General features: G+C 33.5%; 1 protein-coding gene across 1 annotated transcript; it reads left to right on the top strand.

The window, feature by feature from the left end:
* Positions 1-43,664: 43,664 nt before the first annotated feature.
* LOC139858540 (AP2-like ethylene-responsive transcription factor AIL6) lies at positions 43,665-48,262 on the top strand. Its single transcript, XM_071847375.1, has 8 exons — positions 43,665-43,782; positions 43,921-44,500; positions 44,583-44,665; positions 46,869-46,877; positions 46,990-47,078; positions 47,177-47,250; positions 47,576-47,703; positions 47,802-48,262. Exons 1-8 carry the CDS (start codon positions 43,665-43,667, stop codon positions 48,260-48,262), a joined length of 1,542 nt encoding a protein of 513 aa, XP_071703476.1.
* The last annotated feature ends 23,827 nt before the right edge of the window (positions 48,263-72,089 follow it).

The following is a 72,089-nucleotide window of genomic DNA, read 5'->3' as shown; positions in this document are numbered from 1 at the left end:
GCAACGATGTATTATGTGTCCAAAGTTATGTAGTGGTGAATGAGACATCGTGCTTCAAAGTAAGGTACTTTATGCTGAAAATTAAGAGAAAATGGGGCTGTTTTGGGTCAGTTTTGTACCCGACCCATGAGGCTGGTTTTTGACCCATAACCCATCATTTTATGTGGGTTAAGTTGACTCACCAGCTGGTATGCTCCCAGAATTTTCTCTCAATCTTTTCTAAGTTTATGGGTCTTATTTATGGTAAGCAAATCATGGTGTTGATTGCATTTTGTGTATAAATACATGACCATACTCACCCATTGAAGACACACCAAGAACACAGTAGATACACACAATCTCTATTGCATTTTTCAGGCAAGTTCTTCATCTTCGGCTGTACGCAGCTTTAGGACGCCGTACCCTGGGAAACAAGCTCGTACTTGTTTTAAGGGAATTGCGTTCAATGCAAGCTCCGGCCAACCTTTGTTATTGCTTTCATTCTTTAGTTTCTTTTAATCTGTTTGTGTAATTCTTTTGTTTAAATCAAGTTTTCTTGTTTTTATTTTATCTCAGTTTTGTAGTTTTCAAACCCTGTTCATATATATATATATATATATATATATATATATATATATATATATATATAAGGGTAGGATCAAGAGGGAAGTAACCATTCGGGGGGAAGCGGGGGGAAGTAAAACCTTTTTTCATTTTTTGAAAAAACTTTGTTCACGAACATTATAGATGAGATGAAAATATGAACATTTAGTAGAGACACTTTGTGATAAATGTTTTTATTTTGGCGGGAAAACGCTCGAAGAAATAATATATAACAATTATCGTGTTTTTCGAGCATACGTTGAGGTTTTAGCTATTGGGTTTAGATATTAGGATTTATAGGGTTTAGATATTAGGGTTTAGAAATTTAGGGTTTAGGGTTTAGATTTAGGGTTTAGATTTAGGATTTAGATTGAGTTTTTAACACGAACGGTTTAGAGTTTAAGGTTTAGGGTTTAGGGTTTGGTGTTTTGGGTTTATGGAATAAACCCAAAACACCAAACCCTAAACCCTAAGCCCTAAACCCTAAACTCTAAATCGGGCTAAATTTTACTTCACAAAACATGAAAAAAAGACGTTCATATTCTTCACGAACAATATTATCTTGAATGTTATTTTTGTCGATCGTTTTCCCGCCTAAATAATGACATTCATCACGAAGTGTCTCTTCTAAATGTTCATATTTTCGTGTGATCTTGATGCCGGGGAAAAAAAATTCCAAAAAAACGAAAAAAAAAAAAAAATTTTGCTTCCCCCCGCTTCCCCCCGATTGGTTACTTCCCCATTGATCCTGCCCCTATATATATATATATAGTTAAATTGGAATTGGACTAGGTCTGCATCTTTTCACTTATTTTAAGTCATGTTTGAATGTTTGATCTTTTTTTAGATAACAATTACTATCAAAAAAAGAAATTTCATCCAAAGATGAAATGATCTTAACCAATACAAACATAGGTAACTCGTGAAAAGGTTCGAGAGGAAAAAGTACCACAAATGACCAACATCATAGGATTCACAGAATCACAGATTGTTGGGGTGTATGATTATTAAGTTACATGCATACGTCCATGACTTCTATATTTGTACATTGTATATAGATAGATTAGTTTATATACGAGTAGCTTTTAGAAACCTAGTCAAACGTAGTTCTTAGTCCAGTTCTAATTCCACTTCGTGTATATATATATATATATATATATATATATATATATATATATATATATATATATATATATATATATATATATATATATATGTGTGTGTGTGTGTGTGTGTGTGTGTGTGTGTGTGTGTGTGTGTGAAGTTAACAAAGTTATTTTTTTAAATGTACACTTGTCATTTATTTTTAATAGAAAGAATCATATACTCATAATTTTATCTATGAACTATAAATGTACTCACCAAACTTTAAAATGACAATGTTCTAATCACGCAATGAATGCAAAGTATTACTAACACGATAATTTGGAGTGATTGGTTTCAAAAGATTGTTTTAACAGATGAGAAATTATGGGAGGAACGATTATACAAATATTCGCGTTGTATATTTACAGAATTATTTTTCGAATGTACTCTTGTCAATTATTTTTAATAGTGAAGTCCCATATAAATTTATCAATTGTCCAGAAATGTTTCAGCAAATTTTAAAATAAAAATATTCTCATTTAAATGCTCCCATATATATATATATATATATATATATATATATATATATATATATATATATATATATATATATATATATATATATATATATATATATATATATATAATGGATATGGAGAAGATGAATTTAATTGTATTTCATTTGAGTAAAGCACATGCTAATAAGCCCGGATACAAGTGATAAGATACAACTATTACTATAAATGTGAATCGTGAAGCTGGTAACTTGACCATGTAAATAGGAGAAGTAGTTTATTGATTTGACCATGCTTGGTAGTTGTACTGAAATGCCTCTACAAGATGGATGCACTATTCGTGACTTCAATCTTGGATCGAAACTTGAAGAAAGGGTGTCGAGACAATTGCTTGGTGAGTTTATCCGCGAGTTGGTCATGTGAGCTATGTGTTGCACTTTGAGAGTGTAATCTTGAATCTTTTCACGTACAAAGTGGTAATATAGGGCGATATGCTTCATCTTGTCATATCCTTTAAAAACAAGTCGTTTCTCTACTAAGAGTGAAACACCCAAGAGTAAAAAAAGTCATCCCTCTCAATATTCTATGGATAGGGAGATTGCTTCAGAACGGACCACCGGCCAATAAGTAGGTTAAAAAGAAATGTGAGACTGGTGTTAGAATGAAATATAAAATAGGTACAAAATATTAGTCACTAAAAGTTAAGAAGTTACTCCTTCCACTCTCATATTAATAGTCAATTATATTCTATTTTCATATATCACAAATTAATAGTTCACTTCTACAAAATTCATGAATTATTTGAGTGCTGATTATTAAATCCCTTTATGTTTGAGCGTCACTTGATTCATGTATATATGTCGGTATAAATAGATAAGAATAATAAGGTAAATTTTATCATTAACTTTTGCATTTAAGATAAAAATAAATATATAAAAAGTAAGAAATAAAACTGTAAACTTAATAAAAAAAATTATAATAATGAGATTTCTTAAACCGTGTATTTTTTTCTATGAATTATTAAAATGAGACCACATGAAGTATATTCACTGTGAGTTATAGCATCCCTTTTTACTTTAACTATTTTTGGGACTGAGAATACATGCGCTTTTTACGTTTTTACATACTAGACACGAGCACTTAAACTTTATATATGTGTGGGTTACAAAACGGCACAAAGATTCCCCTTAGCTCGGTAACGTTTAATCATTGATTTCTGAACCGTGAACGCGAATCTTAGATATGGATCCATAGATTTGACATCCCCACTCGGGCTAGTCGCGCTAGCATTCAACGGGTGTTTAATACTTCGAGAACAAACCACTCGCCAAGTGCACTTTTATGGGGTGATATACATACGTTAAGTCTAGTTACCGAGTGCTCACGGTTAAGCATATACTTTATCATACTGTTTTGAAACGCTGTTTGAAGCACTGAAATCTCGTGGTCTTCATTACTTACTGATTACAAACAAACTATAGCTCACCAACATTCGTGTTGACTTTTTAAGCGTATATTTCTCAGGTGCTTAGACGTTGTTGCTTCCGCTATTAGACTTGCTGTCTTGGTGTTATAGACTTGTTGTTACGGACCTGCTGTGTTAGATTTCCGCTGCATTACTTAGAGATGTCTCAATCATGGAACTTTTATTTTGCATTCGTAACTTATGTTATTTTCAAACAATGGCTTTGTAATGACCTTTGGGTCACATACTTATGTTAACGCTTCTATTCATAGGAAGCACGTTATCTTTTGTAAAACGCTATCTTTTCAGGAATGCAAAACTGGTTTTTAAACAGCATATAGTGTTTGACCATGTAATGATCCTGTTGTTGATGATTCGTACACGATGGTTTTGTACGGGGCATCACATTTGGTATCAGAGCATTGGTTGTAGGGAATTAGGTTGCATTAGTGCGTCTTGACCGAGTCGAGTAGGATTCACTAATAAGACTAATCTACAACTTGCTCGTTTACTTGTTTCTGTGGAACCTGCTGCATGCTACTGTGTTATATTACTGCATGTTACTGCTTATTACTACTGCATGCCACTGCTTACTTCCACTGTTGTATGAACTTGCTGCAAGCTACCGTTTCCTTTTACTGCTATGTAAACTCGTTGTATGCTTTTTCTTATTCTCACTACTGCATGCTACCATCTGCTTTTGATTGCACGTTACTTCTGTTGATACTGTTATTATTGCCATGCTATGTACTGTTGTAGATGATCTAGGTTGCTGTAGTTACTATGCTTGATTGCGTGCTCGCTACATGTCTGCTATTCGCTGTACCAACTTGGAGAATTTATCCTACCTAGTTCAGATATTTTACTAAACCCTTTTACCACTCGTCTAACCCTAAGGACTAGTATTGTAATCCACCTGTTACTACCGTTCCACCGTTCCAGAGATCGAAACACTACTTCACGCAATCTAGGAAGAGTACCCCTCGGATTACACGCCCGCTGAAGTTGATCCTCGGAGGAGGAGATATGTAAGGACTTGTCGGAGTAACCGCACCCCGAGCTCGCTCTAATTAGCCACGTACAACGTATGAATATTAGAAGGTTTTTTAGTTTCTGCAAGTTGACTCGTATCCCGTAATCTTTCATGACCGTCACTTATCTCTTTCATTCTTCACCACTACTCGACGATCTAACGACACTTCTGGACTTAGGTCCCTAACACTCTTAGGCATTGGAGAAGTCAGGAAGGCATCTCCTTTCACAAGGTTATACTGTATTTCACTGATGCTTAGCCATACCCAAAGACTTGGGAGTCGCCTCAAGACATATCGTATTACTATTTGCTACACGTACAACTCGACACGAGACCCAGATTGAATTTCTAGAAAGGAACCTAACGACGTTACCTGAACCCGAACATTTTGAAGAAATTTTGGGACATTTAGGCATTGATGCATGACCTACAGAACCTACGCACCCACACCGAGAAACCGTGAGATTAATTATGTAGATTTTATTCTGAGATACGAAAAAGCACCGTTAGACGAATTAAGTAGAACTGGAAGTGATCACGTTACATTGACCATATGGAATGATATTAGAATGAACGTACGATTTAGTAAAATATAATGACACCAGGCCAGCGTGATTATATTGAAGTAAATCATGCAGAAGTTCCAATGTTACTACATGAGGAATATGAGGTGATTCAGGGAAAATTTTGGTAGGGATCACTTGAGTATACGCATTATGGTCTGTTAGAGGTAGAGAAAGAATAACCACATAGCCCAAATACTTACAAGGAGGGCCTTGATTGCAGAATTGATAACCCAAAAATTTGTTATAGATATAGACACCCTGGACACTTAAAGAAAAAGTTCTCAAATAGGAAAAACTTGGGACTTACTTGCGATAGAGCAATCGTTATCTCAGCTATAGAGACTCGCATGGATCCTGATTTTAGTTAGGGTACGTTTCGTCACAACGTTTTATTGTCTCGGAGATGTTTAATACTAGAGCGATAGAAACCTTATATCTAAGAACATTAGTATTATGACTGATAAGCCATTAACAACCATGAGAGTTAAGCATTCTATAGGACAAGCTAATGGTAAGCTGGCAGAGATAGAGGAATAATTTAAGGTAGTACCTTAAAATTAACAGGTGGGTCATTTGGAGATGACCTCATGTCAACAAAACTTGGAAGTTTTAAAGTAGTAGTTGGAAAGAATTAGTTACCTACGCATAAGCAGATGTTATTTGAGAAGATTGATAGAACTTTTCACGGCAGTATAATAAGATTTGGTTGGAATAAACCTTAAGATTAACCCAACACCCATCAAGTTAGGAAGCTTGATGTAATGGCTGGAATGGACTTCAGGATTAACCTAATACTCATCAAGTTAGGAAGCATGATGTAATGGCTGGAATGGACTTTAGGATTAACCTAATACTCATCAAGTTAGGAAGCTTGATGAAATAGTTGGAACAAACTGGCTTTCAAGGATGAAAGCGAAAGTTATTTATAGTAAGAAGATTATTCATATATCTCGCGAGGATGGTGAACTATTACGGGGAGAGAAGTAGCCCGAAACTGAACCTTATTAGTTGCATGACAATAACCCGAAATCCCACAATGGAAATGGGAAGGAATAACAATGGATTTCCTCACAAAGTTACTGAAAACGGTAGGCGGTTAGGACAATATTTGGGTTATTGTTGACTATCTCACCAAAATCTGCTCACCTTCTAGCCATGAAAGAAACCGATACAATGGACAAACTTGCACAATGATACATAAAGGAAATTGTATCCCGTCACTTCAGCGATTCAAATTCTATATTAAGGACTACCCAAGAATTTGATTTGATACTCATTCTTACGCGACTCTGAACCCTAACTTATCCCGAGAGATTTCTTATTCGATGATAATTACACAATCATCCTTCCTACTTCGATATAAGTCATACCAGTTCGAAATTTTCTAAAATCGATGGGTGGTTAATTTTCATCCTCATACTCTCCCATTCGTATTTCACTTATAAGCAACAACTTCACACTTAATCATTTTTGGTCAAAGGACTTATGCCCTACTAATAGTCATCAACTACATTTAAATTCAACAGTTTTCATTACCTCGTAACATTTTTGGTCAAATATCACCCGAAAGTTTCAAAAGTCTTTTACTCGATTCTCATCAATCTTTTTCCAACTTGTAACCTCCGAAATATGAAAATTTTGTTTGCCAAAATTTTTCTTACACTATTTTACTGTGCCATCCTCTCAAAGCTTAATAAAAATAAATTTATTTTATTTGCCATTCGTGCAAATTTTTAAAATCGTATACGTTATATAAAATAAAGTAAATAATTACTTCTTTTTTACTAATACATATGAACTTTTACTTTCACTTTTACAAATCAAATCTTTTATTCAAAAGATGTTTTATCTTGAATGGTACATGTTGTACATAACCCTATTTTGCTAAGAACTTCATTTTTTTTCTTACATTGTCACCTTAAACGATTTCTATAAAATTTTCGTTGCTTGTCATGCAAAATTTTTCGTTGCTTATTCGTATCCAAGTCATCATGAAGACTGACAACCGTCAAAATTATGAGATTCATGTGTGTGTGTGTGTGTGTGTGTGTGTGTATGTGATGAAGGCACTTACTACCACGTCATGCAGAGCCTTCGGGCATCCACTAACACTTAAACCATTCAAAATTATTGCGTTACCCCAGGGATCTTATTTGCCATACCTGTTGGAACGATGCCCTTTCTTACATAACTCTAAGTCCTGACTTATTCTAAGGGATTCTCATTTAGTGATATTAACACCATCAGTATTCCGACTTTAGTATTAGTCATAACCTGTTTGGAATTTTGCAAAGTCAAGAAGCGATTAACTTCTCATCCTCATACTCTATCCTTCATACACTTTTAAGTAAAGGCTTCGCACGTGAACATTTTTGGGCCCAAAGACTTATGTTATCAAAACTACATTTAATTCATTAGTTTTCATTACCTAGTAACATGTCACCCGATGATTCAAAGATTTTTCACTCGAACTTTTTCAACTCGTAACCTCTGAAATACGAAAAACTATGTTTATCAAAATTTTTACACGTTGCTTATTTGTGCGGTCCTCACGAGATTTGTGGACAAATGAAAGTACTAAAAACTTTTCTGTCACTTATGCGATTTATAAAATCATATATGTATAAATTTACCCTTACTTATTTGGATTAGTTCATACTAAGTTATACCTTCAAGATATCTAAAAGTCGCTCCTTTATTGAGTTGGTTAACTTAAGTCAAATAATTTTGTACAAAATGGTACACGTTGTACATACTTCTAAATTTACTAGGAACTTCGTTCCGTTTATGTTGTCACATCAAATGTTTAAAGGTTTTTTAAAAACTTCCTTGGTTGATTTTATTAAAGGTTTTCGTATTAGACTACACCATGTATGGATCACACTTTTTCTCGCCCTCCGTTAGGGATGAACCTTACTATTAAGATCTTTGTTAAAAACTCTTGAGCCACTTTGAATGGAAATTTTACAAAATTTGTTAAGAAGTCTTTGCGCTCATGAAATGTTCCTTTTAAGGTTAGACATGGCAAAAATGCGAGCCGATAAATCAGTTTTCTGGGGTACACTCAGTGGTTACCCTATTGTAGGAAAGGCACTGGGAGGGTTTCTACTCTCAATGTTTCATGACTAATCGCAACACCCTCGTAAACATCATCTCTATGAATCGGTATATTGAGGTACAAGAAATCACTTTTGGGATTATTTTCACTCGGAGTAAACAATTCTTTAGGACCAAGAGTTCACGTATCTTCTCACTCGCGCATCCCCTTAAGTATAAGGATAAATTCAGAACGAACCGCTCGAAAAGTTCACTCTCGTTCAAAGATCACACCTTTCGTGCGATTTTCTTTCGGAAATGTAATATAAGATACTTTGAGAATCTATGAATCTTGTTATCCTCTTGAAAGGGACTGCTTAAAACGTCTATAACACAGATGTGGTTACTCTACACATTCCTCCTTTTGTTGGTTGCAACTATATGTTGTTCTAGTTAATGTTAACCCTAACTTCAGTATGTAACTGAAAGGATAAAGTTACATTATGGAACTGTGCTTTCATTCCATTCAAGGATTAGATCACATGCATCATGGAAAACTGGGTGATACCTTTCATTGTTTGTTTAGACCGCCCTGAAGACACTATAAATAATTATGGCTGGCATTGCATGTAAGTCAGATTTGTCACTTTCGGCTAAAATTTCAATTCATTAAATCGAAAAAAATGTTTCTTAAATATCGGGTTCTTTATACCTATGGGCTCCTTCCAAAATTAAGGGATTAGTAAAATCCGTGGCTAACACTATCCAGACATCAAATCGCATGGTTATGATCACCATGTTTTCCATTCTACCTGTCAGCTTTGTATTGCGACATAAGCACTCAATGTTTTAGATGAGTTTGGTAACATTCATGATACATTTCATGCATCCAGCTTACTGAAGATGCCTGTAAGGCTAAAAACATCATCTTTCCTTTTGTGGGTATATATATTCAGAGGACATGTTCATGTTAACAAGAAACGAAATCAATTTGTTGATCTCTTAGGACAAGAGACTTAATTAATGGCATATACATATTCTTACTTTTATGCGCCCAAGTACCTTTCAAGGCAACTAACTCACTTCTGAGCCCTCGAGTCTCTCAGAACTTTGATACGCTCCTTCTTATTCAAAAACCGTATCATTGTTGGTCACTCCTCAAAATTTCGGGACGAAATTTTCTTTAATAGGTGGGTAATGTAACGACCCGGCTTTTTCGACTTGCTTTTGTGCTTTGTGCCTTCACGAAACTGCGTATATGTTAGTACTGACCTATTTTATGCTCTGGGATCTTATTTAATGGTTAATTACTTTCATTAATATCTTACAACGTGCTATTAAGTGTGTAATCACTTAACTTGATCCCCGAATGTTTTACGACCGTTGGTGTCACTTGACATTTGAAACGAGCTATGTACTTCGTACACGTTTAACTTTGGCCATAAATGGAATATTATGACTATGTAATTCTAATTGTTATTTCCTAATAACAATTACTTGGGTTTTTGTGCTTACTAGTTAGTCTTGTTGGACTTTCTACCTTGTTGGACTTTAGCCCACCCTACTCTAACTAGTGGACTATTTAATTAGCCCAATTATTAGTGGATAATGACCCATTTATATGTAAGACAAATGTCCATTTATAAGAGCCAACATACTAAGCATTTTTGCTTACCATTATCTCTAATGTTGCATGGGATCCTAACATAAGCACCAACTTTAGATAACCATTAACCAAAAAGCAAAAAGTGGTCTCCTTGTCTCCCCCCCCCCCCCCCAAAAAAAAGATATGGCCATGAGGGCCTTGCCACCCCAAAATCTCCTATAAATACCAAGCTAATTCCATGCATTTCACACTTGATCTCATTCACAATTTACACACACTTACTCTCTTATTTTCTCTCTAGTCTTTCTCACTCTAAAAATTGTAAGTTTTAAGTTTTAATCTTCTTCTTTTTCCTTCTTTATAATCGACATCATCATCATCATGTAAGATCAAGCTCTTTAGCTTTTTGAGCTTGTTATATCTTGCAGATTCAAACTTAGGTTTGAATCCTTCAAGAACATGGAAGAGTCAAGCTTTCTAGCTTTGAATCTTCACTTATTTTGTTAGATCTAAATCTTTTAGCATATAATCTTTTTATTTTGTTGTAAAGATCAAAACTTGTGTTTGTGGTCTTCATGTAACTTGAAGATCTAGCTTCGTGCTTTAAGGATCTTCAAGAACATTCAAGATTCAAGCTTTCTAGCTTTGAATCTTCATTACTTTTGTTAGATCTAAGCTTTCTAGCTTATGGTCTCTTTATTTTGTTATAAAGATCTAAACTTGTGTTTATGATCTTCATGAAACTTGAAGATCTAGCTTTATGCTTTCAAGATCTTCAAGAACATAAAAGATTCAAGCTTTCTAGCTTTGTAATCTCATAACTTGTGTTAAAAGGATCCAAGCTCTCTAGCTTAGAGTTCCATTACTTTGTTTGATCAAATTTATGTCTTGTTTGTTTGATTGAATGAAAGTTTGTAGCTTTTGTTGTAGATAGAATTTGTGTTTGTGTTAAGACTAAGAATATGATGTAACCTTGGTTCATCATCCTTCTAAAACTCTTAAGTGAGTTGTATTCTTACTTAGTCTTAATACTTTGTGTGTTGATGGTTGAATCTTGGTCAAAGTGATGCTAACACATCAATGAGTTGTACACTTGAAGCTACAAGCATCAAGGATGAGAATCGTGATGAGCATCAAGCACCAAAAATCCCACCAGAGCACTTGTTTACTATTTTTCATGGTCTGATCAGACTCTTTGGGCTTCTGGAAAATTTATTTTTAGATAGTTCGTTTCGAGTAGATGACTTTTCGTTTAAGACTCACCTAAATCCGATATACTGTTTAGGATTTATAGCCTTTTTAAAATCACTACGCCTTTGTAACGTCGTGCTGAAATTTCTAACCTACTCTCACTTAAACTGTCTCCACGGTCAAACGAAGACGAGTTAGGTTCTGAAAATTTGTCAGTGGTTAAAGGACCCACATATGGAGCCTTGGCCACTAACTACGCGTCTTTTCGATTTGTATAGAGGTCGTAACAGCTGTTCAAAGTCAGCCTATTGTTTCAATCTCTAAACTTACTTTAGCTTTGATGTATGATGATGATGATGGTGATGATGATGATGACACTTAAACTTAATTTATGTACGTTTAAACTTTTGGGGACAACATATTGACTTAGTGACCTTTGACTTAGGTTGACGACCTTTCAGACTGACTTACTACTTGCATACTTTTCGTATCGACTTTTACTGCTTATTCACTGTGAGTTATAGCATCCCTTTTTACTTTAACTATTTTTGGGACTGATAATACATGCATTTTTTACGTTTTTACATACTAGACACGAGTACTTAAGCTTTATACATGTGTGGGTTACAAAACGGCACAAAGATTCCCCTTAGCTCGGAAACATTTAATCATTGGTTTCTGAACCGTGAACGCGAATCTTAGATATGGATCCATAGGGTTTGACATCCCCACTCGGTCTAGTCGCGCTAGCATTCAACGGGTGTTTAATACTTCGAGTACAAACGCACTCGTCAAGTGCACTTTTAGGGGGTGATATACATACGTTAAGTCTAGTTATCGAGTGCCCACGGTTAAGCATATACTTTATCATACTGTTTTGAAACGTTATTTGAAGCACTGAAATCTCGTGGTCTACATTACTTACTGATTACAAACAAACTATAGCTCACCAACATTCGTGTTGACTTTTTAAGCGTGTATTTCTCAGGTGCTTAGACGTTGTTGCTTCCGCTATTAGACTTGCTGTCTTGGTGTTATAGACTTGCTGTTACGGACCTGCTGTGTTAGATTTCCGATGCATTACTTAGAGATGTCTCAATCATGGAAATTTTATTTTGCATTTGTAACTTATGTTATTTTCAAACAATGGCTTTGTAACGACCTTTGGGTCACATACTTATGTTAACACTTCTATTCATAGGAAGCACGTTATATTTTGTAAAACGCTATCTTTTCATGAATGTAAAACTGGTTTTTAAACAGCATATAGTGTTTGACCTTGTAATGATCATGTTGTTGATGATCCGTACACGATGGTTTTGTACGGGGCGTCACAGAGTACATACCTTACCTTGGGATGATACAAAATTTATGTACTCCAAATTTCTAAGTATAAGCCTTCCACATTGAATTCAGCTTCTGATTTTCATCAGAAGGGAATTGGGTATCTTATTATCAGAAATTTATGTGGACTTTAAATCCATCCCCACAGCAGACTTGTCAACCAAGTTTCTTGACAATCCCTTAGTCAAGTGATCAGCTAAATTCTGTTGTGACCTCACAAACACTCTAAAAATTACCCCATTCGTGATGAGTTCACAAATCATGCTATGTCTGACACCTAAGTATCTAGACTTTCCATTGTACATATGGCTATAAGCCTTTGTCAATGTAGCAGCACTATCACAATGGATAGACATGGGTGCAATAGGTTTAGGCCATAATGGTATCTCATGGATCAAGTTTCTAAGCCATTCTGCCTCTTTACCAGCAGCAGCTAAAGCAACAAATTCTGACTCCATCGTTGAGTTGGTAATACATGTCTGCTCCTTGGAAGCCCATGAAATGGCACCTCCCCCAAGCAAAAACACCCAACCACTTGTTTAAGAATGATCTTCATCATTGGTTATCCAACTAGCATCAGTGTATCCTTCTATTACTGAAGGAAACCTACTATAAGATAAACTATAGTCCATAGTTTTCTTCAAATACTTCAATACCCGCCTAATTTCTTGCCATTGATGTACTAGGATTACTAGTATATCTATTTAATTTTCCCACAACAAAAGCAATATACGGCCTTGTACAAGTCATGGCATACATCAAACAGCCAATACCTTGAGAATACTCAAGTTGTGATACAGCTTCACCTTGGTTAGGCATAAGCTTCTCACTTGGATCCACAGGTGTACTCACAGGAGTACAATCAAAGCAATTGAACTTTCTCAACACCTTCTCAATATAATGAGATTGAGAAATTGAAATTCCTTTGCTTTCATGTTTGATCCTAATGCTAAGGATAATGTCAGCCTCCCTCATATCTTTCATGGAGAACTTTGATGACAAAATTTCTTTTGTTAAATCAACCTGACTTTTGTCAGTCCCAAAGATTAACATGTCATCAACATATTGACAAATTATAACTCCTTTACCAGAATCTTCAAATTTGCTATATACACATTTATCTCCTTGGTTTAATTTATAACCACTAGATAAAACCACTTCATCAAACTTTTGATGTCATTGCTTAGGTGCTTGTTTCAATCCATATAAGGACTTCACAAGTTTGCACACCTTGCTTTCATTACCTGGCATGACAAAGCCTTAAGGTTGGTTCATAAAAACTTCAATATCCAAATCACCATTCAAGAATGCTGTCTTCACATCCATCTGGTGAACAACCATATTGTGAATTGCAGATAATGCAATCAGCAGTCTTCTGGTAGTGATACGTGCCACTAGAGCATAAGTATCAAAATAGTCAATTCCAGACTTTTGTCTAAAGCCTTGAATGACTAACCTTGCTTTGAATTTTTTAATAGTTTCATCTACCTTCATCTTCTTTTTGAAGATCCATTTACAACCCAAAGGTTTGCAACCAGGAGACAGGAGGTAGATCAGCTAACACCCAAGTGTTATTGCCCATGATGGAATCCATCTCATCATTAATTGCTTCCTTCCAGAATGCAACATCTCGAGACCTCATTGCTTCATCAAATATTTTAAGATCATCCTCAACATTGAAGCAATATAAATATTGGGTAGAAACATCATCCTTGGAACCTTCAATTAAGTATAACTGAAAATCTGATCTAAATGATATAGTTTTTTTTTCTTTTGCTTTTTCGAATCTCAAGTGGCTGATCAACAGCCTTTTTAGAGACTTCATTGTTACAATCCTCATTGATTCAACTGTTACTTAGAATCATATCCTTTGGTCTAGGTATAGATTAAAATCTGTTTTCATCAAAGATTGCATCCCTTGATTCAATCACAGAATTGATTGAGACAAACTTATTAGGATTTATAACATAGAACCTATACGCCTTGGAATGTTCAACATATTCAATAAATATTCAATCTATACCTCTTTCGCCCAAACTTTTCTTCTTGGGATCAGGCAGTCTTACAACAGCCCTACAACCCCATACCCGAAGATAATTCAAGTTAGGTTTTCTTTTGTTCCAAAGTTCATAAGGTGTAATCTTGTTCCTTTTGTTAGGAACTCTATTAAGCAAATAACAAGCTGTTAACATAGCTTCTCCGCAAAATCCCTCACTTAAACCCGAATAGGATAGCATGGAATTAACCATCTCTTTGAGGACCCTATTCTTCCTCTCAGATGTACCATTTTGTTGTGGTGTATAAGGAGATGTGGTCTCATGGATAATTCAACGGATTGGAAATAAGTTTGGTCAGTGTATTCACCTCCCCTATCCGTTTGAAGTCTTTTAATCAAAGCCTTTTGTTGCAATTCTACTTCAGTTTTAAATATTTTGAATTTATCTAATGCTTCATCCTTAGTATGTAATCAATAAGCATAGCAAAATCTAGAAGCATCATCAATAAACGTCACAAAATATTTCTTGTTCTCTAAAGTAGGAGTAGTATGCAAATCGCATAAATCCCTATGTATTAATTCCAAAATTTCACTATCACAATGTACATTTTGAAATAGTTTCTTAGTGATTTTTGTCAGCATACAAGTTTTACACTTTTCATTATTTATATCAAAGGCTGGTATTAAACCATCTTTAGACATGTCAATCATTCGTTTAAAGTGTACATGTCCTAGTCTAGCATGTCAAAGAATAGAATTATTTATGCTAGTAGTAGACATACAAGCAATATCAACACTTACATGTTCAATGTTTAGTCTAAACATTCCATTACTCAAATAACCAAATCCAACAAATAAACCATGTTTAGATAAAAACAAACTTGTCAGATTTAATAACTTGCTTGTAACCACAATTATTCAACATACTACTTGAAACCAATTTTTTCCTAATTTGTGGTACATGCAAAACATTAAATAAAGAAAAAATATTTCCGGAACTAAAACTTAAATCCACACAACCACGCCCATGAACAGAGGCTGTTGACTCATTTTCCGTATGAAGAATTGATCAATCAGTCACTGAATCGTAAGTCTTGAACCAACATCTATCCTTGCATACATGAATACTAGCTCCTGAGTCAACCCACCACGCAACATCATCATCATGCACAAAACAAATCTCGGATATATACGAAACATAATAATTCTCAATTGAATAATTAAATATATTCTGAACTTTTGGGGCTTGGTTGTTCGAACCATTGCCCGAACCATTTGTGCTAGATCCCTTAGCATTGTTAGTGTCAAAAATAACCTTGCAATCCCTCTTCAAGTGTTCAGATATATCACACTTCCAACAAGTCAATTTAGACTTCTTATTAGGATCAACTTTGTTATTACCTTAATGTTTACGTTTTCCCTTTTTGTCATTATTACCAGTGAACTTTTTATGTTCTACCATATTGACAGCAGACGTACCGGTAACTTCATTGCTTTTTAGCTTGTCATTATCCTGCAACCTGAGGCCTTCCTCAATACGCAGATGACTGCCCAACTCAACAAGAGTTAACTCCTCCTTCTTATGTTTCAAACTATGTTTAAATTCTTTCCAAGAAGGAGGTAGTTTATCAATGATGCATGAGACTTGAATAGACTCGTCCATGTTCATCTTATGTTGTGTGAATTGACCAAGTATATGAATGAGCTCATTGTATTGTTCTAGGACCGGTCTAGAATCGACCATCATGTAATTATTAAAATTACTCACCAAGAACTTTTTACTAGAAGCATCCTCAGACATATACTTAGTTTCCAACATGTCACATAGTTCTTTAGCAAAATTAACATTTTGATAAATATCAAAAAGAGAATCAGCCATACCATTCAGGATTAAACCTCTAGCGATATAGTCATCGTTTTCCTACTTGCTCCTTTGTCTAATTTGTTCAACAGTAGCCTCATCACCATGATCTTCAGGAATAGTAGAAGTCAGAACATATGACACGCTCATGCTAGTGAGAAGAAAGTGCATCTTCTTCTGCCATCTCCTAAAATCAATTCCTTCAAACTTATCAAGTTTGGAGAAATTCGTCATCATGTGCTTCATCGTAGCCGCCATCGATTATATCAAAAATAATTACTTTCGATTCTTGGAGGTATTAAAAACTTTCATGTAAGGTAAAATAATCGATGACCGGATATATCACTAAATCATGGTATCACTTTCCGAAAGTAATTATTCGACCCTTATTGCCGGGGTTACACGAATATCACTTTGGGATAAGACATAGATTATGTTCTAACTTTTGGCATAAAGTTAAAAATCGTTCGCTAGAGAGTATTAGATGTATTTCTTATTCTTTCTCATGAAATTTGTTTTCCCTTATATAGGCACCCAAGAATATCTTACATTATGAGACTTAATGGCCAATTAAACACTCATTATGATATTTCATAATTATTCGAAGCGATTGAAATTCTATGTCAGTAACCATAAGATGGTTAATTACTTGACTAATTCATTATTCATTATGGCATTAAACCACAATCCTTAATGACAATAAACCTTAAGACTAACTTATTATGGCGTTAACGACACTTAATCACTTTACGTTAAAGATTAAGTTGTAATTGTCATTAACTCACGCATTAAATAATCTTAAGCAAATTAGGTTACTTCATTAATCACAAGATTAATCTTATGCCATTAAATATCAATTATGTAAATGTCAATAATGTTAAAACGTTTACGAAACCGCTTTTGGGTCCGAAAAGTTTTTCACTAGATGAGTGTACACTACGTCAGTGTTGTAAAAAACCCGATTACTCGCATATTAATCCCCGATTAATCATTTTTAGGAGCAATCCGTTTTGATTTCCAAAATTCCGTTTAATTAAACGGTCAACATCAATTGATGGATCAAAATCGAATTTGGTAATCAAAGTCAGTCAAAGAAAAAAATGGCTAGCATTTTAACATGAATTTAAACTAGAATTTTATAGTTTTGAAGCAAAATGAATACTTTTAAACAATTATGTTAAAAATTATCTTTATATTTATGGGTTTTTCTATAGCTACACATATAATTTTTAAAATTTAGAATTTAAATGTATACAGTATAATCCGATTAATCTCCGATTAATCCCCGAATTGCCGATTAATCCTTCCAAAGTCTCAACCGATTAATCCCCGAATAGCGAATTTTGCAACCTTGCACTACGTACCTCCTAGCCCATTTGCAAGTGAAACAACCAAGTCCCTCAATTACACTAAATTACCAACATTATATTCATATAAATTATCTACTACACTTTTATTACTTAACTACAATACAGTATTACGGTATAACAATAAGAAGATCACGAAACGATTTGCTAGTAACTAGGGTGGCGTTAATTAGGTGGTGTATAGTAGTTCAGTTCAGTTCATCTATATCTATATCTATATATATACTCTATATGTAGTCACCTACAAAAATGTGTTACCAATTTATAACTCCGTATAGTTTACGTCATATCTTAGCCAGTTATTCATCACTGTAATGTTTGTTATTCAAAACTTACTCAAGTATATAGCTAGCTAATGCTAGCTTGATATAATAATGATACTAATTGGTGAAACATAAACAGTTCAACAAAATCTGTTAATGATACGCATAACGAGTACCTCAATTCGTTAAACGGAAATCACACAAGTATACTACTTACGGCAGACGGAAGTTAGATGGTGTTTATACAACGTCATCAACCTAGCCGTTCGTAAGACCGGAATTATCGTCCATGACCTGTCAACGGCCCTAGACGAAGGCAGTGAACTGACGTAAGCCCGCCAACCGGCAATAAGTACACGTAAGCCCGCCTATAGATAGTGTGTGCACATAAGACCAAACATCCGGCAGTACGTACGCATGAGCCGTCACCCGGAAACGTACGTACATGAGCCCGTCAATAGACAACTTGTACATTTCGAACCATCTTATGGCAACGTACATGTGTAAGCCCTTCACCTGACAAAGTCTGTACACGTGTCAGTGCAAAGATAAGCCCTGTCGTTTTTATCAAATTAAACTGTTGATCCATTTTTAATTACGTCAATCATCTTCTGACTTACTACATAATGCACGACGATAGTCCCTCTATTAACAATATTTCGTTAACGCTAGCATGTGTAGTGCACATTAGAGTAATATTATTGTAAGGAAAAGTGTTATTTAGAATCTGATGAGTCAAAAGTATTTTTGTTAAATATTGTTAAGTCTGAAAAATAGAGTTTGGGTACCATAGACTCTGGAGGAGCATTATGAAGAAAAAAGACTCTCGGAAATATTATGAAGTAAATATTTAAAGACCCAATCAATACGAGTGGGGATCTTTGAAGATAAGAATGAAGAGATTAAGTCAACGCGAATATCTCTAAATTATCATATGAGATTTGATGTCATTCGATTTTATTTTGTTTCCTTAGTTATCATAAAGTTAGTTAGAAAAATAAGATCTTTTAGACTTTGAGAGAATTATATTTACTTAGTACTCAATTCTATAAATAGGTGATGTAAATCACATCAAAAATCGTTCATCCTTCACATCTTTAATCTATGTAATCTTGACGAACATTAATGCAATTGTGTTCTCATTGTTTTATCGTGTTATACAATTATTTCCGCACTTGATAATGTGTTTCATTTCGATTAATCGTTGATATCTTGTTTAGTTGAATACTTAAGTTCTAGATCGCTTAATTGGAATCAACAATTATAATATCATCTTATTATTCACTACACTAAATCAACCTATTTCATATATTTAAAAAACATAAGATAATGTATAAAGTTTGATTCGACCATCTTATTTTTACTACTTGAATGGATTGTGATTTTTTATTACTCCATTCGTCTCTAACTTATTGTCCACTTTCATAAATATAAAAAAATAAGAAGATTAATATCTATTATGCCCTTAAGTAGCGTTTGGTTCGAGGATTGGAAATTCCAGAATTTGAAATCATATTAGATTCTAGAATTTGAAATCCTATCACGTGTTTGATTTGAGTATTTGAAATCCCGAGATTTATAAAACGTAAAGCGTAAAACATAAGTAAAATATAAACGTAAACCGTAAAAATGTAAAAGTTAAACATCAAACGTTAATTTAATACATAAAATATAACCCTGGATATCTCGCAACCTTGCTTGAGACAAATGTACTCGTTCATAGGTTCCTCGTTAATTCAAAAAAGAAAAAAAAATCAATAAAAATGAAAACAGCATATAAAGGAAAAGAAAAGGTGTAATAGTCTGAGCACGGCATGGAAGACAAGTGTGCGAACTATGTGAAAGTTGTGTGAGTCAACAAAAACCGCATAACCCCGGATATCTCGCATCCTTGCTTCAGACAAATTTTCCTCTCCTTTAACTTCATCTCTAGCTACTTGTAATTAAATATATAATTTCAGTTCATTAAAAGCCAAAATGTCACTTAGATTGTGCTAGTTAAATAAAGTCCCCACAAAATCCATCATCTTTCTTTATCTCTTTAAATTTCTTTTTGTTTAAATAAATAATTTAATGAGCAAGTCTTGCAGTATGTAAAGTTCAAAAGGTTTTGGGGATTTGGCATATAACACGATTTAGATAACTGATTTACTATATACGTGTATAGTTTTTAGAGTTGTAGTATGTTTTGTATTGGGCGGTCAATGAAACGATTTTTTAACGAGCAATTCGCTTTCCATCTCGTTTAAACGAGTTCGTGTTGATGACTTTCGAACACGAGTTTAACTCGGAACGTAATTTCATTGTTCTAGCTGCATTTTTCCGACACTACAAGAAAAATGAGCTTTAGTGACGAATGCTATTGGTCACTGATAACACTAAAATAGTCACTAAATCAAGTTAGCGACCAAAATAGGTTGGTCACTTCTCGTCACTATAGATCCGTCACAAAATATTTTTAAAGACCAAAATACCAAAATTGGTCACTATAGTGACCATTTGTTTGGTCACTAATATCGTTTAGTGACCAAAATTTAGTGACCACTTTTTTAATGGTAATTAAATAGCATTATTAGTGACCAAATATTGAGTTGTCACTAAAAGATCGTCACAAATGAGCATTTTTCTTGTAGTGCGAGTCGAGCTATAAAAAATAATATTTGAGTCGACTCGTTTGAAAACACGTTTAATAGACTATAGTCGAATGAGCTTGTCAAATCTATCTATAATATCTAATAAATCTAATAAATACCTATAATAATAATGTCATAAATAAGGATTATCTAAACTTAAAAAAATTTATAAATAATAAGAAAAATTTTAAACCCCGTAATGATGTCATTAAATAATTAATTATATTTACTGAAAATATTAACATGTTAATTATATAATATATGAAGCATTATGTATAACCTTATGATAAAATATCTTCATGATCATATGTACAATATTGGAAGCATTAAATACAACCTTATGGTAAAATACCTCGATGACCGTATGTACTGAAACATTCTATACAACCTTATAATAAAACACATACATGACCATATATACAAACTTTAAATAAATTGTACAATCTTTTACACAACACCTCATGAATACATGTACAAACTTTGAATTATATTATAAACTTTCATATATTCTAATTTAAAAAAAAAAAATTAAGAGACGTTCGTTATTACTAATAATTATTATTATAAATATAAATACTCAATTTTTTTTAAAAAAAAACTTTATTATTATTATTATTATTATCATTATTATTTATTATTATAATTATAATTATTATATTTTTATTATTCAAATATGGGTTCTGTTTACGGAATTAATTATGTTACATATGTATGCGAAAAATATGTCTCAATAAAAGGTTGTAGTGTATACTTTTATGACAAGAAAATATTAATTGTGATGAAAATTAGAAGATGGTGGTGAAAGAATAAATTGTAGTTCATTTACTTTGACCAAGTTAATTAATTACATTAATATGTTGGTAAAAGCAACAACAAGTTTTTTAGCGGAATCCGTGATTCGACGGGTCATTAAAATAAATGACATTAGCATTCATATTCACTTAATAACTAAAACATATCATTAAATTGTTTCGTGTAAACAAACCCGTAATTTTACAGGTCATTTCACTAGTGAACATATATTACTTAATGAGTCGAACGAGCTATACACTTACTTAAAAATACAGAGTTTTATTATTTATTTTAAACTAATACAGAGTGTGTGTTAGTATTAGGTTTTTAACTTAAATATTCAAGGGTTAAAGCTATAAATACGTTATATAATTTTACTTTTTTCCAGTGTATGTAATATATCCAATAAATTACCAGTGTATGTCACATAATTTCAAAAAGTGTTCTGATTTAGGCTATTGGTGTTCGGTTACCTGCTGAACCGGTAAAATTAATTTTTTAACATTTTTTAATTTATATGGCTACAAATAGAATATATATTTTCATTTGTGTTCCGATATAGGCTATATACAAAAATGATTTGTTCCGATGTAGGCTATATACTTTCACTTTTGTTCGCTTATTTTTGTTTTATCCGGTTAACAAGTTCAATGCGTTCATTTTAGCACACTTTTTCGAAGTATATAACCTAGACTACTATTTTATCATATAGCCTACAGTGGAACAAAAGTGAAAGTATATAACGTATTTATAGATTTAACTCAATATTTAACTATAGCTAACTAGTAATACTATGAACGAGTTAAATAGTAGTTCGCGCGTTATGATGAAAAAATAGTTTTGCTCAATATTTTAAACACTGTTTCACTAATTTAGAATTTCAATACGCAAATAGATAATTTGTAAACCTTTTATCACACGAGAACTAATATATATATATATATATATATATATATATATATATATATATATATATATATATATATATATATATATATATATATATATTAATAAATTTGTAGTGACCCGAACTTTTCCATGTTTATATATATATTAAATAAAATTGTTATTTACATGATTAAGTGTTTCCAACATGTTAAGCAATCAAACTTGTTAAGACTTGATTAATTGAAATAGGTTTCATATAGACAATTGACCACCCAAGTTGACCGGTGATTCACGAACGTTAAAACTTGTAAAAACTATACGATGACATATATATGGTTATATATATAGTTAACATGATTTTATTATAAGTATGTATCTCATTAGGTATTTTAACAATGAGTTATATACATAAAAATGAGACTATTAATTTAAGAAACTCGAAAACGATATATATAACGATTATCGTTATAACAACGTCTTACTAGGTACATATGAATCATATTAAGATATTGATACACTTTGTTAATTATGTTAAATGATAAGTAAATATATTATTAAGTGTATTAACAATGAAATACTTATGTAAAAATAAGACTACTAACTTAATGATTTCGAAACGAGACATATATATAACGATTATCGTTGTAACGACATTTAACTGTATATATATCATACTAAGATATATTATATATCATAATATCATGATAATATAAAAATTTAACATCTCATTTGTTATAATAAACAATGGGTTAAAAACATTCAACAAGATCGTTAACCTAAAGGTTTCAAAACAACATTTACATGTAACGACTAACGATGACTTAACGACTCAGTTAAAATGTATATACATGTAGTGTTTTAATATGTATTCATACACTTTTTAAAGACTTCAAGACACTTATCAAAATACTTCTACTTAACAAAAATGCTTACAATTACATCCTCGTTCAGTTTCATCAACAATTCTACTCGTATGCACCCGTATTCGTACTCGTACAATACACAGCTTTTAGATGTATGTACTATTGGTATATACACTCCAATGATCAGCTCTTAGCAGCCCATGTGAGTCACCTAACACATGTGGGAACCATCATTTGGCAACTAGCATGAAATATCTCATAAAATTACAAAAATATGAGTAATCATTCATGACTTATTTACATGAAAACAAAATTACATATCCTTTATATCTAATCCATACACCAACGACCAAAAACACCTACAAACACTTTCATTCTTCAATTTTCTTCATCTAATTGATCTCTCTCAAGTTCTATCTTCAAGTTCTAAGTGTTCTTCATAAATTCCAAAAGTTCTAGTTTCATAAAATCAAGAATACTTCCAAGATTGCAATTTACTTCCAAGTTTTCTAAATCCATTCCAAGTAATCATCCAAGATCAAGAAACCTTTGTTACTTACAGTAGGTTATCTTTCTAATACAAGGTAATAATCATATTCAAACTTTAATTCAATTTCTATAACTATAACAATCTTATTTCGAGTGGAAATCTTACTTGAAATTGTTTTCGTGTCATGATTCTGCTTCAAGAACTTTCAAGCCATCCAAGGATCCTTTGAAGCTAGTGATAAGGCTAAAAAGGAACATATATTTCATAGCAATATCCCTCCTAAATAATAGGTTTTCATATGTAATTGTATTATATTTTCATTGTAATTGTTTAAATAAATAAGTGCGAAGACAAAAGGCGAAAACGAAGATTTGAAGACACAAACGTCCAAAAAGCTCAAATGTTCAAGATACAATTCAAAAGGTTCAATTTATTGATGAAAAACGTCTAAAAATGACAAGAGTACAAGTTACAAAATGCAAAGTACAAGATATTAAATTGTACGCAAGGACGTTCGAAAATCCGGAACCGGGACATGAGTCAACTATCAACGCCCGACGCAACGGACCAAAAATTACAAGTCAACTATGCACAAGAATATAATATAATATTTAAATAATTATATAAATTATTTATATATTATATATATTTAAAAATTATGTCGACAAGCTATGAGACAAATGATCCTGAGCTGGATTTTCAAACTCCGCGACTCGCGGAGTTTGAAGGCTAAAAACTCCACGACTCGCGGAGCTGTCAAAAATCAAAACTCCTATAAAAGCTCACGAATTCTGCGAGTAAAAAAGATATAATAATAATAATACTCCTATGTAATAATAATAATAAATATATATATATATATTATATATAGTATAGTATAGTTTTATATTAGATTAGTTTTGGGTTATGCGAAGGTTATTTTACGGGTTTTAAAGTCGGAGCTCTGTCCGTGTAACACTACGCGATAAATAATCAATGTAAGCTATGTTCTCCTTTTTAAATTAAATGTCTCGTACTTAAGTTATTATTATGCTTATTTAAGCCGAAGTAATCATGATGTTGAGCTAAATATTAAAGACGGGGTAATTGGGTTTTGTACCATAATTGGGGTTTGGACAAAAGAACGACACTTGTGGAAATTAGACTATGGGCTATTAATGGGCTTTATATTAAATTAACGATACCTCGTTAATTTAATATAAAGGTTATGATTTGACGTATCTATATATAACCACATATGCTTAATCGGACACGATGGGCGGGATATTTATAAGTACGAATTATTGTTCATTTGACCGGACACGGGGATGGATTAATAGTCAATGGACTCATTAAAACAGGGGTGGATTACATTCAAGGGTAATTGGTGTAATTGTTAACAAAATATTAAAACCTTGGATTACACACAGTCGATAACCTGGTGTATTCATTAAACAAAGTATTAAGACCTTGTTACAGTTCGAATCCCCAGTTAGTTGGAATATTTGACTTCGGGCATAAGGTTAAATTTGCCGAGCATTTTATAATTATGATCGATGAACTATTGTGGACAAAAACCAGATAGGTTTCAAATACATCCAGGACAAAGGACAATTAACCCAGGACAATAAATTAAAATCAAAACGTCAAACATCATGATTACGGAAGTTTAAATAAGCATAATATATTTTATTTCATTTTTCCTCGTACTTTTATTTATTGTCATTTTAATTATTGTTATTTATTTTATATTGTTATTTAAATATCGTCATTTACTATACGCTTCGCTTAAAATATAAATCGACAAACCGGTCATTAAACGGTAAACCCCCTTTTATATATTATTATATAAAATTATATATATTTTATACAAATATAGTTGTTTAAAAATATAGTGTGCAATAAGCCCGCTCCCTGTGGAACGAACCGGACTTACTAAAAACTATACTACTCTACGATTAGGTACACTGCCTATAGTGTTGTAGCAAGGTTTAGGTATATCCCATTTGTAAATAAATAATTAAAACTTGTCATATTTTGTGTAAAATTGTATCGTATTTAATAGTATTTCCTAGTAAAATATAGTACTATCACGTACCCCCACGCTACCACATCAATTTTTTGGCGCCGCTGCCGGGGAATTGGCGAAACGCTATATTTTTAATATATATTTGTATAAATATATTTTTAGAAAAACAATATCAAATTTAAAAAAAAAAAAAAAAAACGAAAAAAATAAAAAATAAAAAATATATATAAATCTAGTTTTACGATTTTTATTTATAAAATTATAAAGTAGTTCTATTTTTATTTTAGTTTTTAAATATAAGTTTTTATTATATAAATATTTAGATTTAAAAAAAAAAACACGTCGAATTAAAAACTGTAACAGAGTTGAATTTTGGAACCCCGCGACTCGCGGGGTTTGCTGCTTGAAATACCGCGACTCGCGGAGACACTCTGACACGGGTACACAGAACCCTAATTCAGCATTAATTACGGATAATTATTAATTATTATTATTATAACCCTAACTAATTATTATTATTATAATTACTTTTACTTTTTATTTAATTTATATATTTTAGTTAAATTAGTTTAATTAATTTGTAAAATTAATAGTTTTAATAAATAAATAATATAAAAATAATATTTTTATAAAAATTGTACTTTTTACAACTTTTTGTATATTTTTATATTTTGTCCCTTTTTAATCGTTTTAGCGTAATATTTGTATTTTTAGCTCATATTTAGTTTTAAACTTAGTTTTTGCCATAGTTATTTTTACTTCTAGATTTTTAGGCTTTGCCGTAAAATCCCTTAAGTGCTTTTTCTTTAGACTAAGATTTAGGTGCTTTAGAATTTTGCGACGCCGTTTTTATATTTTAGTACCTTTTTAAGTTATTACCATTTAGGATATAGTTTTTCTTTTAAGCTTTAATATTTTTAGACGCAACTTTTAATTCTTAGTTTTTAATTCCTTTTTAAGTTACGACGCGCTATTTTCTTATTTTTATTTTTCGACGTTTTTCGACGCGCATTCTTTTTCTTTCTTATTTCTCGACGCTTTAGTTTTTAGGACTTAGAAATTTTCTCTATTTCTTATCTAATATCTCAAACAGAAAGAAAAATTATTTAAGTGGTTAAATTAATGGACGTTGACAATTTTCTGCTTCGTAGTAATAGTTGGATTTGTTAGTGGCTGAGTTGTGAGCTTCCGATTTAAAGGGTTCTGGCTCCCTGCTGCATCTTTTGGCTATTCGAAACGTGGGCAAAAGCAGAAAAGTCTATTAATTGGACAACTTATATAAGTTTTTCTATTTTTATAACTAATAGGATAATTAGTAAATGCACCACATTGTAGCTAAAATTTGGCCATCGCAATAAAATGGAAAATTTTGAAAACAAGGCTATGGAAACTCTTTTTGATATCCAAAATCAATTAAATCAATACTCTCAAACGAGTGTTGATGACAATTCGTTCGGTCAATCTTGGATCACGAATGACGAAACAATAACTGGTTGTGAAATCTGTGGAGATTATCACTCAACATGGGAATGTTATTATTACGTTCCTATGAAAAATTACGCACCCACGGAACCTGAATGGAATGATTATGAAGAATACAATTCAAATTGGGATTATTCCCAAGAATATATCCAAACTCAACAACCAGTAGACGAGGAAAATTACGTGTCTGAAAATTTATTAGACAATATGAAAATCAAACTCGAAGAACTCAATGCTCAAAATGAACAAATGAGAGAGTTTGTAAACCGGCAAGCTGAAACTCTATCAGACTACACACCTGTTGATCTGAGGAGTCGTGTGCAAGAAAATCTCATATCATCGAATTTTGATGAATTCGAGAGCTCCGAAATCACCAATTATCCCGATGATACTTTTTATTCAGTCTTACCAATTTCACAACATATCGACACATTAGCCTCTACCGACGAAATCATTGATCCATCAATAGATGAAAAAGAAGTAAGGGTGACAAATTGGTACTCTTGGAAAAACAATAACGTTGAAAATTTTACTCCCGAGACCAAAGTGGTGGGACCAATAAGGACAGTTAAAGAAGAAGAATTTGCTTCGATCTCGAATTTTACCATCTCAAAACCTTCCAACCCAATATTCTCAATAGACGAGTCATCTATCGGAAATGAACTACGAGCTGTAATAGATAATGACACCTCGAATTTCACCCAATTGGGTAATAGAGGTGAAAACTTTGACGTCGAGAATAAACGAAAGGAAATGTTAGGAATTGTCCACCCTATAGATATAAGTATGTCGGTGTATATCGATCCATTTGACCAAGAACCAGAAAAGAGACATATCCATTTACTAAAAGCTACACTTAAAAAAGAATTAAGTAGTGACGATCGGATGGGTCTAAATTTTAAACCCATTGATATATTATACACCACCCGAGATGTAAATAATTGGCTCACTACTCTAATTTATGGAACTTATTCTACTGACTTCACATGTCGTCAGCTAAGTGTGGGGAAGTCTAACCCCACTTAACGTTAAATTAGGGGTTCGGGTTAGTGCATAACTCGTTAATAAACATGCATAATAAATTAGGGTAAAAGACGCATTTTCAAAAATTATCAAACAGTTCAGAAAAGCAACCGTTTTTGAAAAAAAAAAAAAACATGTGTGATAAAACAAGAAGGAATGAACGATGAGGTGCACCATCTATCATCCTGCAATTTTATGGTATCTTTAACTACTTTCTACACTAATCACCCTCATGAATTTATAATTATAGTCTGATTTCATGCAAATGTGGGCATTGCATGATCTTAAGTGTGGGGAAGGGTTATACATTCTCTCGGGTTTACACTTGGTTTTATTTGTCAAATTTTGTGAAAATTTGAAAAAATTTCAACTAAATGAAGTCAAAATCATGTTTATACATATTTATAAACGATGAAAACTAGGTGTTAATACTGAAATTATCGTTACCTCTGAAAGGACATAAATTGAGAAACACCCTAAAACGATTGAATTCATTTAAAATGGAATAAAGGAGAATAAAAAGGCAAATAAAGAAACTAAGTGTGGGGAGAATGTGCCAAGTTATTCAATTAAAAACTATCTATCACATGTTTCTGTAAAGTTTATTGCAGGTGCTTTTGTTTTGAACTAAATTAACTGTTTTACCCGATTTACTGTAATGAAAGATGGATCTACACGATGAATCAATTCCATCATTTAAAGGAAGTAAAGTCTTCCGAAAAAGACACGCGCTTCTTGATTTAGGTCATGAAGTTGTCGTCCAGACCAGCTGTAGGTTGACGAAAAATCTAAAAAAGTCATCTCTAAAATCAGCAGGAAATCCACGGACCTCAGCATCAAACAGGGTCGCCAAGTGGTCAGATTTATCCTAACCATGAGAAGGATTTATCTCGTAAAATGGGGAGGGCGCCGTGCAAATTAGCTTGATAAAACTAATGAATCAGACCCCCAGAAAGGATAATCTCCTTAAAGATTAAAAATCAGCTTTTAAGCCTGATATTACTCAATCCTTGAGATTGACCTTAAAGATTGAGAATTACAAACTCATGAAATTCAATGATATCTAAACTCGAGCTTGAACGAGAAAATATTTTGATCAAAATTACAAACCGATTTGTTTTCTGAAAACCCTATTTTCAATGCGTTCATTACCATTGAACGTAAAATCCTAGGAATTCACCTGGAATTCATTAGGTCACCTGAACCAAATCGGGTGTCAACCGTAAGAACGGTGGTTGCATAGCATGGTCAAAGACAAGACCTTGTGCCAGACTGAAAAATCATAGGATGATCTTTACTGTTGCTCCTACAAAGGATAGTAATAGCATCCGACACGTTTATAGACCATAATCAAAAGCATGTCACGGGACATTGCCTTAACAGTTGCTTGTTCATCACTTTCCTTTATAACCGGACGGTAGTTTGCCGAAAGGTAATATACGGGACAAGTAAACTGGACGTGTTGCTTTCCTAATACAAGGTTAGCAAGTGGGTAACACAAAACCACAAGTGTTGAGCTAAAATTTTCAAATCTGAAACCCACACAACCCACAAAAATATTTTGCAAACACCGGTGAAGGGTTATTCCGGAAAACTTATCTAGGGTAAAAGCTAGATTGAATTTTCAAAAGATCAAATATTTTCATAAAGATCCAATTTCCTTAAGGATCTACATTTTCATAGTCATGTGGGACTGTAAACCGCCTTTCAAATGTGCACTTTGCTTTGGAAACCGAAAGTAAATCGGCTATTTGATTGCAAGTGTCGTTGACCTAAACCCGAGGCAACTGTGGATGACACACCCACCTTTAACCATGGTTCTATCGTTACTATCATTGTTTATACCACCATATCAAAATCACTGATGTACAAAGTGTGATGAATAAAAAAGTGATTCATGTATGTTTTTATTTCAAGTTCTGTATTGCTTGAGGACAAGCAACGCTCAAGTGTGGGGATATTTGATAAGGCTAAAAAGGAACATATATTTCATAGCAATATCCCTCCTAAATAATAGGTTTTCATATGTAATTGTATTATATTTTCATTGTAATTGTTTAAATAAATAAGTGCGAAGACAAAAGGCGAAAACGAAGATTTGAAGACACAAACGTCCAAAAAGCTCAAATGTTCAAGATACAATTCAAAAGGTTCAATTTATTGATGAAAAACGTCTAAAAATGACAAGAGTACAAGTTACAAAATGTAAAGTACAAGATATTAAATTGTACGCAAGGACGTTCGAAAATCCGGAACCGGGACATGAGTCAACTATCAACGCCCGACGCAACGGACCAAAAATTACAAGTCAACTATGCACAAGAATATAATATAATATTTAAATAATTATATAAATTATTTATATATTATATATATTTAAAAATTATGTCTACAAGCTATGAGACAAATGATCCTGAGCTGGATTTTCAAACTCCGCGACTCGCGGAGTTTGAAGGCTAAAAACTCCACGACTCGCGGAGCTGTCAAAAATCAAAACTCCTATAAAAGCTCACGAATTCTGCGAGTAAAAAAGATATAATAATAATAATACTCCTATGTAATAATAATAATAAATATATATATATATATATTATATATAGTATAGTATAGTTTTATATTAGATTAGTTTTGGGTTATGCGAAGGTTATTTTACGGGTTTTAAAGTCGGAGCTCTGTCCGTGTAACACTACGCGATAAATAATCAATGTAAGCTATGTTCTCCTTTTTAAATTAAATGTCTCGTACTTAAGTTATTATTATGCTTATTTAAGCCGAAGTAATCATGATGTTGAGCTAAATATTAAAGACGGGGTAATTGGGTTTTGTACCATAATTGGGGTTTGGACAAAAGAACGACACTTGTGGAAATTAGACTATGGGCTATTAATGGGCTTTATATTAAATTAACGATACCTCGTTAATTTAATATAAAGGTTATGATTTGACGTATCTATATATAACCACATATGCTTAATCGGACACGATGGGCGGGATATTTATAAGTACGAATTATTGTTCATTTGACCGGACACGGGGATGGATTAATAGTCAATGGACTCATTAAAACAGGGGTGGATTACATTCAAGGGTAATTGGTGTAATTGTTAACAAAATATTAAAACCTTGGATTACACACAGTCGATAACCTGGTGTATTCATTAAACAAAGTATTAAGACCTTGTTACAGTTCGAATCCCCAGTTAGTTGGAATATTTGACTTCGGGCATAAGGTTAAATTTGCCGAGCATTTTATAATTATGATCGATGAACTATTGTGGACAAAAACCAGATAGGTTTCAAATACATCCAGGACAAAGGACAATTAACTCAGGACAATAAATTAAAATCAAAACGTCAAACATCATGATTACGGAAGTTTAAATAAGCATAATATATTTTATTTCATTTTTCCTCGTACTTTTATTTATTGTCATTTTAATTATTGTTATTTATTTTATATTGTTATTTAAATATCGTCATTTACTATACGCTTCGCTTAAAATATAAATTGACAAACCGGTCATTAAACGGTAAACCCCCTTTTATATATTATTATATAAAATTATATATATTTTATACAAATATAGTTGTTTAAAAATATAGTGTGCAATAAGCCCGCTCCCTGTGGAACGAACCGAACTTACTAAAAACTATACTACTCTACGATTAGGTACACTGCCTATAGTGTTGTAGCAAGGTTTAGGTATATCCCATTTGTAAATAAATAATTAAAACTTGTCATATTTTGTGTAAAATTGTATCGTATTTAATAGTATTTCCTAGTAAAATATAGTACTATCACGTACCCCCACGCTACCACATCAGCTAGATCTATTTTTCTCATTTCCAGTAGGTTTATCCAAGGAACTTGAGGTAGTAATGATGTTCATAACATCATTCAATTCATACATATAAAGCTATCTTATTCGAAGGTTTAAACTTGTAATCACTAGAACATAGTTTAGTTAATTCTAAACCTGTTCGCAAATAAAAGTTAATCCTTCTAACTTGACTTTTAAAATCAACTAAACACATGTTCTATATCTATATGATATGCTAAATTAATGATTTAAAACCTGGAAACACGAAAAACACCGTAAAACCGGATTTACGCCGTCGTAGTAACACCGCGGGCTGTTTTGGGTTAGTTAATTAAAAACTATGATAAACTTTGATTTAAAACTTGTTATTCTGGGAAAATGATTTTTATTATGAACATGAAACTATATCCAAAAATTATGGTTAAACTTAAAGTGGAAGTATGTTTTCTAAAATGGTCATCTAGACGTCGTTCTTTCGACTGAAATGACTACCTTTATAAAAATGACTTGTAACTTATTTTTCCGACTATAAACCTATACTTTTTCTATTTGTATTCATAAAATAGAGTTCAATATGAAACCATAGCAATTTGATTCACTCAAAACGGATTTAAAATGAAGAAGTTATGGGTAAAACAAGATTGGATAATTTTTCTCATTTTAGCTACGTGAAAATTGGTAACAAATCTATTCCAACCATAACTTAATCAACTTGTATTGTATATTATGTAATCTTGAGATACCATAGACACGTATACAATGTTTCGACCTATCATGTCGACACATCTATATATATTTCGGAACAACCATAGACACTCTATATGTGAATGTTGGAGTTAGCTATACAGGGTTGAGGTTGATTCCAAAATATATATAGTTTGAGTTGTGATCAATACTGAGATACGTATACACTGGGTCGTGGATTGATTCAAGATAATATTTATCGATTTATTTCTGTACATCTAACTGTGGACAACTAGTTGTAGGTTACTAACGAGGACAGCTGACTTAATAAACTTAAAACATCAAAATATATTAAAAGTGTTGTAAATATATTTTGAACATACTTTGATATATATGTATATATTGTTATAGGTTCGTGAATCAACCAGTGGCCAAGTCTTACTTCCCGACGAAGTAAAAATCTGTGAAAGTGAGTTATAGTCCCACTTTTAAAATCTAATATTTTTGGGATGAGAATACATGCAGGTTTTATAAATGATTTACAAAATAGACACAAGTACGTGAAACTACATTCTATGGTTGAATTATCGAAATCGAATATGCCCCTTTTTATTAAGTCTGGTAATCTAAGAATTAGGGAACAGACACCCCAATTGACGCGAATCCTAAAGATAGATCTATTGGGCCTAACAAACCCCATCCAAAGTACCGGATGCTTTAGTACTTCGAAATTTATATCATATCCGAAGGGTGTCCCGGAATGATGGGGATATTCTTATATATGCATCTTGTTAATGTCGGTTACCAGGTGTTCACCATATGAATGATTTTTATCTCTATGTATGGGATGTGTATTGAAATATGAAATCTTGTGGTCTATTGTTACGATTTGATATATATAGGTTAAACCTATAACTCACCAACATTTTTTGTTGACGTTTTAAGCATGTTTATTCTCAGGTGATTATCAAGAGCTTCCGCTGTCACATACTTAAATAAGGACAAGATTTGGAGTCCATGTTTGTATGATATTGTGTAAAAACTGCATTCAAGAAACTGATTTCGATGTAACATATTTGTATTGTAAACCATTATGTAATGGTCGTGTGTAAACAGGATATTTTAGATTATCATTATTTGATAATCTACGTAAAGCTTTTTAAACCTTTATTTATGAAATAAAGGTTATGGTTTGTTTTAAAAATGAATGCAGTATTTGAAAAACGTCTCATATAGAGGTCAAAACCTTGCAACGAAATCAATTAATATGGAACGTTTTTAATCAATAAGAACGGGATATTTCAAAATTGTATTCTTTATTGTATTAATTTTCTTTTTCAAACAGCTGAAATTTCATTAAAAAACTAGCAAAAACTAGAAAAGTTACAGGACACAAAAATACAAAATAATAATTCGTGGAATTTAAAGGAGACGATCGACAAGAAATGATTCCAATTAAAATTTTTCTTAGCAAATCTCGCATATAACCAATTGAACCCAGTCGTGACAATGTTATCCATGACATGGCGTTTTAAAACGAGCGAACGTTGAAGACGGTACAATTCCAAAGCCTCCATATATTCCAAAGAGAGGAGAACACAATTACCCTTACAATGAGGTGTTTGTTACCTTGGATTGGGACTCCATCAATCTAAGCCCAAAGATCATACAACGTAGCCCGAGAAGGAATAGGTTTATCCATTGACCTATGTTATCCCAGATACGCTTGCTCGTGTCACAATGGAGAAAAATATAATTCAGATCCTCCAAGTAAGAACCACATGTTAGGATTTAGGACCCAACTATATGAGTGATTTTCATAAAATCACTCTTCCCACAAATACAAACGATGACAGTAACAAGAAAAAATAAGAACACGATAATTTAACATGGTTATATGTAATCAAGAGTTGATTACTTTAATCCACTGACCAAACTAGAGAGATTTTATTATAGAATTCGTGATACAATGTATGGGTTACATTAGGGTGCTTATATAGGAAAAACTCAACAAGAAAATAACTTAACGATCAAGAAAAATCGATTTTGGAAACTTTGGCCCGTCAGCACCTTACTCGCAATCGCGAGATATCATTCTAGGGTATCTTCCATTCGCAACCAGTCTTTTACCTTCCGTGAGTACTGATCCACACTAGGATTACAATCGCGAGTCTGGACCTCGCGGTAACGAGTTACATATGTTTCTTGTTTTTGTTTAAGCTTCTTCACTCCAACAATCTCTCACTTGAAGGATACTTTAGCAAAACTCAATCTTCATCAACCTAACACTAACCAAGGTTGTCAAACCACCATTCATACCACCAAAACGCCATTTGAAGCACGCACACTCATCACATACGCCGGAAGACTAGACTTTCGATACAATGTCTTCAACACTTCTTGTTAGACTCGAACAATCATCTCTCTATCTCTTTAGTAGGTCATCTTCTCTCATCAATTCATGAGAAGACCAGTTGAGGTAATGCAAAACCTCAACTTGTCCGTCGTCACCACCTTAGTAAACATATCTGCAAGATTCTTCAAACCAAGGACTTTCTTCAATATTAAAGTACCATCTTTTATATCAATAAAATGATACCTCAACTTGATGTATTTTGTACGACTATGAAACACCGAATTCTTTCCAAGAGGAACCGCACTCTGATTATCACGTTACAAGATGCAATATTCTTGTCTTTTACCCAACTCAACTAAAAAGTTCGTCAACCAAACAAGCTCTTTAGTAGCTTCACCAATAGTCATGTATTCGGCCTCCGTGGTTAATAATGCAATACTCATTTGTAGTCGAGACATCCAATTATTGGGAAATGATTCAAAAGCAATCTCTCTATCCATAGAACATAGAGAGAGAGGGGACTTTCAATTCTCTATTCTTGTGGTGTTTCATTCTGGGAGAAAAAATGACTTCTCTTTATTATATGATAGGGGAATGATTGTCTACATTTCAAAAAACGAAGAAAAAAAAAGTTTTTACTTCCCCCCGCTTCCCCCCGATTGGTTACTTCCCTCTTGATCCTACCACTATATATATATATATATATATATATATATATATATATATATATATATATATATATATATATATATATATATATATGAACATATGAACATATGAACATTTAATAAAGACACTTTGTGATAAATGTTTTTATTTTGACGGAAAAATGCTCGAAGAAGTAATATATAACAATTATCGTGTTTTTCGAGCGTATGTTGAGGTTTTAGCTATTAGGGTTTAGATATTAGGGTTTAGATATTAGGTTTTAGAAATTTAGGGTTTAGGGTTTACATTTTGGGTTTAGATTTAGGATTTAGATTGAGTTTTTAACACGAACGGTTTAGAGTTTAGGGTTTAGGGTTTGGTGTTTTGGATTTATGGAATAAACCCAAAACACCAAACCCTAAACTCTAAATCGGGCTAAATTTTACTTCACAAAACATGAAAAAAACTTTCACATTCTTCACGAACAATATTATCTTGAATGTTATTTTTGTCGATCATTTTCCCGCCTAAGTAATAACACTCATCACGAAGTGTCTTTTCTAAATGTTCATATTTTCGTGTGATCTTGATGCCGGAAAAAAAGTTCCAAAAAAAAACGATCGGAAAAAAAATTGCTTCCCCCAATTGGTTACTTCCCCATTGATCCTTCCCCTATATATAACGAGTAGAGCTTCAGCTTAACTCAAGCTTGATTAATGTCAAATGAACTTAGCTTAAGCTCTATATGTTTAAACAACTCGTACTCGAACATTTTCGAGCTTGAGCTCAACTCGTCTCGTTTACTCATGTAATAAAAGATATAATAATAATAAAAAATATTTTAGTAGACAAAATGAAATCAAATAAATTTTATTCGAAACGATTAATATTTAGTATTACATTCAATTCTTAAGATTTATTTCTACTTATTTTAAAAAGTACAATTAAATTAATTACTCACATATCTTAGCTAGTATCATATCACAATTAATAACTAGTATTTTCTAAATTAAATTACATAACTAACAAATGTTTTTCAAAAGTCCTCGGTTTTAGTTTCTAAGTGATATAGGTTCGTTGTCAGGGCCGAAGGCTATGGGCGAAGTGGGCAATGGTCCGGGGCATCACGCAGTTAGGGGCATCATTTTGAAAAAATGTATTAAAACCCATAGTTTAAACTTCTTAAATATATATTTTTGCGTAACTGTTGGGGCATTTTATACTTATTTCGCCTGGAGCATGCAAAAACTTTGACCAAAGTTTGACCGGCCCTGTTCGTTGTGTATTTGGTTTTTTAGTTTCAAGTGATATAGGTTCGTTGTGTTTTTTCTTGTTGAGTAGTTATATCGGGTATGTTCGTTGTTATGTTTGATTGTGTTTTTGTTTTGTAGCTCTTCTTGTTTAGGTTCTGATTGAGTTAGATATTTTTAGGCTGTTCTAGATTGTTTACGATTTTCGAGCCTTAACGATCGCCGATTGTGTGTAGAATAAGACGACCCGTCCTAATCCATAAGGACGAATACAATAACATATGGTTACATTGAGAGGTATTTGACCTCTATATGATACATTTTACAAACATTGCATTCGTTTTAAAAGACAAACTTTCATTTCATCGAAAGTTGACAGGCATGCATACCATTTCATAATATCCAAACTATAAAAATGACCTAATTTGTCATTTACTTAATAATAATCTTTATTGAACTCAACGACTTGAATGCAACATCTTTTGAAATATGCCATGAATGACTCCAAGTAATATCTTTAAAATGAGCAAATGCACAGCGGAAGATTTCTTTAATACCTGAGAATAAACATGCTTAAAAATGTCAACCAAAAGGTTGGTGAGTTCATTAGTTTAACGTAATCAATCATTTCCATCATTTTATTAGACCACAAGATTTTCATTTCCATTTCTCATAAATATACATCCCATACATAGAGATAAAAATCATTCATATGGTGAACACATGATAATCGACCTTAACAAGATGCATATAGAATATCCCCATCATTCCGGGACTCCCTTCGGACATGATAAATTTGAAGTACTAAAGCATCCGGTACTTTAGATGGGGCTTGTTGGGCCCGATAGATCTATCTTTAGGATTCGCGTCAATTAGGGGCCAGTTCCCTAATTCTTAGATTACCAGACTAAAAGGGGCATATTCGATTTCGATCATTCAACCATAGAATGTAGTTTCGATTACTTGTGTCTATTTCGTCAAACATTTATAAAAGCGCATGTATTCTCAGTCCCAAAATTATATATTGCAAAAGTATTTAAAAAGGGAGCAAATGAAACTCACAATACTGTATTTTGTAGTAAAAATACCTATGACGGCATTGAACAAGTGTAGGGTTGGCCTCGGATTCACGAACCTATATTAATTATATATATTCATATGTTGGTCAATATCTGTCTAACAATTTAGGTCAACTCGTAGTGTATCACAATCCTAATGCTCGAGATTATCATGCAAAAGTTAACAAAAGTCAACTTGACTCAAAATGACTTCCAAAATCTATACATGTTTATTATATAACTTAAATATAGTCGTTTTATATATTTAATTATATTCATCAGATTTTATTAGAGTAAATAATACAAGTCATTTATTAATAAATAAAAATTTATATTAAAATTTATATATGAAAATAAAAAATATACTTTTATATATCTTAATTAATAAAATTTATAAAGTTCGCTTAATATCATAAAAATATAGTGGTATGTATTATTAATGTAATTGTGTTACATGTGGTAAAATATCTTTGTATCACATTTTAATTTGATAAAATAATATTGATAATAATAATAATAATAAGTAAAAGTTGTATTATTTTGTAATAATAATAATAATAATAATTATTCTACAAATAATAATAACAATGTTTATATTTACTAATGATGATATTAATTATGATAATTCTAATCATTATAATTTTAATAATAACGATACTTTTTAATATTAACAGTAATAATAATAGTATTTTATAAAAATAATAATTCTATTCAAAATGATAATTTTTAATAATAATAATACTAAAATGATAATAATAATGATATTTTGTAATAACAATGATATTTCTATTAACAATGATAATTTTAGTAAAAATGATAGTTTTAATATTAATAATACTTTTAATAATAATAATAATAATAATAACGATAAAAATAATGAAAACGATATTTTTATCTAAATTAATATCTTACAATATTTTAATTTCATCATGATACTTATACTCATTATCTTAATCGATTTGTTTAATAGCTTTTAGTCCTCTTTTATATCGCATTCATAATAATGATAATAATAGCAATCATAATAATTAGATGATACTAATATTAGTTTTAATGATAATGATACTAATAAGTATTATAATAATGATAATACTAATAATAATAATAATAATAATAATAATAATAATAATAATAATAATAATAATAATAATAATAATAATAATAATAATAATAATAATAATAATAATAATGATGATGATGATATTAATAATAATCTTAATGATAATAACGATAGTAATAATAATAACAATAACAATTTTTAATAATAATACATATATTAATAGTGATAATAATAATAATAATTATTATTATTATTATTATTATTATTATTATTATTATTATTATTATTATTATTATTATTATTATTATTATTATTATTATTAGATAATAACAATAACGACGATAATAACGACGATAGTAATAATAATCATTTTAACAATAATAATACTAAAATTAATAATAATTCAGTTGACCATATCTATTAATCCGTTCATCGAAATCACACGATTCCTAAATGAAAAGTTATTGATATTTCGTCAGCTTTCCAACGACATGCATATCATATACCTTATCTCAATAACATATGTATTAAATTCATGATCTATCATAAACTATTTAACGACAAAATTAAACATATAAGCATGCATAATCATATATACTCGAGCACTAGTTAAGGATACACTATTAATATATAAAAGTTAAGATATGAGTGCTCACGTATCAATATTGTGATTCAATATTACAGGAAAGTACGTAGATGCAACGGAGATGATAAACACTAGTTTGACTCACGAGCAATACCCCCGAACCATACCCATAACTTCCATAGCTATAACCCATAATTTCCTTAGCTTTATCTCACTCGCAAAAACTCATTTTGAACTAACTCGCTTATGACTCCGTCGTAATATTTTATGTATAATATTAATAATAAGATTAAGATTTATAATAATAATCTTAATAATATTTAATAATAATATTAATAATATAAATAATAATAATGCAGAGGGAGTAAGGTAAGATGTGTGTGTGTGTGTGTGTTGAAGTCCTAATTCGATTGAGCTTTTATAGGAGTTTTGCTGAAATCTATCCTCATGCGATCGCATGGGGAATGTGAAGGGAGCCCATTCGATCGCATGGCTCCTTGTCCCAGCTCACTTATGTTTAAAACGTGGGCGGCTACGGATTATAATATTACACACACACACATATATATATATATATATATATATATATATATATATATATATATATATATATATAATATTTAATTTATATAATTAATTTTATATTATATTATATTTACGTGCATAGTAAATTTGTAATTTTTATTCCAATGACTTGGACGTTGGAAAACGGTTCATGACTCGGTTCCGGTTTTTCAAACGTTATTTCGTACGTTGTGAAATCTAATACTTTATGTTTCGTGACACGTACATTTATTAATAATTAGACTTAAATCATTGATAAACTATTTTACTCGAAGCATAACTTATTCATTTGAGTGTTTTGGTCATTTGCTTCTTTAAAACAAAGTCTCGTTATTTATCAAAGTATATTTAATATTATTATTTTAAATCAAAACGTTTTATAACTAAATTAATGTTATATTTTATCTTATTGTAAAATATATATATATATTTATTTAAAAGAAAAAAAATATAACTTTGAATATATTGGAATATTTATTTAATAATATGATATTTAATTTTTCAAAACTAATTTTATTTCAAAGTTCATTTAAAATCGTTTAGAATTTATTATTTCATATTACATTTACCTTTTTAAAATGATGTAAATGTATTTGCAATTTATAATAAAAGCTTTAATTATGTTCTTCTACTTTTATACACATAAATAAATTACCTTATAAAACGTTTTAATAATAAAGTTCTTTTTTAATAATAAAAGCTTTAATTATGTTTTTAGTACGTTTGAAACTAAATCAAATATATATAATAATTTGTTTTCCCAAAACTAAATATAATTAAGAATCATTTCAAAAGGTTAGAATAATGGAAATCATTATATCATAAAATGTTTTAGAAAAGTAAAATCATATATGACACATAACAAGTTTCAAGTTTCTAAATCGTCGTTTGTTGGTGAAGCATAAGATAAGGTTCAATGGTTAAAAATCATTTAATGTAAAACGTTGATTTACTTATCTTGTCAATATCCAACATCTAAGTTACTTACCTACACATTCTTACTTTTTCAATTAAATAAAATGAAAGTTAAAATAGTTATCTTATCAAAGTCACGAGGAAAATGTTGTAAAGCATGAATTGGAAATCAAACAGGAATGTCCACTAATATTTGTCTAGTACTCGATAATTGGCATTTTGTTCTCACTTGTAAATCACTTTACCATTTATTCCGAATACCGTTAAAAATGAAATGATCTCTTAAATCACAGTGGACCTCACAACAGAGACTCGTAATCATAACACAATGTAACAGATAACTCAATCATTTGATATTATCTTTTAATTCCGTCGATAAATATATTAAACATATATTGAAACAATTACGTTTATGTAAAGTATTATACATCTAATACTTTGTTTAATGTTTTCAATTAATATAACTATATATTATATATACATATCTATATACACATAAATGTTCGTGAATTATCGAGAACAGTCAAAGTGTAAATGAATATATGAACACAGTTTAAAATTCTTGAGATTTAACTTAACAAACTTTGCTTATCGTGTCGGAATAATATAAAGATAAAGTTTAAATTTGATCGGAAATTTCCGGGTTGTCACATAGAATTCTTCATTTATTGATGAAAGCATTCTAATTTGAATACTAATCGTTTTTTATATAAAAAAGATGTTTTTGACAAATTTTACAAAACTAACCTTCAAGTCAAAGAGAATATACAACAACAAAAAAAATAAAAATAAAAAAATCCAATTCTATATGTATAGCGTATGTAATAGAATAAAGAAAAGTTATTTTTTTACATAGAATAATCGAATTAATAGAATGACAAACAGAATATAACACCTCATATTAAATACTCCTGTAACTATAAAATCTTTTACGGACTAAATGAGAAATGAGCATTTTTATACTAGAAAAAACATTTATCACATGTGAATAGTTATATTTATCAATAGGATTTTGTTTGTAGCACACTCATCAAGTTGTTATCTCTTCTCAATTTGGACTTTGAGCCTCTTTCGTTGTAATTGGGTTGTTAACGTTCATAGCCCTCATTGCTTTGATGAAGGTATTTCAATATAATTTTCATCTTCGCTATAAAAAAAATCAAAAAGCAATACAAATATATGAACTACACATACGAATACAATACATACAAAGTATATATAAAATGATTGAAATATACCCCCTAATAGTAGTTTAGTAATATGTAATATAATAATATATATAAATACATAATACTCTCGGTCCAATTTAATAGTCTACCGACAAAAAATACACAGTTTAATAAATAGTTACCGTTACATATAACTTTTTGTTTACTTTTCAGTTTTATCCTTTACTTTTTACCTACATTTTTGTCTTACTTAAATAAAGTAAAAATATAAAAGTATCATAACCAATTATTCCTATATATATATATATATATATATATATATATATATATATATATATATATATATATATATATATATATATATATATATATATATATATATATATATATATATATATGTGGACTATTAATTTAGTACAGACTAAAAAGAAAAGGTAGACTATTAATATGAGAAGTAGTAGCAGTTGAAGACGGGTTATACACTGCAATGAGATGAACGCGTGAATAGTTAAGTCCCAGGTGATCATTGTACTATTGTTCAAGAAAAATAAATCTATCTATCCTATTTAATAAATGGGAGTTTTTTGTGAGGTCGTCATATACTTCTATAAGTTGTAATATTTGCTATAAGGGTTGTAACATTTGAATTTGAAGATGTCATATTCTTTGATTTAATTTATATTAATATGATAAATAATGACAATACATTGAAAATATATATTTGAAAAGCCTTCGCAATGCTCAACGTTTTGAGGCTACACAATTTATTTATATAGTTATTCAAAAAAATATCTCAATATCTTTGAATGTATTTTTACTACTGCTTGACGTTTAATATTAATATTATAAACATTTTATAATAAATTATATATATTATGAATATTTAAATTCAATTAATATAATTAAATACGGAGTATAAATATTAATTAACGGGTCAATAACGCTATTTAATGTAGATTTTTTCGCTAAACCCGTGAATTCACGAGTCAGTGAATACGTTAATAAAATATACTCCGTAATTAATTAATACTCCGAATTATTAATATTAAAAATTAATATTAATTAATAGTGGTATAATAATAATTTTTATATTTACATGTAAAGTTAATAAATAAAAAAGTATGCATTCAAACCTTATGGACAGTAGAATACATATTGAAAACTGTGTTTCCCCACTGAATTTACGCCGGTGCTGCCATGAAACCTGCTTTTATCACCCCCATTATATACTCCCCCCTATCCTCACCATTCTTTTCCTTCTTTTTTACCATCTTAAAAACACACCCTTTTTTTCTTACTTTTTGTTTCTCTCAACTTTCATCATCCAAAATACATTTTTCTCTTTTTTGCATGCTACCCTTTGCTACAAAAATGATGGGTTAATTAATCAACCAATTTCTTGCTCTCACATTTATCAATTCTCAGTATTTATTAATTTTTCATTCTCAAAAAAAAAAAAAAAAATGGCTAGAGAAAATAATAACAACTGGCTCTCATTTTCTTTACAACCAATGGAAATGTTCACTTCTTCTAATTCTCAATCTCAGCAATATTTCTTCAACGATAACTTTTACGCCAACGGTACATTTTTTTTTTTTAATTTCATTTCTAAAAATATATTCATACGTTAAATATTTTACGAGTAATTATTTGTGGCAAAAAATAATCAAAATGTTAGTTACACATAATGTGTTTGTGCATGTGAAAATTGTTGTGCAGGTTGGGGAAACAGTAATAACGAAAAAGATAACGGTAACGGAAATGTCAACAACGGTAACGGAGAAGTCAAAGACGGTGACGACTCGCCATTTTTTCGAAGCTTTATGGAATCACATATCCACCAGCCACAAGCACCGAAGCTAGAAGATTTCTTAGGTGGTGATATGAATACGGCGCCGTTTCGTTACTCAGACGGGTCAACACAAACGGAAACACAAGACTCGTCAACGTTGACTCATATTTATGACGGAAGTAGTTCCGTGTATTTCGGAGGGCAACAAGATCTGAAAGCGATAGCTGCTGCGGCGTTTTCAACAAACTCGGGGTCTGAAGTGAGTGACTCGGTAACTCAGATGACTGAGTTTGCAGGGGTTGAGTCGGGTAACGAGTTAGGGTACGGTCAGTGTCCGATGAATGCGTTGTCGTTGGGAATCACAACAACGAATAGTATTAACGCCGTCAATAATAATAATAAGAATGGTAGTGATGAGAAAGCAATTGTGGCGGTTGAGTCTAATAGTTGTAAGAAAATTAGTGACACTTTTGGACAAAGGACTTCGATTTACAGAGGTGTTACTAGGTATTGTTATTTTCTTATTTAATTTATTTATTTTTTGTACAAATTTATAAATAAATATAAATATAAAAACTGTTGATTTTAGGCATAGGTGGACTGGAAGATATGAAGCGCATCTTTGGGATAATAGTTGTAGGAGGGAAGGTCAGGCAAGGAAAGGACGTCAAGGTACTTTTTTTTCTCACCATTAATCACGTTTATCAAACTATCAAATTATCAATAGTAATATTATTCCAATATTTATTATTAATAGTATTAAAGTTAAAGCCTGTTTACTTTTTAATTAAACAATTTTGTTTTTTTTTGTTTGTGAAAAAGTGGAATTTAAACATGAAGATGATTACAAGTGAATGATAGTGATTCTAATTAGTGTGTTGAATAGATCATACAGTTAAATTGATCTATATATTGAATCAAAAAAAATCTAACAAACATTGAATCACACACAAATACAACCACCATTGAAACTTCCAATCTCCACATTTTCACACGTCTTGAGCGCACCAGAAAAAAATATAATGATCGTTAACCTGCTGACCTAATGATAAAAAAAAAAAAAGTAACAATGTGTTTTGTGATCAATGAAATATATGCATCTAAAACTTAAAATGATAAATTTTACCAGGAGTAGCACATATTACATATTTGTTGTCAATATTGTTAAAAGAAAATCATATTTTTTAATCTCAAATAACCCGATTAATAAAAATGTTAATTAATTAATTTTTAAATTAATACGGAGTACCAAGTTGGCCTAGGGTAAATCAATAGTACTCGGTATTACATGACATCTAACTGAATACAGTACTTATATTGGATGATCTATAAATTAAATATATTTAATTTAATAATATTTTTCAAAAACTAAATACTAGTTTGAAATGACTGAGATACTGCAATGAATAAGTGAAGGAGGTTCATAGTTTTCAAATCAGTCAGGAGGATACTGTCACAATGAATTGAATTTAATACTTTTTAGGACATTGTTTTATTTTACAGACACTTTATTTTATTAAATATATTCTTTGCCCAAAATGGAAGGAATTTATCCACAAAATTCATGCGGGATTTAACCCTGTTATATTACAATTGTGTGTACAACAATTGAATCTGTGTTGTATTTGTTTCTCAGTCTAAAATCTATCAAACTAACTATTGTATGTACATTTGTACATATATAGGCCTACTTAGTTTGCTTGCCTGCAATTTCACTGTTGTTTCTTTTCATCACTACATGACCATTTGCTTTTACTTTTCCTTTTTCACTTTTTTCCCCACCCTCAATTTCATCTTCTACCCTTCCCATATGTTTGACCAGTCAAACCTACACGCTATTCATTACACATAGCAACTCGTACATGGTTGTATTTTCTTTATTTCAAAAAATAACGCAAACTCAAATAGAAACAAGAACGTTTTCCAAAAAAACGCACTCAACTAAAAGATACAAAAAAGAGCGAAGATACTTGAACCTAGAAATCGAGAACATAATATAACTATCTAACACCAAGCTCTCACACAAACAACTAGACTGCAGCGCGAATAAACTAAAAACTACTCCGTACAAAACAACAAACCATATCCTACTAACCAACTAAGAGACCACACAACAACAACAACAACATTACATACTATCAACGACCAAAATAACCGACAATCGACACCATAAAAACGCACCGAATCCACTAAAGCGAACCCAATGAAACCTATGGTCCCGCCTTTTCACCGTTGATCGTCTCGCGGTTAATATTTTTTCCGGCCCGGTTAACAATTTTGCAAGTTAAAACATTAGAAGAGGCGTCACCAACATAAAATGGTTGTATTTTAGTGTAAAATGTGCAAATTTGTTATTGGTGATGATCTGTACATCATCATTTTTTGCCACCACTAAATATGTTTTAAAGTATTGTACTGTAAAACTCTTAAAACATTCCAAAAGACGTTTAGCGGTGAACGGTTAAAAATCCCGTTTGTTAGACTCTAATCTTCTAATAGCGCGCCCATTTGAAAATTGTTTATCTACTAATAAATTTGATTATTTTGATAAACTTGATTAGGAAATATGAGAAACCACATTGTTACTGACAGGCATCTAGTTAAACTTTTGAAATGCATTTTTTACATCACTTTGCCAAGTTAAAGTAAAGTTAAAGAATCTTATATGATCATTGTATTTTAACCGTGCGGTTCGTAATGAAACATATATACAGATTCAAATGAGTGATTTTTACCATATTATAGCTTTTGCTTTATCTGACAGTATATAATATTGGTGCTCAAAATATGGACCACTGACATAAGCTAACCTTTGATTTCTTTTGGTGGCTTTTTTGCATGGAATTGGCTAATTGGCATGATATTATTTCTGCAGTGTACTTGGGTAAGTGGATGTATTATAACTATCAATCATTCATTGTTTTTCGTACATAGTATCAAATGAATTATTAAAGCGTACGTATACTCGATTGTAACGTTGTTAAGTGGATTTTCAGGTGGTTATGATAAGGAGGATAAGGCGGCGCATGCTTATGATTTGGCCGCTCTAAAATACTGGGGCCCAACTGCAACAACAAACTTTCCGGTAAATCTATATAATGCGGATTATGAACTTGTGTGATTTAGGTCGATTGATCTTTTTTTCCTAAGAACTAGTTGTGTAATTTGATTACTTTGATTCAGGTTGCTACCTATGCGGCGGAAATTGAAGAAATGAAAAGTGCAACTAAGCAAGAGTTTATCGCCTCGCTAAGAAGGTGTGTTATTTTAACTGTTTATTATAAGTGGCATATTGGGCGGGATGGGTTATATGTCGAAACAGGCTGTCGGTTTGGTTTGACACATTACCATTTGCGACCTAATTGAAAGAACAATTTAAAATAATGTGATCACTTGAGAGATTTATTTGGGTCACTTGTAAACAAGGTCATCGTTTGACCCGTTTAACTAAATCTACAAAATTCGAAAATGATTTAAATGACTAATCGTGCTGAAAATATGTTGTTTATGTTGCAATATAGTTGCGTTAGTTAGAGTAATTATTATTAATAGTATTAATAATTAATCTTAATTAATATATAGAAAAAGTAGCGGTTTTTCAAGGGGAGCATCGATTTATCGGGGTGTAACAAGGCATCATCAACAAGGTCGTTGGCAAGCTAGGATTGGCCGTGTTGCTGGAAACAAAGATTTATATCTCGGAACTTTTGGTAATTAATTTTACAACAGTCTGCAGTAAAAACAATCGAATACAATTTACATGCAAAATCATCTAATATTTCTTATTGCGTATAATATAATTTTTCAGCCACCGAAGAGGAAGCAGCCGAAGCGTACGACATAGCAGCAATCAAGTTCCGTGGTATAAACGCGGTGACAAATTTCGAGATGAAACGTTACGATGTCGAAGCTATTTCCAATAGCTCCCTTCCTATTGGTGGGTCCGCAAAGCGCTTAAAAATCTCACTCGAGGCCGAACAAAAACCTTCGTTGATCATGAACCACCATCAACCACCACAATTCATCACCGGAAACGGTGGGACCACCCTCAGTTTCAGTAACACCCCGCCGGTTACCAGCATCCCTTACGCCATGCCGTTTGATCCGAACTCAACACAATCGTACCATCATCATCAGAATTTTTTCCAGCATTTACACCCGAACCATCATGGTGAGCCCGCAACCTCAAGTTCAGTAGGGAACCAGATGTTGCTACTACCACCAACTTCGGGCGAGTTCTTCATTTGGCCACATCATCAATCTTATTAGCAAATGACTAAAAGCACTACAAATAGCTTAGCACCTTAGAGGCTTAGACAATGCTAATTTTGGAACTTTTTAAGTGCTTTTGGTTCATTAATATTTATTTTAAGGCTGACCATTGCTGACCGGGGTTTAGCGTAGTTTATCGACTTAATGTAGTATTAGGATGGGGCTGGGGGGTATAATGTAATGTTTTCCTAAATTTTCCGTTTGTGGAGGTGAACTGGATTAAAAACTTGTAAGCAGGTGTTTGGGATGCTAGTTGGTATAATGAAAAATGGTCTTTTTGGTGCACAAATGGTGTGTTTTTGGATTTGGATGCAACGGTTTGTTTGTAGAATAGCCTTTTTGGTGCCATTTGTTTTGGTACACGTTTTGTTTATCTGCCTTGGAATATTGCTACTTTTGTCATTTGATGACAACTAACTACATGATAGTCTTATTAAGAAAAATCAAATCATACTTTTTGGAATATTTTGGACTTGTAAAAGTTTCTTGTCAAATTCTTTGTTATGTGACCATTATCCACTCATGAAAACTAACAAATGTTAAAATGGTCCATTATGTATCTTTTCTTACAAATGGGCTTTCTTAATAGGCGTATTCGCATTTTGGGCCTGTGGAGTTGTCACAACTCGGGGTTTCTCAAGTTGATCCACCCTCAAACTTTCTAGTTTATATTTATTTTCCCGGCAAAAAAAAAAAAAGGAATATCATTAAACGAAATAGGATGTCATTCATCAAAAAGACGAAGGAACTCCAATGCAAATGCATATTACAGACTGACAAGGCCATTCGGTTAAGATCTAGCAAAGAAACTACCAACAAAATGAACTAAACCGTATGACATAAAAGACCGGGATTGTCATAATCCCATACATAAAAAATTGATGTCCATAACACAATTTGACTGTGGTAGCTCATAGGAAGACCTCCTTCCCTATCTACTCATTATTCGGAGGTGAATCATAGAACAACAAAAGTTGTGCTATCTTATGGACCTTGAGCTTGATGCTCCGTAGGATACTCGCCCAACAAGTGTAGCTCCCGTTGAAGATGAAATCGTTTCTTGCAAGCTAAATGGATCCTGCCCAATCGTTTTTGTTGCTTCTTGGTTTATATGTTTTTCATGATATATGATATGATTATGCCCATCGTTTATGTGGTTTGCCTTTTGCTTTAGTTGTCCCTTCAATTTTAATTATAACTAGGATCATTACTTCGTCTGACAGGCTTCTATTTTTTCTTTTATCTCATCTCACGTGCCTCCACATGAGGGTATTTATGTCTTTCTAAATTTTTCCCTTCTTCCTTCTCTCCGCCTTACCTTATCGGTCCCAGGAAGGGACGATTCCTTCTTAATTACGTCAAAACCCTTACTAAGCAATCAACCAAACTTCAAGATGCCCACGCCACCATCATCTTCTATAACCTTGGCCCTGCTACCCGTTCAATAAGAGACCCGCCATCGTCCGAAGCTTTCTTCTTTATTCATCTTTCCTGACTTTGCCACCGAAACGCCAACATAGGTGGACTCAAAACCGGAAGAAGTCACCATAAAAACCTTATGACGTTGAATGTTCTCTCACACCTTAAGACATGACTCTTTACAACTCTTTCCTCACCACCACAACACAACGCCAATGTCAATACCAGAAGAAACAATCCACAGATCACGACTATAGAAGACAGACTCGTCACTAGAGACCACCCTTGGAGTAAACTCGTCCACAACCCCAACAACATGACTCACATCTTCCTGAAAATGAAAAGACCCCTCCAAAACAATGTTACCGGCGTCATCTCCATTGCGAACACCGGCATCATAAAGGCTGCTTGAATCTTGACAATATAACATTAAGATGAAAGGTTCTGGCAATATTCATTTAGTACAATATGTACATAAATACATGGGCGTTTGATCAAAAGTACAAGTAGCTATGAAAGCATATAGTGATGAATATTTGATTGGAGTACTTTTTATGTTATTCTTTAGCTTTTTCAAAATTCAATGGTAAATTCAGTTTCAAAAATCAATTTAATTAATAAATTAATAATGTCAATATTTTGACTACACATATTCAATTCCTTAGAATACGCTAATCAAAAGATTACTACTTCGAGTTACATAAAACATCAATTAATTTTAAATAGTGTCTAGATATTAATCTCACATTTTGTCAAATATATTAGCAATATCTAAATATATTAGCAATATCAAAATATGTACACCCACTTAAACTCTCTCTCTTAAAAACTCTCTCGTCTCTTAAAATTCCTTCAAACCCTAGATCTAAACAGCGCCGCTTGCTCCTCCGGCCACCGGCTCTCCGCCGGTGGTCCGGATCTCCGCCGGTGGTCCGGATCTCCTTCCTTTTCTTGTCCTTGTTTTCCTTTTGTGACCCTCATGCGCTCTTCTTGCCTCCTGCATTTTCCGACGGTTGTTCAGTAACACCCCGTTTTTCCCCGTACATGTTTTACAGGTGTATCGCGTATGTACGATAGGTGTATGGAGGAATTGAGACATGTTCGTGCATTGAAGTTCTTGTATGCGAAAAGTGATCAGACCAAGTTAAAGGTCGCGGAGCGGAGGTATGGGTCGCGGCGCGACATTTCAAGCAAATCAGGATCAGGAGGCACGGTAAGGAAGGCACGAGACCATGCCTTGGGTCGCAACGCGACAGAAAGGGCCGCGGCGCGACATTCAGCTGATTTCAATTCCAGGAAGCATGTTAAGGAAACCACCAGAATACGTTATAGGTCGCGGCGCGACGATTGTGGCCGCGGCGCGGCATTCTGGGCGAGCTGGTACCCGATTTGCAATTTTAAAGGAGATTCGAGGGCATGTTGGTCATTTTGCGTATGTGCCAGATTTGGGATCTTAAATCCCATCCATTCATTTCATTTATCTTTTTCTTTTCCATTTTCTTTTCCATTTTCTTTCTCACTTTCCTCTCAAAACATAAATACTTCAAATCACTCAAGTGGGATTTTGGAAAGGAAGATTCATGTTTTAATCGAAGGCGTAAGAGGCAACTTTGTTCTCCTCGTTCTTAGCTACAAGGTGATACTAACGGTAAGCCCTAAATCCGAATTTCGTTTTTGTGTTCTTCATCCAAACTTAGGGTTTTTGATTGTATGTTCATAAATGGAACCCATTTAGTTGTTAATTGAAGATTAACACCAAGATTCGGGTTATTGTTGATTTTGGCTGGTTTTGGGTTTGATGAGCAAGTGTAAGCTTGTAAGGCTAGTAAATGGTGTATAATCACTAGTGTTAGTGATTATGGAAGTGTTGGAACTCATTTGGGTGTGTTGGTTGACTAAATTTGAAATGGGTCAAAATTAGAGTTTTGGTGTCAAATTGGGCAAGACAAGTGTTTAACACTTGTGTTCGGGTTTAATTGACTTATTAGGACCATTGTCACTAGTGTTAGTGATTATTGGTTAGTTTGGGCGCGGTTTGCGCTTGGAGGTGCAATTGGGTCGAGATTGCACTAGTTGTCAATTTGGGTTGGTTTATAAATCCTCCCTAATTGTGTTGTTTGTGATTGTGATAATGGAAAAGGTACATTCCATCGACGGTTTGCGGATTTTGGTTTGGCATCCATCAAGACTTCAAGGTGAGTGTTAATATCCTATATGCATATGTATGTGTAGGATGGGTGCGGGTCGGGTGAAGGGGTTCTCGGTTATAGAGCTCACTTCTCATATAGGTGAAATTGTTGGACTTGTGTATAGGTCCAATTGGCACGGTTGTGCATTTTGGTTGACCACCTTGGCGAGGTGCACACTTTGTGTGTACGTTATCACATGGGCGTGTGATGTGGATTATATAACCCCAATGGCGAAGGGTTAATATTGTGATGTGGACTTATATAACTCCAATGACGAAGGGTTAATATTGTGAGTGAAATAATTATACGCGTAGGTATATAACGTATCTATTTGTTGTAGTGTGAGATGTGAAGTGTCGAAATGTTAAGACACCACGTTTCACGTGACGAGTGAAGTGTCGAGGTGTTAAGACGCCACTCGGAGTGAAGCATCGAGGTGTTAAGATGCCACTCTAAGTAATTGACGGGTGAAGCATCGAGGTGTTAAGATGCCACTCGGGGTGAAGCATCGAGGTGTTAAGGTGCCACCTAGGAGTGAAGTGTCGAGGTGTTAAGGCGCCACTCCATAAAATAAAGAGTGAAGCATCGAGGTGTTAAGATGCCACTCGGGGTGAAGTACCGAGGTGTTAAGGTGCCACCCTAGGGTTTAGTGATACGAGGTGTTAAGTACACTAACAGATGTTATGAACACCGATGGCATTTTTGCGAGCGCCATTCCCTTGTACGATTGGTTAACCATGGTTATTGTGTTGTAAGCGTGAGCATATTATATTGTTCGAGTTATATATATATTGTATACGTATAATGTTGTATTGTCGTGATGTAGCTAACCCTCCGGGTGTAGTTTATTGGCGTTGTTCACATCGACGTTGGTGAACTTATCTTATTGATGGTATTATTAGCTTGTTGCTTAGTGATCGTACGGTATGCTTAGATTAGCTTGCCTTTATGCTTGGATGCTCCGGTATGCGGTATTTGTTTATTTATGTGGCGTGTTCATTTTATGCATATATATGTATGTAGTATATTTTCACTCACTAAGCTTTAGCTTACCCTCTCGTTATTTACTTTTTTATAGATTTGCTTGGATGAGGTGGCTCGGGTAAGCGTGGGAACTAGTGACTCGCGTAGTTGCTTTAGAAGGCTTGCTTTTGGATTCGATTAGGATTGGGTAGCGTATCCCCAATCGCCATGCTCGGCTTTTATTTTGTGTTTAAAGTCATGGGGTCGAAACTTGTACCTTGTACTTAAAGGGTAATTTGGGCATATGTGGGCCCGGTGTCGTAAGACTCATTTTAGTATTGAAACGTGTTATCTTCAACTATTATAATGTGTTGTGAAAAGCATTTGGTCCAAAAGTGTCGGGAAGTATGAGATCTTTTTGCGTGAAAATGACAATTGGGACAGCAGGGTTTGGAGCGGCGCGCCCCTATATGGAGCGGCGCTCCATTTGCCTGAAAAGTTGATCTTTGTTATAAAAAAAAAAAAAAAAATCTAAGCGTGTTTTCGGTTGGATAACGGGTTGGGTCGTTACAAGTGGTATCAGAGCATGGTCTAAGGGATTTAGGTGACTTGAGATAGGTGCCTAGACTTAGACTTTTGTGTGTTCTAAATTTGTTGTGGGACTTGTAGGATTACGGGTTGGAATGGGTTATAGTTAGTGCCTTGTTGTAGGTGGACTAACGTTTATATTAGTAATGCGGATATTATTAATATATTATTGTGTTATGATAATTATTCTCGCGTGTGTTTATATCGCGTAGAATTTTGTTTGTGTTTGTTTATATCATCGATCGAGGCGGTCGTTGTACTAACTAGTCGATACGACGTGTGCGCGTAATAAGGACTTGCAAACCTTATTACGGGTGCAAACCGTGTCTAACAAGTGATGTACGACGAGTGTTTAGCAAGATGGGGCGGTGTTGTGTGTGTGCTTTATACGTTCGTGATCTAATCGCTTTTACATTCCTTAGAATGGCGACGGAAAACGGGATCGAGACGAATGATTTGGAGTTTAACGCTAGAGTTGCGGCCGCCGTTGCGGAGCAAATGAGTGCGTTTCGAGAAGAAATGGATAGGAAGTATTCCGAATCCCGAACTAGTGGTGAAATGGAGCGTTGTCTTAAGAGCTTCATGAGGACTAAACCCCCGATGTATGACGGGAAACCGGATCCTTTGGTAAGCACCACATGGATCACGGATGTCGAAGGGTGTTTTCGCACTATTGAATGCCCTCCCGAGAGAAAGACGAGACTCACTACTAGTTTGTTGCGGGGTAGGGCGAGGGATTGGTTGGATGGTAAGATTGACCTTGTCGGTGGCGAAGCGTTTATGACTTTATCGTGGGACGAATTTAAGGAGGAATTCTTCGAGGAGTTCTGGACTTCAGCCGATTTGGGGGAGTTGCGTAATGAGTTGCGAAATTTGCGACAAGGATCTATAGATTTGAATACTCTCAAGACGACCTTTGTGGCGAAGGCTCGCCTTTGCCCGGAGTATTTGGGGAACGATCATTTGTTGATGGGGGATTTCTATCGGACCTTGAATGATGACTTGAAGGATAAAATTTGTCAGGGTCAAGCGAAATCGTTTTCGGAATGATTCGACTTGGCTAGGAGTTTCGAGTCGTACTCGCAATCGAAGATAAGTGAGCCTTCAAGTGAGAGAAGGGTTGTTTCTTATGGTGCTCTAAGTAAGAGGACTAAGGGTCCGAGCGTGAGCACGGGTGGTACACGGACGGGTATATCGGATTCTAGTGCGTCTAGGTGTTATAATTGTGGCGTGAGGGGTCACAAGTGTGACGCCCCGTTCTAAATCATCATGTACGGACCATCAACAACAGGATCATTACAAGGTCAAACACTATATGCGTTTTCAAAACAAGTTTGCATTCATGATAAAAGCTGACATCATAACCAACGCCAAATGTTTTACAACCAAAGTATGCTTCTATGAACAGAAGCAAATATAATAGTGCGTGACCCTTAGGTCATTACAAATCATAGTTTCAAAAGTAACTAAGTTTGAATGCAAGATAAAGTAGTTCATGCAGTGACATCTCTAAAGCAGCGGGTGTCTACAGCAAGACTAGTATACAGCGGAAGCAACCTTTAGCACCTGAGAAAAACATGCTTAAAAACGTCAACACAAAGGTTGGTGAGCTATAGTTTAAGTATAACAGTATGTAAGGTAGGCCACGAGATTTCAGTGCTACAAAGAGCGTTTCAAAACAGTATGATAAAGTATATGTTAACCGTGGGCACTTGGTAACTAACTTAACGTTTATACCCCCTGAAAGTACACTTGGCAAGTGCGTATGTATACGAAGTATTAAACACCCGTTAAATACTAGCGCTACTAGCCCGAGTGGGGATGTCAAACCCTATGGATCCATATCTAAGATTCGCGTTCACCGGTTCAAAAACCAATGACTAAACGTTACCGAGCTAAAGGGAATGTTTATGCCGTTGTATAACCCACACATATATAAAGTTTAAGTACTCGTGCCTAGTATGTAAAACGTAAAATGTGCATGTATTCTCAGTTCCCAAAATAGTTAAAGTAAAAAGGGATGCTATAACTCACAATGATAAAGTAGCGGTTAAGTATGACTCGGGAAATAAGCAAGTATGTAGGTTGTCCAAACGGGTCCTCAACCTAAGTCAAACATGACTAAGTTAGTAAATCGTTCCAATAGGTTTAAAAGTATGTAAATTAGGTCTTAAAGGTCATCATCATTCATCATCAAACAAAAGGTGTAAAGTAAGTTTCGTTCATGAAAGAAGTTTAAAACAAAGGCTGAATTCGGTCAGTTGCCACGGACTCAATACCTACTGAAATAAGGTGAGACCAGTGGCCATGGATCCGTATATGAGTCCTTTAGTTGTGGTAAAAATTACAGAAGCAAACTCGTCTTCGTTTGACCGTGGCGACGGTCTAAGTGAGAGTAGGTCAGAATTTTCAGCACAACGTTAAATGGACATAGTGACGATCGGAGGGCCATAAATCCTAAACCGTAACTCGGATTAAGACGAGTCCTAAATGAAAAGTTATATAATCGAACAGAGATATCTGAAAATCATCTTTACAGTAGCCCGGGTCGTATGGGTCAGACACAGAAACAGTAAAACAGTAGGTTCCGGTGGGTTCTTGGGTTCGATGCTTATCACGGTTCTCATCCTTGATGCATATAGCTTCAAGTGTACAACTCGTTGATGTGTTTGCATCATCTTAACCAAGGTTTCACCATCATAACACTTGTGCAAGTCCAAGACATGTAGCACAACTCATTTAAGTGTTGCAAGTGTTTTGATGAACCAAAGTTACATCAAAGTCTTAGATTTAACACATACATGAAATATAAGAGTAATATTGAACTACAAACTAGAAAGTAAACTAACTAATCAAGATCTTAAGATGTAGAACATAGTTCTTAGTTAGATCTTGAAGATCCAAGTCCCAAAGGTCTAGATCTAAAGTTATTAAATTAAATCCTAAGTATGAATACTTGAATCTTTACTTTAATGAAACCATAAGTTACAAAACTTAGATTATTAACTAGTAAAGTGTATGTAAGCTTACAAGCTCTTGATTATGACAAAGTAAGTAGACCATAAGCTATAGAAACTTAGATCTTTCATAAGTTTATGAAGTTATAACTAAAGAGTTACACTTCCATGTTCTTGAAATCTTAAAGTTAACTTTTAGTTTCAAGAAGTATGAGATCAAGACTAACTTGTAATACTTGACCATTTAAACCAATGAACATGAAATTAAAGTGCATAATATAAAGAAATAAACTAAGTAAACAAGTAATAAGTTCATGAGTTTCATACTTTTAAAGATTCAAGCCTAAGTCTTGATCTTTAGAAAGTAAACTAGAAGTGGGATTTGCCTATGGTGTTACATTCACCCCCCTCAGGGACTCATCGTCCTCGATGAGGTTTGCCCTACCACCCCCAACGGCACATGAGTGGCTCTGATACCATTCAGTAACACCCCAGCTTAACATGACCACAATATTGTCCGCTTTGCCCGCAGGCGCACGGCTTTTTCTTGGCGACCACACACTAGAAGCACTTTCCCAGGAGGTCACCCATCCTGGTAGTGCTCTCGCCCGAGCACGCTTAACCACAACGTACTCGCACTTCTACTCAGCTTGTGATCCCAAAACGCGTTGTGTCATTTAAGCGTGAGTATTACCTTATAATCCCATGATCACTCATATTCGTGGGCGATGTGGGATTTGCCTAGGGTGTTACATTCACACCCCAGCTTAACATGACCACAATATTGTCCGCTTTGCCCGCAGGCGCACGGCTTTTTCTTGGCGACCACACACGATAAGCACTTTCCCAGGAGGTCACCCATCCTGGTAGTGCTCTCGCCCGAGCACGCTTAACCATAACGTACTCGCACTTTTACTCAGCCTGTGATCCCAAAACGCGTTGTGTCATTTAAGCGTGAGTATTACCTTATAATCCCATGATCACTCATGTTCGTGGGCGATGTGGGATTTGCCTAGGGTGTTACAAATAAGTTCATGGGTTTCATACTTTTAAAGATTCAAGCCTAAATCTTGATCTTTAGAAAGTAAACTTTAAGTTTACTTCATGAACACAAGTATGATTTTAACTCATGAACTTTAATCTTCTAAAACTTTAAATGTAGAACATAAACTTGGAAGTTTAAGCTCTCTTATGTTCTTGTAAATACAAGATAAATGAAGAACAAACTAGCAAGTTTGATTCTTGATAATTAGTAAGTAATAACAACAAGTAACAAAGTAACAACAACTAACAAGTATCAAACAACAAACAAAGAACAAAAGATGATGATGATATGTATGTATACATGCTTCGGTTTTGGGACAAAGAAAGAGGAGAGAAAAGTCTCAAGTCACTTACAAAATTGAGAGAGAAATGAGAGAGAAGTATTTGCAATTAAGTTGTGTGTGTTTGAAATGAGAGATATGTGAAAGATACTAGTGAGTATGTAATAAAAAAAAATTGGAACTCCCCATAAGGCCTCATGGCCGACGGCTTCTAGGCCAAGGGAGGGGGAAAATACCCACTAGTTACATGTATGTGTTTGACTCAAAAGTTGGTTAAATGAAGTGCTTGCATGGGAAGTAGTTGTAAGTATCAAGTAACTTGATTCCATAAGTCTTTAATCAATTTAGTTAAGTTATAAGTAATACTTACATGAAGTTTTGGGCTAATAAGTCCATTAAAGATGTAGGTTGGGCTTCTAAGTCCAATAACACTAATGAAAGCCCAAGTTCAAGTAGCTATCAAATAAATCCAATTAAAGCCCAAGTAATTAACTAATAACCTTAGTTAATTAAAAATGATTAATAACAATTAATCATGAATGTAAATAATACTCGAAAGTATTATTCGTGTAATGTACGTGTGTCACAAAGACGTTTTGGGCATTCAAAGTCATGTATGATCAATCATGGTAACGAGTAAATGTAATAAAATACATTTGTTAAATCACAAGCATTAATAATAAACATTATTAATTAAAGACGGAAAAACCAGGGTCGTTATATTACCCACCTGTTAAAGAAAATTTCGTCCCGAAATTTTAAGTTGAGGTAGATGGAGGAGTTGGGAAAAGGTGAGGATACTTCTGCATCATTTGATCCTCTCGCTCCCAGGTAAACTCAGGTCCTCGTTTAGCATTCCATCGTACTCGGACGATCGGAATCTTGTTGCGTTTCAAAGTCTTGACTTCACGGTCCATAATCTCGACAGGTTCTTCCACAAAGTGGAGTTTGTCATCAATAGTAAATTCTTCAAGTGGTATGATGAGTTCGGGTGCAACAAGACACTTCTTCAAGTTTGACACGTGGAAGGTAGGATGAACTGAGCTCAATTGTGCTGGTAAATCCAAACGGTAAGCAACGGGTCCAACACGCTCTAAGATTTTAAAAGGACCAATGTACCGCGGGTTTAACTTTCCGCGTTTTCCAAAACGAATCACACCTTTCCAAGGTGCAACCTTCAACATAACACGATCACCTACGTTGAATTCAAAGTCTTTACGTTTAAGATCGGCATAACTCTTTTGTCGATCACGGGCAGTCTTAAGTCTCGCTTGAATCTGAGCAATCTTCTTCGTCGTTTCATGGACTACCTCGGGTCCGGTGATTTACTCTTCGCCTACTTCGGCCCAACAAATAGGAGATCGGCACTTGCAGCCATACAACGCTTCAAAAGGTGCGGCATTAATGCTCGAGTGATAACTGTTGTTGTACGAGAATTCGGCTAACGGCAAATGCCTTTCCCAGGCCTTTCCGAAATCAATGACACATGCACGCAACATATCTTCCAAGGTCTGAATCGTGCGTTCACTTTGCCCGTCGGTCTGTGGGTGATAAGTAGTACTCATGTCGAGACGAGTTCTCATGGCTTCTTGTAAAGAACGCCAAAATCTGGAAGTAAAATGGGGATCGCGATCCGAGATGATCGATAAAGGTACACCATGATGAGATACAACCTCTTTGATGTATAATTGAGCAAGTCTCTCCATCGTATCCGTTTTCTTCATGGCTAAAAAGTGTGCAGATTTGGTAAGACGGTCAACGATAACCCAGATGGTATCACATCCGCCCACCGTCTTTGGTAGCTTGGTGATACAATCCATCGTTATCCTTTCCCACTTCCATTGTGGAATTTCCGGTTGTTGAAGTAATCCAAAGGGCCTCTGATGCTCGCCCTTAACCTTCGAGCAAGTCAAACACTTACCAACATAAGTCGCAACGTCCTTCTTAAGATTCGACCACCAGTACTGTTCCTTAAGATCGTGGTACATCTTGCCCGCTCCGGGGTGAATCGAATATCTCGATTTGTGTGCTTCATCAAGTATAAGGTTCCGTAGATCTTCATAAAGAGGTACCCAAATTCTTCCGGCATAACATCGGAGTCCAGACTCACTAACCTCGAATCGAGAGACAAGAATGTTCAAATGTTCGTGAGATATATTCTCCTCCTTGAGAGCCTCGTCTTGGGCTACACGGATCTGACTGTTGAGATTTGAATGAATGGTGATGTTCAGTGCCCTAACACGAAGAGGTGCCATCCTCTCCTTTCGACTCAAAGCATCGGCTACAACATTGGCCTTGCCAGGATGATAACGGAGTTCACAATCGTAGTCGTTCAGCGTCTCAATCCATCGACGCTGTCTCATATTCAGTTGCTTCTGATCGAAGATGTGTTGGAGGCTCTTGTGATCGGTGAAGATAGTGCTCTTAGTTCCATAAAGATAGTGTCTCCACAATTTAAGCGCAAAGACAACGGCTCCAAGTTCGAGATCGTGAGTAGTGTAGTTCCGCTCATGAATCTTCAGTTGACGGGAAGCATAGGCAATAACCTTTGATCGTTGCATCAGTACATAACCAAAACCACTCTTCGATGCATCACAATAAACAACAAAGTTGTCACTGCCCTCAGGAAGTGATAGGATAGGTGCGGTGGTTAACTTCTTTTTCAAAGTTTGAAATGCTGATTCGTGTGCGGGTTCCCAAATGAACTTCTTCCCCTTGTGAGTCAGCGCGGTCAAAGGATGCGCAATCAGAGAGAAACCTTTAATAAATCTTTGGTAATAACCGGCGAGACCTAGGAATTAGCGAATATGCGTCGAAGTAGTGGTCGTCTCCCACTTGCTGATAGCTTCAATCTTGGCGGGATCAAATTTGATACACTGGTCGCTCACAACATGACCCAGAAATTGGACTTCCTTCAACCAAAATTCACACTTGGAGAATTTCGCATACAGTTGCTCCTGTCTCAAGAGTTCAAGTACTAGTCGGAGGTGTTGCTCATGCTCTTCTTCGCTCTTAGAGTAGATGAGGATATCATCTATGAAGACGATAACAAACTTATCCAAGTACAGCTTGCAGACACGATTCACGAGGTCCATGAACACGGCAGGTGCGTTGGTTAAACCGAATGGCATCACGAGAAACTCATAATGACCATAACGAGTTCTGAACGCAGTTTTCATCACGTCACTTTCCTTCACCCTCAACTGGTGATAACCGGATCGCAAATAGATCTTAGAGTAAACGCTCGATCCTTGTAGTTGATCAAAAAGATCATCAATTCTGGGAAGAGGATACCGATTCTTGATTGTCAATTTGTTGAGTTCACGGTAGTCGATACACATACGGAAGGATCCATCCTTCTTCTTCACAAACAACATAGGTGCGCCCCAAGGCGAGAAACTTGGTTGGATAAATCCTCGATCTAACAGTTCTTGTAGTTGGCTCTGTAATTCTTGCATCTCGGAAGGTGGGAGTCTATAAGGTGCGCGAGCTACAGGTGCTGCTCCTGGCACTAAATCGATCTGAAACTCTACGGCTCTCGGCGGTGGTAATCCAGGCAATTCTTCAGGGAAGACATCGGAAAATTCTTTCACAATTCGAACATCGTTCACGCTCTTCACCTCAGTTTCTACCGTTTTCACATGCGCTAGGACAGCAAGACATCTATTCTTCATAATCTTTTGCACTTTCACGCAACTAATGAGGTTCAGCTTCAAGGTACATCTCTCTCCGTAGATGATCAGTGGCTCACCTTCTCCGTGTGGTATACGAAGAGCTTTATCTCCACAAATAATATCGGCCCTTACTTTCGTCAGCCAATCCATACCAACGATCACGTCAAAACTTCCCAGTTTGATGGGTATCAAATCAATTTCAAAATCTGCACCAGCTATGTTGATAATAGCTCCTCGACTAATATGGTCAACTTTCTCAAGTTTTCCATTGGCGACCTCGACAAGCATACTCTCTTTTAACGGGACTAACTGTAGTGACCCGAACTTTTCCATGTTTATATATATATTAATTGAGATTGATATTTACATGATTAAATGTTTCCAACATGTTAAGCAATCAAACTTGTTAAGACTTGATTAATTGAAATATGTTTCATATAGACAATTGACCACCCAAGTTGACCGGTGATTCACGAACGTTAAAACTTGTAAAAACTATATGATGACATATATATGGATATATATATATAGTTAACATGATACTATGATAAGTAAACATATCATTAAGTATATTAACAATGAACTACATATGTAAAAACAAGACTACTAACTTAATGATTTTTAAACGAGACATATATGTAACGATTATCGTTGTAAAGACATTTAATGTATATATATCATATTAAGAGATATTCATACATGATAATATCATGATAATATAATAATTTAAAATCTCATTTGATATTATAAACATTGGGTTAACAACATTTAACAAGATCGTTAACCTAAAGGTTTCAAAACAACACTTACATGTAACGACTAACGATGACTTAACGACTCAGTTAAAATGTATATACATGTAGCGTTTTAATATGTATTTATACACTTTTGAAAGACTTCCATACACTTAGCAAAATACTTCTACTTAACAAAAATGCTTACAATTACATCCTCGTTCAGTTTCATCAACAATTCTACTCGTATGCACCCGTATTCGTACTCGTACAATACACAGCTTTTAGATGTATGTACTATTGGTATATACACTCCAATTATCAGCTCTTAGCAGCCCATGTGAGTCACCTAACACATGTGGGAACCATCATTTGGCAACTAGCATGAAATATCTCATAAAATTACAAAAATATGAGTAATCATTCATGACTAATTTACATGAAAACAAAATTACATATCCTTTATATCTAATCCATACACCAACGACCAAAAACACCTACAAACACTTTCATTCTTCAATTTTCTTCATCTAATTGATCTCTCTCAAGTTCTATCTTCAAGTTCTAAGTGTTCTTCATATATTCTACAAGTTCTAGTTACATAAAATCAAGAATACTTTCAAGTTTGCTAGCTCACTTCCAATCTTGTAAGGTGATCATACAACCTCAAGAAATCTTTGTTTCTTACAGTAGGTTATCATTATAATACAAGGTAATAATCATATTCAAACTTTGGTTCAATTTCTATAACTATAACAATCTTATTTCAAGTGATGATCTTACTTGAACTTGTTTTCGTGTCATGATTCTGCTTCAAGAACTTCGAGCCATCCAAGGATCCGTTGAAGCTAGATCCATTTTTCTCTTTTCCAGTAGGTTTATCCAAGGAACTTAAGGTAGTAATTATGTTCATAACATCATTCAATTCATACATATAAAGCTATCTTATTCGAAGGTTTAAACTTGTAATCACTAGAACATAGTTTAGTTAATTCTAAACTTGTTCGTAAACAAAAGTTAATCCTTCTAACTTGACTTTTAAAATAAACTAAACACATGTTCTATATCTATATGATATGCTAACTTAATGATTTAAAACCTGGAAACACGAAAAACACCGTAAAACCGGATTTACGCCGTCGTAGTAACACCGCGGGCTGTTTTGGGTTAGTTAGATTAAAACTATGATAAACTTTGATTTAAAAGTTGTTATTCTAAGAAAATGATTTTTATTATGAACATGAAACCATATCCAAAAATTATGGTTAAACTCAAAGTGGAAGTATGTTTTCTAAAATGGTCATCTAGACGTCGTTCTTTCGACTGAAATGACTACCTTTACAAAAACGACTTGTAACTTATTTTTCTGACTATAAACCTATACTTTTTTTGTTTAGATTCATAAAATAGAGTTCAATATGAAACCATAGCAATTTGATTCACTCAAAACGGATTTAAAATGAAGAAGTTATGGGTAAAATAAGATTGGATAATTTTTCTCATTTTAGCTACGTGAAAATTGGTAACAAATCTATTCCAACCATAACTTAATCAACTTGTATTGTATATTATATAATCTTGAGATACCATATACACGTATACAATGTTTCAACCTATCATGTCGACACATCTATATATATTTCGGAACAACCATAGACACTCTATATGTGAATGTTGGAGTTAGCTATACAGGGTTGAGGTTGATTCCAAAATATATATAGTTTGAGTTGTGATCAATACTGAGATACGTATACACTGGGTCGTGGATTGATTCAAGATAATATTTATCGATTTATTTCTGTACATCTAACTGTGGACAACTAGTTGTAGGTTACTAACGAGGACAGCTGACTTAATAAACTTAAAACATCAAAATATATTAAAAGTGTTGTAAATATATTTTAAACATACTTTGATATATATGTATATATTGTTATAGGTTCGTGAATCAACCAGTGGCCAAGTCTTACTTCCCGACGAAGTAAAAATCTGTGAAAGTGAGTTAAAGTCCCACTTTTAAAATCTAATATTTTTGGGATGAGAATACATGCAGGTTTTATAAATGATTTACAAAATAGACACAAGTACGTGAAACTACATTCTATGGTTGAATTATCGAAATCGAATATGCCCCTTTTTATTAAGTCTGGTAATCTAAGAATTAGGGAACAGACACCCTAATTGACGCGAATCCTAAAGATAGATCTATTGGGCCTAACAAACCCCATCCAAAGTACCAGATGCTTTAGTACTTCGAAATTTATATCATATCCGAAGGGTGTCCCGGAATGATGGGGATATTCTTATATATGCATCTTGTTAATGTCGGTTACCAGGTGTTCACCATATGAATGATTTTTATCTCTATGTATGGGATGTGTATTGAAATATGAAAAATCTTGTGGTCTATTATTATGATTTGATATATATAGGTTAAACCTATAACTCACCAACATTTTTGTTGACGTTTTAAGCATGTTTATTCTCAGGTGATTATTAAGAGCTTCCGCTGTCGCATACTTAAATAAGGACGAGATTTGGAGTCCATGCTTGTATGATATTGTGTAAAAACTGCATTCAAGAAACTTATTTTGTTGTAACATATTTGTATTGTAAACCATTATGTAATGGTCGTGTGTAAACAAGATATTTTAGATTATCATTATTTGATAATCTACATAAAGCTTTTTAAACCTTTATTGATGAAATAAAGGTTATGGTTTGTTTTAAAATGAATGCAGTCTTTGAAAAACGTCTCATATAGAGGTCAAAACCTCGCAACGAAATCAATTAATATGGAACATTTTTAATCAATAAGAACGGGACATTTCAGTTGGTATCCGAGCGTTGGTCTTAGAGAACCAGAATTTTGCATTAGTGTGTCTTATCGAGTTTGTTAGGATGCATTAGTGAGTCTGGACTTCGACCGTGTTTACTTGAAAAATGATTGCTTAACAAATTTTGTTGGAAACTATATATTTTTAACATGTGAATATTATGTGATATATTAATCTCTTAACGCGTTTGATATTATGTGATAGATGTCTACCTCTAGAACAAGTCCCATTGACTCACCTAATAATAATGAAGAGTCAAATGTAAATTGGAATGATTCGTGGACTGATTCACAAGTTCCCGAAGAGGAACCGGAAGAAGAGTCGGAACCGGAAGAAGAATCGGAACCGGAAGAAGAATCGGAACCGGAAGAAGAAATAGAACCGGTGGGGGAAATAATAAAACGGTTAAGTAAAAGAGAATCCTCAACCAACCGACCAAGATTAATTATGGTCAATGGTGTTTCCGCCAAGGAAGCAAAATATTGGGAGGATTACCAATTCTCCGATGAATCGGATTCCGACGAGAATTTCGATGATGTTATAGAAATTACCCCAACTGAATTTAAAAAGGCAAAAGAAAATAATAAGGGAAAGGGCATAAAAATAGAGAAATCTAATTCCAAACCCGATGAACTTTATATGTATCGTCAACCCCCGAAGTCCTTAAGTTGTAACAATGACCCGGGAACCTCTAAACCACCAGGTTTTTCTAAACCAATGTGGACAACGACGACTCGTATTAGGGGAACATCATATATCCCTAGAAACTTGGCAAAACAAACCAAAACCGAACAAGAAGAAACGAGCGAGTCGGAATAAGATAGTTGTATTCGTATGGTGTAATATATGTAATATAGTGTGCTTATGCTTTATGATATATGTAAAAATTGCTTGTATTAATAAGTATTTTTTTATGAATCTAACTCTTGTCTATTTTACAGTATAAAAACACAAAATGGATAGACAACCCAATATTTTAAGACACCTACCCGGAGACATGATTGATGAAATCTTGTCTAGAGTCGGTCAGAATTCCTCGACACAACTATTTAAGGCGAGATCAGTTTGTAAGACATTCGAAGAACGTTCCAAGAATGCCTTGGTTTATAAAAGGCTTTCGTTCGAAAGATGGGGGATATCACATTGGGAAATCCATAAGTTACGATGTGTTTACTTTGATGCATATATTGCGGGGAACCCAAATGCTATTTTACGCAACGGGTTAAGAAATTATTTTGACTCAGTATATCCGAATATAGGACTTCGTGATTTAGAAAAAGCGGCTAACATGCAACATAAAGAAGCATGTTATGCTTACGGGTTAGTAATGTTCGCTTCTCACCAAAGTGAGAACAAGAACATCGGGCTACAACTATTAAACAAAACGTTCCCACAAGTGACGGAGTCGGTAATTGGGGTAAGAAATGAGGTTTTTAGGTTATTACAAGACTGTTGGTCATTACGTAACCCTCGTCCCTTTGACGACGTTACAACACGCTGTCTTATTAACGACCATAACGGTTATGTTCCACAAGACCAAGGATGGGAAGTAGTCCTAGTAAAACCAGAATGCATGACTTGTTTCTGGACGTATGAATTACGTGTCTTTATTGCCTTTGCTGAACGACTTGTGTACTAGCTAGAATTATCTTCACAACTATCTTGTATCAAAGTTATTGTGTGCTATATTTCATGCTTTATGTAAAATAAGCGGTATTGTAAGTTTGTAAAATATTGTATAAAAGTTTGAACGCGAAATATTATTACAATCAGTTTTTCATATAGAATTGTAGTAGTTGAATTGTATATTAGCTACTAAGTATGAACTTAACGGGTAGGTACTACCCGAATTTAAACTTATAAAACGCTAATATGAAGAAAAAGCTTTTATAAATGAGTTCATATTATGCTACGAAATACTATTAACTACTCTTAATATTCTGTATGATTAACTTGTTCCATTTGACTATTTTGAAGGAAATGGCACCGACTACTCGACACACCGTGAATATGAATGAAGAGGAATTCCGTACTTTTCTAGCTTCAAACATAGCCGCAGTACAGGCTGCACTACATACCAACAATAACCTTGGATCTGGCAGTACAGGAAATCGTGTAGGATGCACCTACAAAGAATTCACTGCCTGCAAACCTTTGGAATTTGATGGAACCGAAGGACCGATCGGATTGAAATGGTGGACCGAGAAGGTCGAATCGATGTTTGCCATAAGTAAGTGTACTGAAGAGGACAAAGTGAAGTACGCTACGCATACCTTCACAGGTTCTGTGTTAACATGGTGGAATACCTATCTAGAGCAAGTGGGACAAGATGATGCGTACGCACTACCGTGGTCAGCATTCAAACACTTGATGAACGAGAAGTACCGTCCCAGAACCAAGGTCAATAAGCTCAAGACAGAACTTAGAGGGTTACGAACCCAAGGATTTGATATTACCACGTACGAAAGACGATTCACAGAATTGTGCCTATTGTGTCCGGGAGCATTCGAAGATGAGGAAGAGAAGATCGACGCGTTTGTGAAAGGATTACCGGAAAGAATCCAAGAAGATATAAGTTCACACGAGCCCGCCTCCATACAACAGGCATGTAGAATGGCTCACAAACTAGTGAACCAGATTGAAGAAAGAATTAAAGAACAGACTGCTGAAGAGGCCAATGTGAAGCAAGTCAAAAGAAAGTGGGAGGAAAACAGTGATAAGAATCACCAATACAACAACAACAGCAATTACAACAATAATCGCAACAATTATCCCAACAATCGCAACATCAATCGCAACTACAACAAACGGCCCAACAACAACAACAACAACAACAACAGCAGCAACTACAACAATCATCCCAACAACAATAATAACCGCAACAACAACAACAATCAGAAGCAGCTATGCCAAAGGTGTGAAAAGTATCACTCGGGGTTCTGCACCAAATTTTGCAACAAGTGTAAAAGAAATGGTCATAGCGCGGCGAAGTGTGAGGTCTACGGACCAGGGGTTAATAGAACGAAAGGAACAAATGGTGTCGGAACGAGTAATGGCGGAGCAAGTAGTGTCGGAGCAAGTTATGCCAATGTAGTTTGTTATAAATGTGGAAAACCGGGCCACATTATTAGAAATTGCCCGAACCAGGAGAACACGAATGGACAAGGCCGTGGAAGAGTTTTTGATAATGCTAAATACGAACATATATTTCATAGCATTATTCCTCAAGAAAGACAAGCTTTTAGTTGCAATTGTTCTATTTACAAGTGATATTCGTTTAAATAATAAAAGGTGAAGACAAAAGACAGATTCGACGATTTGAAGACGCAAACGACCAAAAAGCTCAAAAGAACAAAAGACAATCAAAAAGGTTCCAATTATTGATAAGAAACGTCTCAAAATCACAAGAGTACAAGATTCAAAACGCAAAGTACAAGATATTAAATTGTACGCGAGGACGTTCGAAAATCCGGAACCGGGACCAGAGTCAATTCTTAACGCTCGACGCAACGAACTAAAAATTACAAGTTAACTATATATATAAATATAATATAATATATAATTAATTATATTAATTATATATATATTATATATATATATATTTAAAACCGTCGGCAGCAGGAAACTCCAAGGGTGTAAACTGTAAATACCTCTCCGCGACTCGCGGAGTTTTAAGGGTATTTGGCCGCGAGTCGCGGAGCCCCAAATTTCAAGTCTGGCTATAAATCAACCCGAATTCTGATCAAAATCATGATCATTTTTTTTTTTCTCATTCATACGAAGTAATATATATTTATATTTATAATTTATATTTTAATTTTAATTATAATTCTAATAATAAGGGTATGTTAGCGAATGTTGTAAGGGTGTAAGTCGAAATTCTGTCCGTGTAACGCTACGCTATTTTTAATCATTGTAAGTTATGTTCAACCTTTTTACATTAATGTCTCGTAGCTAAGTTATTATTATGCTTATTTAAAACGAAGTAATCATGATGTTGGGCTAATTACTAAAATTGGGTGATTGGGCTTTGTACCATAATTGGGGTTTGGACAAAAGAACGACACTTGTGGAAACTAGGCTATGGGCTATTAATGGGCTTTATATTTGTTTAACTAAATGAAAGTTTGTTAATGTTAATATAAAGATTTACAATTGGGCGTCCCTATAAATTACCATATACACTCGATCGGACACGATGGGCGGGGTATTTATATGTACGAATAATCGTTCATTTAACCGGACACGGGAATGGATTAATAGCCACTAGAATAATTGAAACAGGGGTGAAATTACATTCAAGGGTAATTGGTGTAATTGTTAACAAAGTAGTAAAACCTTGGTTTACACGCAGTCGATAACCTGGTGTATTCATTAAACAAAGTATTAAAACCTTGTTACAATTCGAATCCCCAATTAGTTGGAATATTTATCTTCGGGTATAATAATAATTTGACAAGGACACTTGCAATTTATATTTATGACTGATGGACTGTTATGGACAAAAACCAGACGGACATATTGAATAATCCAGGACAAAGGACAATTAACCCATGGGCATAAAACTAAAATCAACACGTCAAACATCATGATTACGGAAGTTTAAATAAGCATAATTCTTTTATTTCATATTTAATTTCCTTTATTTTATATTTAATTGCACTTCTAATTATCGCACTTTTATTTATTGTTATTTTATTTAATCGCACTTTTATTTTTAATTATCGCAATTTAATTTTATCGCATTTTTATTCGCAATTTCATTATCGTTATTTACTTTAAGCTTTAATTTAAGTCTTGTATTTATTTTATATTTTACATTAGGTTTTAACTGCAACTAAAGTTTTAAAATCGACAAACCGGTCATTAAACGGTAAAAACCCCCCTTTATAATAATAATATTACCTATATATATATTTGTATTTTTATAAAAATAAACTAATATAGCGTTGAGCTTTGTTTAAAGATTTCCCTGTGGAACGAACCGGACTTACTAAAAACTACACTACTGTACGATTAGGTACACTGCCTATAAGTGTTGTAGCAAGGTTTAAGTATATCCATTCTATAAATAAATAAATATCTTGTGTAAAATTGTATCGTATTTAATAGTATTTCCTAGTAAAATAATAACTATTTTATATACACCTCGCACTTCATCAAGTATTTTTGGCGCCGCTGCCGGGGAACATCTTAAAAGCCGGAAGCGCAACGCTAATATTAAAAAAAAAAAAAAAACAAGATTTTTAGTTACTTTTATTAAAAATTTGCTTTTGTAGAAATACGTTTTAATTATTCAAAAATATAAAAAACAAAAATATAAGCATTTTTAAGATTTTGTTAAATATTTAAGTTTTATAAGTTTCTTTATTTTTATTTTAGTTTATAAAAATATAAGTTTTAATTTTAATATCTTTTATTTAATTAAAAAAAAACAGAAAACAAAATAAAAAGAAAAAAAAAAAAAATATAAAGAAAAACGCGTAAAAAGACAAAGCTGTCAACTGAATTCCTGAACCCCGCGACTCGCGGGGTTTTCTTCTCTTGTTGCCGCGACTCGCGGAGACCCTCTGACACACGGACAAAAACCCTAATCACGGGTTATTTTTAATTATTATTATTATTAAAACCTAAATATTATTATTATTATTAATTTTAGTTTTATTTTTACTTTTTACTTTATATTTATGTATTTAGTATTAATTAAGTTTTTATTAAATTGTAAAATTAATAGTTTAGTAAAATAAATAATATAAAATAATATTTTTATAAAAATTGTACTTTTTACAACTTTTTGTATATTTTTATATTTTGTACCTTTTTAATCGTTGTAGCGTAATATTTATATTTTTAGCTCATAATTAATTTTAAACTTAGTTTTTGCTATAGTTATTTTTACTCCTATATTTTTAGGCTTTGCCGTAGAATTCCTTAAGTGCTTTTTCTTTAGACTAAGATTTAGGTGCTTTAGAATTTTGCGACGCCTTTTTAAGTTTTAGTTTCTTTTTAAGTTATTTTCATTTGGGATTTAGTTTTTCCCTGTAAGCTTTAATATTTTTAGACCTTTTACTATGTATCAATTATCACTCCAATTAGTAATTTCAATTTGCGATTATAATTTTAAGTTAGTTGTAGTAATAAGGTTAAATTAGTTAAGTATTTTTAAGTTTTTATAAGTTTCTTTTATTTTTCCGTCACATTTTATTTTTCAACCATTTTTTCTTTTTCGACCTTTTGCGGCGCAATCTTTTTCTCTCTTATTTCTCGCTATTCTAGTTTTAGGACTTAGAATTTATTCTACTTCTTATCTAAATTTCTTAAAATTACGAAAATTTATTTTAAGTGGTTAAATTAATAGACATCAAAATTTTCTGGTTCGTAGTAATAGTTGGATTTGTACGTGGACCGGGTTATTGGAGCCAAACAGTCCTCAATTATATTGAGACCAAACGAATCCTGCCCCTCTGCTGCATCTTTTGGCTATTCGAAACGTGGGCAAAATCAGAAAAGTCTATTGATTGGATAACTTATTATAATTTTTCTTTCCTTTTTAAAACTAATAAGATATTCAGTGAATGCACCGAGCAAGACGTTCACCACCTTTTGTACGTTCACCACCTGTAACTAGATCAAGACATCGTTTAACAAATATAACCGCCGTTGATTTTTCTTTAGAATCGTCATCCAGTCGACCAAGTACTTCAGTTCAAATTTCCGATAATCCAGTTTTTGAAACAAACCTCACAATTGAGAATCCAGAAAATATTCAGGAACGGTTCGTAGATCCTGAACCACTAAACTTTCCTCCGGAACCACCAATCATTCAAACAGAGATTGTTGAGGAACGAACTATTAAATCAGAATCATCTAGTGATACCGATTCAACAAATTCAATTATGGAGAATCTGGAACCTTTAAGTATGGAAGACCGAATGAGAGCTAAACGCACTGGCCAAGGTCACGCAATTACTCATCCAGACATTAATGCGCCAGATTATGAAATCAAAGGACAAATTCTACACATGGTGACTAATCAATGCCAATTTAGTGGTGCGCCGAAGGAAGATCCAAATGAACATCTACGTACCTTTAATAGGATCTGCACACTATTTAAAATCCGAGAAGTGGAGGATGAACA

This window comes from Rutidosis leptorrhynchoides, chromosome 7 (genome assembly GCF_046630445.1).
Source record: "Rutidosis leptorrhynchoides isolate AG116_Rl617_1_P2 chromosome 7, CSIRO_AGI_Rlap_v1, whole genome shotgun sequence".
Taxonomy (NCBI): Eukaryota; Viridiplantae; Streptophyta; class Magnoliopsida; order Asterales; family Asteraceae; genus Rutidosis; species Rutidosis leptorrhynchoides.
Note: the sequence above shows the minus strand (reverse complement) of the source record. Positions and strands in the feature narration are given on the sequence as shown.

Bases quoted from the DNA above. Each gene is read 5' to 3' on its own strand.
- LOC139858540 (XM_071847375.1), top strand. From the start codon at position 43,665: ATGGCTAGAGAAAATAATAACAACTGGCTCTCATTTTCTTTACAACCA. The intron at 44,501-44,582 runs GTATTGTTATTT...TGTTGATTTTAG, and splicing joins ATTTACAGAGGTGTTACTAG to GCATAGGTGGACTGGAAGAT. The intron at 47,251-47,575 runs GTGTGTTATTTT...ATTAATATATAG, and splicing joins TTTATCGCCTCGCTAAGAAG to AAAAAGTAGCGGTTTTTCAA.